Genomic DNA, 60,948 nt, shown 5'->3' with positions numbered 1-60,948 from the left:
GGAAAACAAAATGTATCGAACCAGCGCAATTGACGAATATATAATGCAATGATCTCTTACTATTTTGATAATGCCGTATTGATCATGCCGCACGGCGCGCATGAAAACGCTCGAAAATCAAACTGTCTTTTCAAAAAACGATCGCCCGAGGGGTGACAAACAACAACAAATAACAAGCTACTGTAACAAAGAATGACTTTGAATTTAAAAATAACAATAATAACAATAATAAAATAAGAGCTGAGAAAATTCGATAATCTTCTCAAAGCTTTGTTGCTATAAAATCCCCCTCGCGCGACCGTTTCCTGGCACTTGATCGAAAGCTTTAGTACAGATAGTGTGTGACATTACGTATACAAAAAACACGAAAAGAAACTTGCATTCTTTTAATTTCGTCGTTCACGGAATCCACGGAATCGTTCACGGATACTCCACGGAATCGTCGTGTATATAAATATCTTAATAAACCTTAATAAAGATAGAGGGGGAGAGAGAGAGAGAGAGAGAGAGAGAGAGAGAGAGAGAGAGAAGTAATCCAGATTATAAACAATCCAGTTTGTAAGTCCCGATTGTTTTAAATTTGTATATTTCCATTCTTTTATTCATTTTTCTTAAATTCTTTGTTTCTGTTTTTTGTTCTACAAAAATGTCTGATCAATTAAGAAAAAAATTTAAGCGAAGCTTGGCTTAATGATGATAGAATTAAATCTTGGATATCTAAAGTATCTTCTAATGATAGCTTATATCATTGCACCATATGTAATAAAAATATTTCCTGCAACATATGTTTTAAGACATGCGGATTCTGCGTGTCACAAAAATAATTTATCTTTATTAAATAATGATGATGAGAGTTCAAAGAAAAATATATCTAAAAAATATAAATTTCAACCACAATGGCTGGAAATTGAATTATTTAAACCATGGTTACGTGAAGTATCACATGACATAAATTCATTTTTCTGCTCATTTTGTAATAAATTTATGTTTGGTGATTTATCACACATTTATCGTCACGCAGAATCCGAATCACATATAAAAATGTCTAAAAAAAATGAAACAGAAACAAGAAACACAGACAAAGATTTAAACATGATAATAGATGATCCACTTGTGCCGTTTGATGAACGTAAAAAATCAGCGGAAGTAAAATATGCCGCTTTAATTGCAGAAAAAAATATACCTTATCAAACTGCACAAGAAATTTTGAACTTTTTTCAACATATAGGACAAGACTAATGTATTAAAAAAAATGACTATGGGTCGAACTAAATGTAAAAATATAATTTCCAATGTTTTGTGCCCCGTTGAAATTGAAAATGTTGCTAATAAGCTTCAAATGACAAAATTCTCTGTTTTTGTTGACGAAACGTCAGATATCTGCAATGAAAAATGGATGACATTTTTCGTTAGATACATTGATCCTGAGACATTAGAAATTCGCTCACAACTAATCAAATTAATAAATATTGATGCAAGAGACAGTAGTGCTGAAAAGTTATTCCACGCATTTAAAACTGAAATGTGGAAATTACAGATTCCTTTTGGAAATATTGTTGCCCTGTCATGCGACAATGCATCAGTAATGACAAGGAAACATTTATCGTTTAAAACTAAGTTAGAAGAGATGTGCAAACATGTATTAATATTTCCATGTCCTTGCCATTCAGCCGCGTTAGTTGCACACGCCGCATGTGCAAAAATACCGTCATTTTGTGACGAGTTTTTAAAAAAAATAGCATATTATATTAATAGCAGTCCAAAACGTTCGGCAATTTTTCATGAATTTTGCGATTGCTTTCAAGAAAGTTATCACAAAATTTTAAAATTAAGTGAAACGCGCTGGTTGTCTCATCACACATGTGTCGAAAGACTTCTTGAATCATGGAATACAATTAAAAATTTTTTGCAAGAAATGGTTGTGAGCGATAAAACAAAAATCTGGAGAATATCTATTGTCTATGATGGATAATGTAGAAATGAAAGCTTATTTTCTTTTTTTCTTAAATATATTTTAAATTTCTTTAATGTATTCAACGTATTTTTTCAGTTAACAAAAACTAGAATCCATTTACTACCGTTAAAATCAGCTAATTTTCTCTCCCAAGTTTGCCAAAACTTTGTTAAAAAAGAATATATAAAAGATATAGCCACAAGTATCGATTTTTTGCAAAAAGAAATTCAGAAGGATATAAATGAAATTTTTGTTGGGTCAGAATGTCAAGAATATTTTAATAATTTAATGATAGAAGGTCATATAGATACAATTATAACCATTCGACAGAATTGTTTACAATTTTATATAACTGCTGCACAAAAAATACGTAAAAGATTGCCCATTAAACATAACTTTTTGACAAAATTACTAGTTTTTGACTCATCTATAACTTTATTTAATAGTAATAGAGAATCATCATTCCAATATATTTCTTTTATTGCAATAAGTCTTGGTGATTTCGATGAAGAATCCTTAAAAAAAGAGTGGCTTGCATTGTCAACAGATTTAACTATGGAAGAAAAAACAAATATATCTAAATTAAAATTTGATGATATGTGGAAAGCAATCTTACAGCGTCAGTCAAATAATATTTACAAATATCCCAATTTGAGAAGTCTTCTGAACGCTGTTCGAGCACTTCCTAATTCAAATGCAGACCCGGAGAGAATGTTTTCGATTTTAACTGATTTAAAAACCAAAAAACGAAACAAACTATCTTCGACTAGTGTTAATGTCATTTGCGTAGTAAAATCAGGAATGAAAACGAGAGGCGAAACAGCTGTAAGCATGACAGTAACTGAACAGCATTTATCTCGTATGTCATCTGATAAATTATATGCAGCTTGTCCTAAAAAAGAAAAAAGTAGTTTAACTTTATACGCTGCAGATGAAGCTGCCAGTTCTTCATCTACAACGCAGTAATAATGTTGAAAAGAGACTAAATGCTTTGTAATAATAATTTCTTATTTATTTATTATATATTTATATTTTTAAATTATATATAATTTTATTTATATTTTATATTTTATTTATTTATATTTTTAAATTATATATAATTTTATTTATATTTTATATTTTATTTATTTATTATTTTAAATTATATATAATTTTATTTATATTTTATATTTTATTTATATTTTATATTTTATTTATTTATATTTTTAAATTATATATAATTATATTTATATTTTAGATTTTATTTATTTATATTTTTAAATTATATATAATTTTATTTATATTTTATATTTTATTTATATTTTATATTTTATTTATATTTTATATTTTATTTATTTATATTTTTAAATTATATATAATTTTATTTATATTTTATATTTTATTTATTTAATAAACTAATTTGGTCACTACATAAAATATTCTATTATATCTACAGTGTTCTAATTATTCTCAATTGCCACCTAATTCCGTTTATACGTTATTTGCTCTCTACTGTCTTTATTGTTTTTTAATTTTATTTACACAGAGAGCCTTGATACTAGTTATTTATCATATATAGACTTTAACTATTGTATGGCGTTGACATCATTTCCCTCTTAATTAAAGAGAGCTTTTTTACTTGATTAATTATATTTTTTTTTTTGGTTGTTTTCACATGGATATTCTTTATTCTTTCAAGTCATCAATTTGAAATATACATTTTTCTACGTGTGTAATATAAAAATTTTTAATAAATATACATATTAAAATCATAATAAATAAATTAATATGTATGATATATATATATACATATGTAATATATATAATAATATATAATAATAAATATAATAATAAACATATAATTCATAATATAACAAAAAGTAAAAAAAAACATTTAATGTTTTCACGCGTATCAAGAATCGAGAAGCGAGAATCGAGAAGCGAGAAGCATCGCTCTTTGCCAGCTTGGTGGAAAGGAGACAGAAAATAATCTATCCATCCTTTTCTATTAGCCAGCCGAAGCTAGCCGAGCACCGAGCTCACACGTACGCGGTACGGCGCTTGTGTGTGTTTTTGCTCTCCTACGGTCGCACGCGCATGCGCACGCAGCAGATACGGTTGCTGGCGTGGGCAATCTGGCATCTCTGCTAGCCTAGTCCTGTCCCGATCTTTCCTCGAGAGAGTTCTCTCGGGGCTCCAGACACCAGCGACTATCCTCTACCACGATCCTCCGGACAACGAGCGTTCTCGTTGAACCGACCGGGCGTTCCCGGCCTTCAGTACCTATCCTCCGGACAACGAGCGTTCTCGTTGAACCGACCGAACGTCCCCGGCCTCGGGCACTTATCCTCCGGACGAGCGTTCTCGTTGAATCGACCGGGCGTCCCCGGCCTCCGGCACCTATCCTCCGGACAACGAGCGTTCTCGTTGAACCGACCGGGCGTCCCCGGCTTCCGGCCCCGTGCACGAGATTGAAATCGTCCGTTTTCGGACGACAACCACCGACCCGCCCGTCTCCGGGCGACCAGAGAAAGAGAGCGAGCCGTTTGCCGCCAGGACACCACGGACCGAACCGTCAAGTCGTCCGCCCTCAGGACGTCTCCGACCGAACCGCCAAGACGTCCACCACCAGGACGCACGCCACCGACCGAATCGCCGAGCCGTCCGACTCCAGGACGCCACCACCGAGCCCGCGTCGTCAGGGCTAACACCGACGGCCCAACGGGTATATACCGCCCCGTGTACATGTCTACCCCCGCCATTGTAAATAATTGTAAATATCGCTGTTATGATCTACAACAACTCAAGGTCAAGGTTAAAAAGCACTACAACTCTGTGTACACTTACTCCAGTTTCATTCAGTAAGCACTACGATAAAGTCGTAATACATAACAATGTCATTTTTGAATGAAATTGAAGTTGCGCAAATTATTGCTCTTTTGGAAGAAGGTTTAAGCCAAAGTCTATTGCAAGAAGAATGGATGTTTATCGGTCCTCCATTTCTCGAGTTGTTCAACAGTTGTTCAACAGTTGCAGATATTTCTCGAAGAACTTCTTCTAATGAATTAGTTTTCAATTTTTTTTTGGTTTCCCATATTCAGATTTTTCATCATCATTTATATTAGATTTTATATTCTTTTTGCTAAAACTTGCTTAATTTTTCATTCATTTTTATATGATTAACACCAAATAAAACTTCTGGTTGAAGACTGTCATCAATATTATTAATTTCTTCAAACTCATTTTTATAAGGCACTTCGGTTGGATCATTCCCCGAAACTTTATTACTGCTCAATACAATCTTATTATGTTTATTAACATTTTTAAATCTGTTAAGGCATTGTTGTGCAGTAACTTTTATACCAAATTGTTGAGTTAAATCTTTACTTATTTGGCCAAACATAGCAGTCTTATTTTTGAAAAAAAATGGACCAATTTGGGGAAAATATATGCGATACTGATCGAGCAAATATTTTGTTTGTTTTTCATTCCATAATCTATATGTTAAATTCATAGAATCTTGATTTTCCTTATCAACATCAAATATTTCCAAAATATCTTCTGTACCTATGAAAAAAAGTATATTTTTTCAATTTATATTATATAAAAAATATATTATAATAAAAATATATTATATGTTAAATTTATACTTATATTTTAAAGATAACTAGTAAAATCTCAATTAATAAGATAACATTAATATATTTACGTGATGTTGATGATTTGCATGGTGAGTCACTCATGATCATATCAATAGATTTCAAATAGGTTATAGATATAAATTTTATTTCACTTACATCTTAAAAAAAGATTTTTATGTAATATATTTATACTATAATTCTGAACTGAACAATATGTTATATATTTTACAACTATATTTTACAATTCTTAGCTAAATCTAACCTTTATCATTTACAATCTCACATAAGATGTCATTTTCATTATTTTTAATTATATTATTTTTATCATAAATTATTCTTTTGACAATCATTCTGTAATAAATTCAATCAATCTGTAACAAATATTTTATTATTATTATATATTTAGTATATGCAATTAAAGAAGAAAATTAATATAATGTAACTATTTTCTTTCTCCAATACAAATATATTGATAACTTATATTAAATCTTTTAAATATTTTAATTTATTTTAATTTTTGGTTATAAATTACCTATTTATTGGACTCAGTTTAATTTTTATAGTTGTTTCCCAATAAATTTTTTAACCTTTTTTTTTGATAAATTATGGGTCGAACATAGGTTAAGTTTCGAATTATTTCTAGTAACCTGAGGTGAAATTTGTGACGTCATAATTCGCTCCCGGAGCGATCAAAACTGCCTCGCTCGAAAACACTATTAGAGACTTGTCAAATATATCTCGATATATGATCAAATTCCACAGACTTCTAATATAACTAGACAGCTAACTCCCCATATTTTGCTTATATAAAATGTACTCACATTTTATGTACTAACGTGACTTATTCTGCACATGTGCAGATACCATCGATATAGATATATGTCATATATGCAATTCTAACCTTCTTTCTTTTGTGCCACATGTTTTGTTTTTTAGAAAAGTGAGGAGAAAAAAAATTATGAGTTTTAAATGTGCAATTACTAGATGCCAAAACACAAATGATGATGATAATAAAGAAAACAAAATTTCTTTTTTTTAAGTAAGCATTATTATATTTTGAATAAAAATAGATAATATAATTATCTATTTTCCTTGTGATGTTATCTCATTCTCTTTCTTGTCTCTTTGGCGTTATTAAAATAATTTTAATCGTTTAAAAAGATATAACTAAATATAAAAAATGAAAATATAAAATATAAAATTCAAAAAACTAAATCTACAATATAAAAGATATATAAATATAAAATATAAAAATATAAAAAAAACTAAATACTAAAATATAAAAAAAGATAAAAAACTAAAAATAAGGGGCGGGAGGGTGAGGGGGAACACGCGACAGCTGCTTCTGTAACAGAATAATGATCATCTTTATTAGTATTTTTAAAGAAATATGTAAAACTTGAGCATATTATGTAGAGATACTTACAATAGGGCTCCTCTCCGAATAGCCTGCGGAGGTAGAAAAAGTCCGCATACATTTTCGGGCACTCAACGTCTAGCTTTCGCGCATGGGGGCCGTCGCACTACAGGTCCTCCCATTCCGCGCACTCCTTGCGATAGGCCCGTACCCAGCGCACCTCCTCCATGTGCGCTATGCTTATATATCCAGGCACAGGATTAGCACATATTTGGAAAATCTATAAAAAAACAAAAATATATTATAAATAAAAAAAAGCGTATAAAAATAATAATAAAAACTACTTACATTTCCAAACAGGACCTCCAGTAACGCCTGGAATAGGGCGCGGGCCAAATTTCGCGCTCTTCGAAGTACGCGGCGATGGTACCGGCGATGGTTGATCCACTCCGGAAGCCGTAGGCGGCGATAACCCGTCTCAAACATCGCCTCCATAAAAGCTACTACTTGTGACATTTTAAAATCTTCACAATATAATTGCACCACAGTCAGACACTTTATATCAGCTCCAGCGGAGGCTAGGTAACGTCTCGGTGAAAAAAATAGGGTAGGGGATGAGCATGACATAAGAGTTAGTACGAATGCTTACTCTTCACAGCTGATAAAAAAATTAAAAGCTGACGCAGACTATCGCTCCACACAGCATTCATAGAGATATTTCTAATTGAATAGCATAAAAAATATAAAATATACAATATGAAAAGATAAAAATTAAAATAAAGGGAGGGAGGGAAAGCGCACCGCAGCGGCTTTTGAAAAAAAATATCATTATTATCTTTAAAATTTTATAAAAATTATAAATACATACACACACAAATCATGCAGAACTTCTTCGTTTACCACATGCGTGTATTAATGGTGTGAGAGGCAAGTCGCTTTCTTCTCTTTTCTAAAAAGTCTATCCTTCTTTCTCTTTTCATCTGTAGCAGCTTCTCTCTTCGGAGATGCTTCATTTCCGCAACAACAGGATCCTCAAATCGTAAAAGTTCTACTTTAGTATCCTCATTGATCACATCACATAAAAAGTTTTTATCATCACGAATCTCGAAAAACAGTTTTAGCGATCTCGTATGAGTCTTTGGCAAACCAATTTCATGATTTCGCAAAAACTGCACCACAGAAGTCACAGAGCCACCTAGGGCGTTGGAGCGTTCTCTCCACTGCATCTTATCGCGACACTTACACAATAATAGTTTTATTTTTCATGCATTAGTCTTCTTTCGTACAAAACGGACAAAAATTACACGGTATTAATTGATACAGCGGTCTCAGACATCCACCGATTCATGTAAATCATGGATTTGCTGATAAACTTTACTTTGATGTGTGCGCACCACATCACTCTCAATCTGCGACTTTTCCGGTAATCGCATGAAACACGATATATAGTGTTTAACAGAAATCCCAGGTTTATAATAAAAAGATATAATGCACAGTCGTTTCATTTCATTATATGTACGAACTTGTACATTATCTAACGTATGAATAATAGATTCTACAACATCACTGAAATCACTAGAATTACTGTCAAAAACACTATCGTGTAAGGATTGCACATCCGAATCAGAATGCTCGGACGAAAAGTCCATCGAATCGGACGACTCGGCAAACTCGAACGAATCGGACAAATCGGACGAATCGGATGAAATGTTCATCAAGTCATCCATAAGCACAAAGTTATTTTTTTATCAGATATAACAAAAAAAATGTTACAAGGATGACCGCAAACTCGCGTTTTTTTTATCAGATGCGACAAGATTGTCACAAGAATGGTCGCAAACTCTTTTATGGCACACGCTCCTCCCAAATATATATATTTTAATCTCACATCTCTCATCTCCCTCTAACTTGAGTGTCACGTCTCATCTATATCAGCATTTTCAACATCTTTAGCAGAATGAATGTAGATCCAACTATATACATCATACATTTTATAAAAAATAGGCAAAGAAAGAAATAATAAAAACGGTAATTTATTTATTGCAAATATCATAGAGTAAATCATTTACAGCACATGTTAACAATTCACAATCTACAGTGATTTACCGTCAAACACATCACTCTCACGTATCACTTTTACCGCATCGTAAACGGCAGTGATATTGTTGCGTTGCAAAATGCTAACAAATTGTTTAAACTTTTCATTAACAATATATGTATTCTGACACAGCCAGAAATGCATATGATCGATACAGTCTTCAAAATCGAATAAATGCACCAATGTTTGCAGATGCATATACAAAGAATTATTAGATAATGTTAATTTAACAATCTTGGAATCAGTTAATGTAATCATTTGGATCGCAGATCCATAATAGCTCACTTTCAGTCGATTGTACATGTCGTTCAATATCGGTACGTTTCTGCATCAATGAGTGCCAGATAACGATAGGCAATACTATTTGATTGCCTCGGTTATCACCAACAAGTAATTCCACATATGACATAGCTCCGACGCTTATTCCAATCTCCAAGTATTTATATGATGTCGGGGTTAGAGCATACCTTCTTACGACCCGCGCGACGAGACACGAAATGAAATGCTACAAAATTTTAGAAAAATGTTATTAAAAATATAATATTAATATAAATATTAAAAATATTATTTAATACTAATATAAATAATAAAAATATTCTTTAAAAATAAATTTTACTCTTTCTTTGGCAGAGTGTCCGTAATCGGGACGTAATAATTCATATTGCTTCCTTTAGTGGAGACCACAAACGATTGACACGATACTAAATTATTCTAAGTATTAAAACATAAATTAGCACTACACACTGCAATGTGGAGGGGGTTATTGTTCACAATTTAGCACTACAAATTGTAATGTAGAGGGAGTGATTGTTGATACAGCAAGCTTTTTTCTCCAAGCGCCTATATACAGCTGCTAATTAATAATTACATCCCGAAAGATTTTAGCTGAATGCGCTTAATATTTTCCATGCGCCGAGGTGCGACAACATTTTCTGATGAAATCACATGTGAATATTCTAAATGTACGTGACAAATTATCAAAAAAAGTAACTCGCAGCTGCATGTAATTTTAAACTACAAATTATCCACGCACTAACGAATCTTACTAAAATGTTTAAAGTGTGCGTGATAAATCGCGAAATGACAACCGTATGTAATTTGAAGCCGCGGATCTTCCGAGCGCCGATATACAGCTGCTAATATTCGAAATATGACAAATCTTTGAGATGACGTCACCCATAGGTGACAATCCAACGAGATATGACAAATCCGCAGCTGCATGTAATTTGAAACTGCAAAACTTTCGAGCGCCAATGTGCAGCTGCTAATATTTGAAATACAGCAAAAAAAATTTTTCGACATAACGTCATCGTTAGATGACAAATCGCGAAATGCGTGATAGAAACGTCTATGAATCGCGATATAAATTCGCTGCAAAGAGGTGCACCTCCATTATTTCCGAGTCGTGCATCTTGTTTTCGGTCTGAAAAACATGGCTGAGCAAATTGTGTGAGAGCAATCCACCCAGGTAAATTCAGTGGAGGAGTACATTGCGTGGGAGGCGCAATGTAACGAATGTATCGAGTCGTTGGAAGAACAAAGTCGAATTAAACGACCACGATTATCGATCGGAAATCGACAATCGCTGATTGCTCGAATCGCGCGACTCGAAAGACTGAAAAATGTGTTGCGCAGGCGTTTCGTACACGCGGGTGCAGGATGCAGTTCGCGAGAAAATGGATTGATTTGGCGAGAAATCGATACGGCGTTCGAAGGTCGTATCTTGATTGATGCGGTTATAAATTATAATCACATCGAACCTCATCAATTTTTGGAAGACGCGAGCGACATTGTGCTCGAGCACGTGCGAAACCTTATGCAAAAACACAGCAGTGTGAAAGTGAATACAACGTTTAACGGCGAGTTGTGGCGGGTGATAAGCGCGCCAATAAATCAATCAATACACGAAACTTTGAACTCTTTCATACACTCGATTTACGCGAGTGGTATGAGCGGGTCGTCGAGCCCATTCTTGCATTGCTCGAAGAATTTCAGGAACGCGATAACGGATGGGCATTATCGCGTATACTAAATTTGACAGTAAATATAAATAAATATAATCCTATGCGCGCCGGATGTTGCGTGCAATTACCGCGAAAGATAATAATGAAACGAGCAGTGGTTAACGTACAATCTCAAGACAATGCATGTTTTGCATGGGCGGTGGTGGCTGCTCTGTATCGCCAGTTGAAAGAGACACAGACCGACAATCATCGTACCCGCATTATACAACAGTACTGAATCTCCAAAATATTGAGTTTCCAGTCACTCTTAATCAAATTAAAAAATTTGAAATTTATAATGACATTTTAATCAATGTGTATACCATCGAGAATGAAAACATTATTTCGTTAACGTTATTTCGTATAAACGTTATTTCGTTTACGCCTTACGGAGCAAAAGAGGGACAAGCACGTCAACTTGCTCTACGTGCAAGATGCGCTAGATATCGGACATTTCGCGTGGATCAAGAATTTATCCAGGCTCATGAGTTCGCAACTCAGCAAACACAAGAATAAAAAATATATCTGCAATCGGTATGTATATTTAATAAAACTGTCTAAAAATATTTAAAACAAAGATAAAAATTTTAACTTTTATTTTACAGATGCATGCACTATTTTTACTCGGACGAGAAACTACAGTCGTATACAGTAGACTGTGGAAAGATGAACGACTGCGCTACCCGGTTACCGAGCGATAAGGACAGGTGGCTCGCATTCGTCAACTACAACAGGAAGGAGCAACTACCTTTTGTCGTGTATGCCGACCTGGAGTGCGTTTTGGTAAAAAAAGAAGAAAATTTTTATCAACATCACCAAGTATTTAGTATCGCTTATTATGTACATTGCTCGTACGATAATTCGTTATCCGCGTATCATTCTCGTCGCGAAACCAATTGCGTTGCGTGGTTCGCCGACGAACTTAAAAATTTGGCGCAACGTGTAGAAAATATTTTAACAACCAATGTCCCTATGGTAAATTTAACGCTAGATGAATGGAAAGAATTTCGAAGCACGACTCAGTATCATATATGTGAGAAACCATTCGTGGAAGATGATGATACGCGCGTACGCGATCATTGTCATTTGACCGGACGGTACAGAGGTCCCGCGCATTCAAATTGCAATCTAAATTACAAAGAATCTTTTGCATTTCAATAGTATTTCACAATTTATCCGGTTATGATTCTCATTTTATAATCGAGGAAATTGCCACGGCGTTCGAAGGGGGAATCGATTTACTTCCGATAACAAAAGAAAAATATATTTCATTTACAAAACATGTTAAGGATACGAAAGACAAACCGGGACATTAAATTACGTTTCATAGATTCATATAAATTTCTCACAACAAGTCTCGACAAATTGGCATCTTTTCTGAGCAAGGATAAACTCAAAATTTTACAAATGGAATTTAAAAATTTATCCGCCGAGGATTTCAATTTACTGACAAGAAAAGGTGTCTTCCTGTACGAATACATTGACTGCGTAGATAAATTGCAAGATGCGTGTCTACCATCGCGAGAATCATTTTACAGATTCCTTGACAGGTAACACAGTATGCGAGAGCAATTACGCGCACGCTGATATTGTGTGGAAGCGATTCTCAATTCAAACGCTAGGCGAATATAGCGATTTATACCTCAAAACTGATGTCTTATTACTAGTCGACATTTTTGAAAATTTCCGCGAGAGTTGTATCAAGAGTTATGGGCTCGACCCCGCGTATTACTATACTCTTCTCGGCTACACGTGGGACGCGTTAAAGCATACGAAAATTATATTTGAATTACTCACAGACATTGACATGATTATGTTTATCGAACGAGGTATACGCGGTGGTCTGAGTCAATGTTCCAACAGGTATGCGCGTGCTAATAACAAGTACATGCAGTCGTATGACTCATCGAAACCATCAACGTACTTGATGTACTTCGATATTAATAATTTATACGGATGGGCAATGTGTCAAACATTGCCCTATGCCGATTTTCAGTGTGTATCAAACCACTAGTAATAACAAAATCAGGAATGGCTAGAAATAAATGACACAACACACAAAAAAAGAAAATAAAATCAAGAAAGAAGTTAAAATAATAAACTGTAATGAATAATTAGTCGTGGCAAATCAGTATAATATTGAAAAATATAAGTAGTATGCAGCTTAATTATTAGGTTGGCAAGGATGAAATTTGTAGTTAATAATATTGCCAACTTTAACAGCTTATTATTTGACATTGGCTTAATATTTTACCGTTCTGTTGGAAAGTTACACATCTTGCCTGTTTAAAGAAATCATTGTAAGCTCTAAAAACTATTAAAAACTTTTTTTAAAAATTAATTTTGTTGAAATTGGAACGGTCGGAAATTCGCACTATTATGAAGCACTAGTATGAGTTCTTACGTGGAACTACGGCATCGCAGACCGCGCGAAACATTAATAGTGTATTTGGCTCTAGTGTTACTACGCAGCAGACAGTATCAAATTGGTTCGCCAAATTTCGTACAAGTAATTTTGACCTCACAAATGAGCCACGCGGTCGCCCAGAATCAAAGGTCAATAATGACGAACTAAAGGTCACCGTTGAGTCTGACCCATCTCAGAGTGCCTATGAATTATCGTTGAAGTTTGGTGTTAGCAAACAAACAATATTAACTCATTTAGCTCAAATCGGTAAAGTGAAAAAGTTGGATAAGTGGGTTCCACATGAACTGAATGAAAAACAGAAACAAAAGCGTTTGGAAGCTTGCTTGATGTTGCTTTCTCGTTACAAGTCTGATCCATTTTTTAATCGAATTGTCACTTGTGATGAGAAATGGATCCAATATGACAATCGCAAACGTTCAGCACAGTGGTTGGACAAGGATGAATCACCAAAACACACTCCAAAGCGTAATATTCAAAAGAAGCTGATGGTGAGTGTTTGATGGTCTAGCGCAGGTGTGATTCATTATGATTTCATGAAACCTGGCTCATCGATCACAGCAGAAATATACTGCAACCAACTGGACGAAATGATGCAAAAACTTAAAGAAAAACAGCCTAGATTGGTCAACAGATCGACTCCTATCTTATTGCATGATAACGCTAGACCACACACTGCACAAATAACTGTGGCAAAACTACAGGAATTGGAGTTGGAACTTCTTCATCATCCTCCATATTCACCAGACCTAGTCCCCACTGACTATCACTTCTTCCGCAATTTGGACAACTTAATAGGAAAACAATTTAATTCCGACAATACTGTAAAACTGGCTTTCCAGGAATTCATTGACTCTCGTCCGCCAGGGTTTTATATCACCGGCCTGAACAACCTGCTGTTTAAATGGCAAAAGTGTATAGACAATATCGGTGCATACTTTGATGAATAAAATAATTCCTTATATTTGTAAGTTATCAACCAACTTTGCCTTTTTTTCTACAAATTTCATTCTTGACGACCTGATAGAATACATAAAAATATTAAAATAATATATATATGTAAGAATATAAGAAACATATGTATTAAATATAATAATAAAGAAAATTAAATGAGGTAACAAGTATAAAGTAAAATTGAATCCTTATAACTTAATTAACCATAAAAAAAAATAGTAAATATTGAAATTATATTTAACTCTTAACTAAGTAATTACTATAAAGGAACTGCCAATACAATCAAAGATATATTCAATATCAAACAAATCAAAAGATCCACACAGATGTAACGAAAAGAAAATGACAGTTAAAACAAATAAAATGTAATAAGAAACGTGAAAATAAAAATGCTAAATGACTTCAGTGAGTTACAAGGAACCAAATATTCAGGTTAAGTGAAAATTGACTCAATCAAATGTAAGCATGAAAATAAAGTTTGTTGTTAAAATTAGGATGTAAAACTACTACTTTCCTCTTATTGTTTCTGATCCAATAATCAGAATAGTACTGTCAACTTTACGAATGAGGCCTGCCGTAGGCCTTGAGAACGGCCTTACACCGCCTTGTGGATCAAATCCATACGATAGATAGAAAACAGATATCAAGAACAATCTCCTGTACACCGTGAGCACGGTTTAAGACCGCCTTAAAAAGAGCAAGGCGTCGCCTTGAGTACAGTATGATACCGCCCGATTTTAGAGAACGGCACGAAGGCCGCCTACGTCGTTCTTCAAACGACCGAGAATGTTCTGAGAACAGTATATAACCGCCTGTTGATGCCTTTTCGAGAACGGTATATAACCGCTTATTGATGCCTTTCGATATTTAGCTCTCGAAATTACACACTCTCTTTCTCCGTTTTTAAGATGCAACTAACTGACTGCGACTGCGACTCACTCACTGCCAGGACAAAAGCGTTGCAAGCGCCTCCGCCTTTGCCCTCCCCTCTCCTTGGGCCCGTCGACGCGCCCTTTCAGTAGCGCCGTGCGCATTGTTGGCCGTCCAAATATCGAACGCGAGTTTTAAATTCCTTATGAGCTTTTAACATTACCGCCCACCTTCGTTAACTAGGGGGTTAACGAAGAATCCGGAGCTTACTTTTGGATTGGTAATGGGCAGAGTTTCACAATGGGCCGTTTCAGGATTGTGGTTTGAGTGCGTACGGTGACAACTCGTGTATGGCCGTCTTTTCCAGGATGCGTATCAATTATTCGACCGAGAGGCCATTTCGATGGAAGACCTCTCGTCGATGACTAGAACCATTGTCCTCTTTTCTAGCGAAGGCGTTGGATTGGTCCATCATGACCAAAAGCTTTCTAGCAACTGACGTAACAGCTGCCATCGAGATAATCGGGAACAGTTAACATGTTCCAAAGAAGGTTCAGGCAGAACGGTGGATGCAGTTCCTATGAAAAAATGACCAGGTGTTAGAACAGTCAAATCGTCTGGATCATCGGACAGAAGACACAGTGGCCTCGAGTTTAATACTGCTTCTATCTAAGTTAGCAAGGTCGTCATTTCTTCGTAAGTTAATAGATGAGAGCCAACTATTCGTTTCAGATGAAATTTTATCGACTTAACGGCGGCCTCCCATTTGTTTCCGAAATGAGGAGCACTGGGCGGGTTAAATCGCCATTGCGTTCTGTCATTTGAGAGTAGCGATGCTAATCTCTCTTGCTCTTGAGATGCGGTAGAGAACAATCTTTTTAATTCAGCATCAGCGCCTATCAAATTAGTCCCACAGTCACTGGATAACGTGACGCAGATGCCTCGTCTTGCAGTAAATCGTTTGTAAGCGACGATAAATGCATCGGCAGAATAATCCTTCACTAATTCAAGGTGCTCTGCTGAGGTAGAATAGCAAACGAAAACGACGATATATGCCTTATACGTGCGTTTTTTCCTCTCCATGTTTTTATTAAGAGCGGACCTGCGTAGTCAATTCCAGTATGTAAGAATGGTCGTGTTGTTGGAGTAACACGTTCGGATGGAAGTTGCCCCATGAGTTGCTGCGCCCTTTGTTGCCGATACCTTGTGCATATAACACAGCGTAGAATATAACTGATCACCGACAATCCAGTAGTAATTTCTGATGAAAGTCAACGTGATTTGAGTGCCTCCGTGACATGTCCTGGTATGAGCGTCCGCGATGATCAACTGGGTGAAAGTTGAATGCATTGGCAATATCAAAAGGTGTTTGCTCTCAGGAGTTAATTGTGAATTTCGAAGCCGATCTCCGGTTCTTAGTAATCCAGTAGAGTCTAGAAATGGAGTCAAATTGTTAAGAGAACTGGACTTTGGCAAAGACAACTTTGAGACAGAAGCTTAACTTCATAAGCAAAGTGTGTATTTTGAATGATTTTGACCCAGTAGGCTTTAGCTGAATCAATTTCCATAGTGAGTGGTCCGAGAGTCTTAATTTGCAAGTGCTTAAGGGATAGACCACCTTGACACTTTCAAAAAATCGAATTTTTTTTTGCTTAAAATATTCCTTATAGTCTTAAAAATGATATATATTAGACCCGACTTCGAAATCACAAAGGAAAATGATATTTCGAGTGAGTATAGTGAAGCGCGTCACCGTGTTGCGCTACGTCGTGTAAGCGGCTTATTGAAAGAGCCTGTTACCTGCAAGGGGACACTTATTCTTATGAATTTTTTTTTGTACCTGTACATGGCTTTTATATTATGAGATTATTACATAAATTTAATCATTGTTAAACAAAGATATATATTTTACAATTTTACAGATGATATACATGAGATACATAATCAGAATGATGACTCTGATTGCAACAGCAGTGTTTATAGTTATAATTTTATAGATGATATACATGAGATACATAATCAGAATGATGACTCTGATTGCAACAGCAGTATTTATAGTTATGAATATCCTGATTTCACTTCAGACGATGACAAAACAGAAGAATCAGATACTGAGTTTAATGATGATGAAGCAGAGTTATTGAATAATAAGATGAAGACTTCATACAAGATATTGCTACATGGATGAGACAATTCACAACATCATGAGAATCCAAGGTTAATTTATTGAGAATTTTAAATTTACATACTAATGTAAAATTTCCAAAAGATCCACGAAAACTTCTCCACACTCCTACATCTACTGATATTAAAGAAATGTGTCAAGGACAATACTGGCATAGTGGTTTAAGAAACGCAATTATAAATATTTTAAATAAAAGGCAATATTTACAATTATGTTTAGATAATAAAACAATTAATCTCTTTATAAACATTGACGGTGCACCTCTTGGTAAATCAACACAAAAGTGTCTGTGGCCTATATTATGCTCAGATGATATTCTTAAAGAAGTTGATGTTGTCGGTATCTACTATGGAGAAGAAAAACCGAGTGACTCGAATAAATTTTTAGAACCATTCATAGATGAAGTAATTTTATTAATCAATGAGGGTATTGATTTTAATAATTTTAATTATAAAATACGAATTAAAGGATTTATATGTGATGCACCAGCTAAGGCGTATATTTTAATGGTTAAAAGCCACAATGGCTATGATAGCTGCACAAAATGCTGTATGCATGGAATTTATTTTAAAAACACAATATGTTTTCCAGGATTTTGCGATATACTTAGAATTGATGAAATGTTTGAAAATTTTAATTATAATTTAGATTATCAAAATGAAAAAACCAAGCTCATAAACATACCATACTTAGAATTGGTATCTAACGTCCCGCTAGATTATATGCACCTTGTGTGCTTAGGAGTGATGCGTAAGTTAATTCAGCTTTGGTTAAGCAGACTAATAAAAAAACATGTACGACTTTTGTCCAACATTATACGTGAAATTTCTGATGCGCTAACAGATTTAGTAAAATTTATACCATCAGATTTCAGTAGAAAACCAAGAGCTCTGAAATACTTAAAATATTGGAAAGCAACGGAACTTCGTTTATTTTTATTATATTTAGGACCATTAGTTTTGCGTAAACGTTTAAGTAAAGATGTATATAATCATTTCCTAGAATTACATGTCGCTATTACTATTTTAACTTCACCAGTTCTTTCCTTTAATGATGTAAATGTATCTTATGCGGAACAACTATTAAATCATTTTGTTTCAAGCTTTGAAACATTGTACGGTAACAAGTATATTAGTCATAATGTGCATAATTTGCAACATATTGCAGCAGATGTTAGAAAGTATGGGGCCTTAGACGAATTCAGCACATTTCGGTTCGAAAATTTTATAGCAATGTTAATAAAACTTGTGAAGAAAGGTGAAAAGCCACTCCAACAAATTTCTAGAAGATTGAAAGAGTATGAATTAACATCACAAATAAAAAAAAATTTCCTGAAAATTTAATTAGATTAAAACAACGTCATTATAATGGTACTATGCCTCGTAATACATTCTTTTCAAAACAATATAAAAAAATGTACAAAAATGATTTTTACATTTGTATCACAGATAAGACGAGTGATTGCTGCTTGTTAGATGATGGTACTATTATTGAAGTACTAAATTTTGCTGTACATAATAATATACAATATGTTATCGGTAGAGAATTAGTTAAATTAAAAAGTTTATATAAATATCCTATAAGTTCATCTGATTTTTCGATCTACGTATGTAAAGGAAATAAGATTATTTTATCGTGGCTTTGTTCATCTATAAGAGCCAAATTACTAAAATTACCTTACAATAATAAAAAAGATTCCGTTGTCGTTTTTCCCATTCTCCATACAATTAATGATATATAAGATTTAGTAACTTTTTGTAATTACAATAACTTTTATAATTTTATATCTACTTATTAAATATAAAATAAATAAATAAAATATATATATATATATATATATATACATTCAGAAAAAATATATACATGTATTTCTACTCTGTGTTTTATTGTTTTATTTTATCTACATTTTAATTTGATCATTATTTACTAAAAAGATTATTTTTTATAAAAAATTTTGTTTTTTATGATATATATATACATATATAATTTTATTAGAATATTTAATTTATTTATTTTTCAATAAAATTCTTCATTAACGCATTATTTTAATCAGCATGTTCTAGAAAATTTAAATGTAATAATTATAAAAACTTAATTTTATATTTTAACATCTGTCAGCAAGTAAGAAATATATAACACAATATATACAAATATATAATGTTGCATTATGCGTTATATTTCTGAATGTTCAGAATATATAATATAACGCACATACAATATAAATGTAAAATGTTACTTTTATTTATGTATGAGGAATGTTTCTGAATAATTACATATGCAATATTTCTTGTGCAATATTTCAGAAATTTTTAGAAATATTTTAAACGCAATGTTACAACTGAAATGTTAATGAAATATTTCTGCATCATTTCCGTACATTACATTATTTTAGTTATATTACATGCCGAGTGGGAACGTTTTTTTGTTGGCTTACTGGAGTCATTGGAAGAATCACTTTTTCTGAAAATTAATATTTATATGCTATTATATAAACAAATTACAGGAAATTAAAAAAAAGTAAATATAAATATATTTCAAAGTGTACCTCTTCAAATAATTTTGTGTTTTTGTAGACACTGCAGTTTCTTTTATTGAAATATCCATTAATTCTTGTGAATTTTTGTCCATTTCCAGGATAGTATCTTCCATATTTCTAAATAATATCAAAATTGTTAAAGGTTTGCAAATTCCCTATATTTCTATCATATTATAAAAAAATCACTAAAAACACAAATATACATATATATACATATATATATATATATATATATATATATATATATATATATATATACCGGGTGTCCCGGAACACCCTTAACAACGCTCGTGAGCAGACAGAGCACAGTAAACTGAGCAAAAAAGTCTTATACCATTTTGCGATTTTCGCAATAATTATTAAAATATTAATTAAAAACGCTTAGCGAACAATCTCAGTAAACAAAAGCGCAATAAGCTAACAAATTGACAACAGAATTACGTAAGTTGCTAGCAAATTGACATCTGTTATGTCCGCATTAAGCTTATGGTTTGCTAGCAGATCCTGCTCACAGACTTCGACAGCAGATTGGCGGCAGAAACCGAGCAGGATCTGCTAACATGAGTTGACTTTTTAAATAATTTAAATGTCTCATTTTATATGAATGGTCTAAAACAGCAGATTCTGTTCGGTTTCTGCAGTTAATCTGTCGTCAGATTGCGCGCGCGTAGATCTTTGATTTTTGGTGACAATCTGAAGTGAACTAATGTTAGCAGATCCTGCTCGGTTTCTGTCGCCAATCTGCTGTCGGAGTCTGTGAGTGTAGGATCTGCTTGATTTTTATATCAATTTGGCGATTTAATCGATCATAACAATTTCTGTACCAAATTTGTATCTTTTTTGCTGACGATAGTTAATAGCAGACACTTGGCATAATCTGTTTTCGACAGATTTGTCTATCTGGGATATTATACATATCTACAAGATGTCCGGTAATAATCGCCCCAACTCTCTAGGGCAGATAGAGCAGGTCAAAGTGAATATAAAAGTCCTGTATCATTTTGCGATTTTCGCAATAATTATTAAAATATTAATTAAAAACGCTCAGCGTATAAGCGCGCACCGCATATAGCGCTCAGCATACCCTGAGCGTTTTTAATTAATAGTTCAATAATTATTGCGCTAATTGCAAAATGATACAAGATTTTTATGTTTAGTTTGACCTGCTCTATCTACCCTAGAGAGTTAGGGCGATTATTACCGGACATCTTGTAGATATGTATAATATTGTTTGCTAAGCGTTTATAATTAATATTTTAATAATTATTGCGAACAGTGTCCTTCTATCTTTGTTACTCATTAAAAGTTGAACAAAGATAGAACGAGCGCTGTTAGCACTAATAGGGTCTCCCCGAACGCGCCCAAGAACAGATGAGGCATGTTGTCTCTTTTTATTTTTGGGACATCTCTTTTACCAAATCAGCGGTTTATATATAATAAGTCTATGGACAAAATATAAATATGCCGCTGTAGTCGCCATATTAGGTATCGATCAAAAAGACGGACGCAGTTGGCGTTTCTCTATTATTTATGAGTCATCTACAGTGGCCGTAGAACATAAGGTCGCAAGCAAATTGACCAATGACAATCAAGCATTTTCAAAAATGCTTGACTATCATTGGTTAATTTGCTTGCGATCTTACGTTCTACGGCTATTGTAGACGAGGCTTTAGGCCGGGTCTACAATAGCTGTAGTAAGCCTTAAGTCGTAAGAAATGAACCAATCATATTCATTATTCTTCTCTAAAGTCAATTGTAATTGGTTAATTTCTTAAGGCCAGTCTACAATGGCAGTAAGCGATACAGAGTAAGGAGTAAGAAGTAACAACTGACGAATTAAAAGCCGGGAGTAACGAAATGGGTAAATCCCATTTCATACTCTTTACTTCTTGCTCCTTACTCTGTACCGCTTACGCCATTATAGACTGGCCTTTACAGCTTAAGGCTTACTACATCTATTGTAGACCCGGCCTTAGGACTACTGGCAGTGAATATCAGAACGCAGCCCCATATATATGGAGATCGCACAAAGCTCTATCTATATTTAATATATCTATGGTCAAAAATTGCTATTATGTTTCACCTTTCTATGTAAATTTTACAATGTAAATTTTATTCTGATTGTGAGAAAAAGAGGAAGAAGGGAATAAACATTTCGCGTTTACGTATATAATTGAAAAGAATGCAAGTCGATATGGTCGACAATTACGAGCTGAAACATCTGTCTAATCCTGTCATCCAACAGTTAGATGATAATATGCAGTTGACATTGATAAATCTTCCTGATGTTTGTTTGGAGGCGATCCTGTCTAACCTTTCTTACGATGAGATTTCTAAATATAGAATCGTAAGTAGAAATCGGCATTTAATTAATCTCTTGCGAATTTTCCATCAAATCATTGCTCTATTTCAAAAGTCTGTTTCGATATTATTCGTTATACAATCTTGGAAGTCTTGAAAATTTCAATTGGTTTTGAAGGTCCCGAGCTATAATTTTGACCTCTTATGTCAATAGATATCGATAAATCGATTTTATTTCTATATAATTAATAAATAATTCTTATTTAAATAAATATTAATGTGTTATACCTATTTTACTTTCTCTTTTTATTATTAAATTTATTTTCAAGATAATCAAGATCAAAAATTTTCATGACCAATCAAGACTGTCAAGAAAAAAATTTATATAAATTCAAATAATATTCAAACTGATTAGAATTTCTTATAATAATTTAAAACATCTTGATTTTCATTACTAACCGTAAGATTATCATTTAATATCTATAAAGGATTCTCTATAAAGCAATAGTTTGTATCAGTCAACATATCTGACAATATTTTTTTAAATAGGTTTGTAGACAATTTAATCGGATCTGCAAGAAGTTACTTAATCGTGGTTTTAATCTGATGGAAAAATATCATGCACAGTGCCTTCGTGCAGTGAAAAGTAAATTACCAAGGAGAGAATCGGAACGAAGAAGTCATCCTCTTGCACGTCATTGTGATATATTAACAGCGATAGAAACAAGAATTTCCATGTTATCAATGACTTTCATTAAATATGTGGATCTGAACGTTTGTTGCTTTATTCCAGGAAAGGTAATTAGTTTTTACTTTATAAAAAGCATAACAATCATTATCATTAATTTTAGGATTGATAAATACTCGTATATAATTTAGAATAATTTTCTAAGATTTTAAACTCAAAAATTAGTTTGCTCAACAGTTGTTTAATTATTTCTAAGATTTTATAAGAATACATTAAATCGATTTCTCTTTGTTGCAAAACAAAGATTTGAAAAAAATTATTACTTGATGTTAAATAAAAAAAGTTATTAAGTGTTGAAGATGCACATTTAAAGGTTAGGAACTTGACATATCAATATAATACTGATATAAGCATGTGTCTTATGATATAAGTATAAGCTGCATAATAAAAATAATAAAATAGACAAAATTTTGAAAGATATGATAGTAGTATATTTTACATTACATATATATATATATATATATATATATATATATATGTGTCTTATATTTTTTTATATATTTTATAATCATAAGAATATTTTATAAATGCTCAAATATATAAAAATAAATTATTTGATACATGATTATACAGTTACAGATAAGTTTATAACTAATATTGATAAGATTGTAATAATATATTTTAAATAAATTCGTAAATTGTTACCGCTCGTATTCTAATTATAATTAATAACTATTGAACCAACAAACGAGCAAATTTAACTATATGTTCACAAAAAATAATATTTATTCTTGTTCTAAATTACAACATAAACGTTTCGGCTGTACGCAGCCTTCTTCAGTACATTCCGAACGCAAAAACAAATACAAAAATTTATCTAATAAGAACTACAATCAAATCCTTATTTTTAGACCCTGCATCAGTACATATAATGGAGCCTTTTGAGCATCCATGGTGGTTTTTACCACGAGCAAATTATGAACAAGCTTAATTGAAATCTATGTCGGTAAACATGTAATAAAGTTCTTTAACAATTTTTTCGGTTATGTACAAATCAGAAATATAAGATTAATTGTTAGAACGTCGCTAGTCCAACGTAAAATACAATGTTTTGCACCATCATAAGTTATTCGTGACCAATTATTCTCTCATCGGTTGAAGGCGAGAATTTACACTTATCCACTAACAATCTATGCCTTTTTTTTTAGATGCGTGGATTTGTATATTCTATAAAAATATCAAAAATTACGTTAACGTTGCTGTGAGATGTTAAAATCCTAATGATACTACTTAATTGCACTCTTATCGTCTTAAACCATGGATGCTCAAAAGGCTCCATTATATGTACTGATGCGGGGTTTAAAAATAAGGATCTGATTGTAGTTCTCGTTAGATGAATTTTGTATTTGTTTTTGCGTTCGGAATGTACTGAAGAAAGCTGCGTACAGCCGAAACGTTTATGTTGTAATTTAGAACAAGAATAAATATTATTTTTTGTGAACATATAGTTAAATTTGCTCGTTAGTTAACCCAATAGTTATTAAATATATATTTGAACCAAACATCTTGTCTGAAGTATTATTTCTACAATCAAAAATAAAAAAGTTTTTGGGGTGGTACATTAAAATGGGTCACCCTGTATACAGAATGGCCCATTTTGAAAGATGCATTAATATTTCTCAAAAGCCAAGTTTTCCAAAAAATGTTTTGTACAAAAATTTTATGTTTTTGAGAAGGATATAAGATAGTGCAAAGTTTGATCTTGAGTGAGAGTTATGAGATTATTTCAAGGCATCTTTATAATAATTTTTAGAATGGAGACCTAATTTATATAAGTCGATTCCTTGCAACATTCAGCATAAAAAATTATAAAGGAATAGAATATGGCAAAAATTAGATAATTCACGAGATATACTTTATATTTAATTTATAACTTTTAACTTATAACTTTTTACACCAAATTTTATAATTTTTAGAAAACAGTATTATTTAGACAATAACCAAATTAAGGCGGTCTTCTATAGTTAAATAACAACAATTTACAAATTGGCTAATGAGGGCCCAGCTCATATTTGTGCGCTCACTGAGCTTATAATAACTGAGTTTGGGCTCCAATTTGTAAATTTCAGTATTATTTAGTTTAAAATACATATTTTCGAAAAATATCAAAAAATGTTTTGCACAAAAGTTTTATGATTTCGAGCAGTTTGATCTTGAATAAGAATCATTTCAAGGTCATCTTATTTTTCTTTTAATAAAATTATTCTAATTTGTGTTTATATAAGACCTTGGTGCTTATAAGATCATATTGAAATCAACTTTGTTTTTTTAAATGAAATTACCGTGACTTTTTTATATAAATAGAGTCTTCGTAATATTTGGTGTAAAAAGTTATAAGTTTAAAGTTATAAATTAAATATAAAGTATCTCGTGAGTTATCTAATTTTTGCCATATTCTACCCCCTTTATAATTTTTTATGCTGAATGTTGCGAGGAATCGACTTATATAAATTAGGTCTCCATTCTAAAAATTATTATAAAGATGTCTTGAATAATAACTATTTTACAAAACAGTTTTTCATAATTAGCGTCTATACTTGGCAGCTTTTTTCACTTTTTTTAAAAAGATAAGTTTTTAGAGTTTTTATATATATATATATATGTAATTTAATTTTGCAAATTTTGCATGCATCTTGTTTATACTTAATATTATTGTTATTATTGTATTAAATAAGTATATTATTCATTAGCAATTATTCATTAGGTAATTGATGAAATTTTTCGTGTGCTTCGATTAATTCGTGAAACAAAGACACCACCTAGAGCACATGAGATACTTCAAGAATTGCGAGATATAAGCAGTATGGCTATGGAACATTTTGATGAAAAGATTTTACCAGATTTAAAACACAATATTTGTACATCTATGATTGGAACTGTGAATTCGTACGACATACCTGGTGGGGTCATGATCTCCCCCAGTAGAAATAATTCTGCACTGCCACATTGCAACAATCATAGCTCAACTTGTTCAGAAAAACTTAACCAGACTTTTAAGAAAATTAACGCTCGTATGAAAAGGAACAAGATATTTTTCTTATCTACAAGAAATCAAATGGGTAGAATGAAGCTCAGAATGCAAAAGCAAGACTATCAGATACGGATGCAAAACTTGAAATTACAGAAACAAGTAAAAAAGATACATGATCAAGACATGCAGTTAGCTGAAATGCGAAAGCATCTTGAAGAATGGGAGCAGAAGATGGTCGATTTAACTACTGAACTGAGTCGGGCGCGAGAAGAAACTCAGAATTCTGATTCATTAGAAAATCGTAAACGAAAAGCACACATTGATATTATCAATGCTGATGCCGAGACGCTTCAACAGACGAATGAATTGCATGCCAAAAAGCGCAAACTCATAGTAGAAAGAAAATCATCAAGTGACGCACAGGACATGAAGTTCAAAAAATTTATGTCAGAATTACTTGCAAAAAGTGCGTTAGATAAATACCTTGTCGATCCATCGTGCTCACGCTAATTTGGCTTTTCTACATTAATATTTTTAGCACGAAAATTTTTGCAGAATTATTATATTCTTTGTATAGAGTATTTTATAACAGATACAGCAGTTACAGATAAAAATATTATCCAAGTTAAATGATTAAAATATTTAAATTTTTATCTAATTATTTGCTATTTTTAAACAGCGATTAAAAAATTAAGCAAGAAATGAAAGAATCTTTGATCAATTAAACTGCTTTTTGTTTTATTATATAGGATTATAATATAATGTACAAAATTGATGTATCCAGCCAATTCATAATGTGTTACTGTAAGATTTATATACGCGATATACAGTTCTAATATAAAATATTACAAGAGAAGGTTATGTTATTAATTAATATTAAGGAAAATATTATTTTATTATGCATTTATCAAGGAATTAAAGCAAGGACAATAAATTATATGTTGCAATGATATACAAATGTACATTTTCTTAAACTAATACAATGGATTGGTTAAAAAGTTAAAGACAATCAAAATTCACTTTGATAATACTTTAATAAAAAAAAAGACCCAATTCTACATTGATTAAGAATTAAGGAAGCTACTGAAAGATGGCTCAATATTATCTAAAAAAATGTATTTATTAAAGGTATATTATATATATACATATGTGTGTGTGCGTGTGCGTGTATATATATATATATATATACATACACATATATACAGGGTGTCTCAGAATGACCGTATCACCTCTCGAGTGCAGGTAGAGCGGCTTAAATGGAATAGAAAAGTCGTGTACCATTTTGCGATTTTCGGAATAATTATTGAGAAATTAATTTACAAAGATCGGTAAATCCGGCGCGAGTATCAGGCCGCTGCAAAAAAGATGGCAAGAAAGACGGCCCTAAGGACGGTCGCTAAGCGCGCGCGGCGTAAATAGGCGCCATTGCCTCGCGGTTACCAGGGGCATAGACGAGAAGCGTTGATAAGAACAATAGATTAAGGGTCGAGAGGACCCACGGTGGAGACCTCATGCGGAGACTTCGGAACTACAAATTCTTTTCGACGATATTTCGGCTATAAATTAAGAAAGAATCATATTTAACAATGATATTCTTATTCAGGAGGATTTCTCGCAGCCCGCTAAAGAGCGATTTTTTGGAAAAAGGCTTAAAATAAAATTTCATAAAATTGACATGAATAAGGTATACTGATCGTGAATGAAGTATACAGATCAGGTGCACCGATTGTAATTATTATAAATTTTTTAAAAGCCAAAATGCAAAATCCGGCTCTTTAGCGGGGTAATAAACTTTACAAAGAATGTAGCAAAAAAAGTTTTATAAAGAAATACAACTTCTTCGAGGCAAAATATTACCGAATAGAATATTGTATCTGTACCTAAAGTGCAAGTACAGCTAATTGTAAGAAATTGAGTTGGCAGCACCGCTTGCTAAGGAGAGACAATGAAAGACAATAATGTCGTCTTCGTCTCTCTTAAAATGCAATGATGTACGTATACAGACATACACCAATACATTGAATAAGAATTCATTTCTCAATGTTGGTGACAGTGACGCTGGAATTTTCTCGTCGATCCTGTCGACCCTTAACGATTATTATTTAGCGACCGGCCTAGCGGTGGACCGTCTTTCTCGTCATCTTTTTTGTGGTAAGCCGTCCTTCTCGCCATCTTTTTTGCAGCGGGCTGATACTCGCGCCGGATTTGCCGATCTTTGTAAATTAATTTCTCAATAATTATTCTGAAAATCACAAAATGGCACAGGACTTTTCTATTCCATTTAACCCGCTCTACCTGCACCCGAGAGGTGATATGGTCATTTTGAAACACCCTGTATATACAGGGTGTTTCAGACCACCCGTACCACTCTTTTATCTCGGAAACAAAGCGTTTTAGAGAAAAATATTTCAGACAAAAGTTGTACGGTTTAGAGGAGGCCATAAAATGGTACCATTGGTTTGACCTTGAATAGTTGTTGGAAGGTCATGTAAAGGTCACCTTGAATTTTTTAAATGAGACACCCTATATATTATTGCATATTCTTGTAGCTTACCTCGAGAGCTTTCCAAAATACTTATGACAAAGTATTTTTCATAAGACTTCAAAGTTGCAGTAATTTGATCTAAAATGTAAGATATCTCGTAAAATATTCATTTTTTGATTATCTTACTCTAATACTTTTATGCACGAGACAAATCAATTGGCATAATTAAAACGCATAATTATGTTAAAGTAAAAATCTGAATTTGCAACTAGCAGTTACACATTTTTACTTTAACATAATTATGTGTTTTCTTTACACCAATTGATTTGTCTCGTTATTTTGTGCATAAAAGTATTAGAGTAGATAATAAAGATAATAAAAAAATGAATATTTTATGAGATATCTTGTATTTTATGTCAAAATACTGCAACTTTGAAGCTTTAAAACCTAAAAATTATTTAATGAAAAAACATTTTATTATAGTGTTTCGGAGCGCTCTCGAGGTAAGTTACAAGAATATGCAATAATATATAGGGTGCTTCATTTAAAAAAATTGAGGTAACCTTTATTGAGGTGATCTTCAAGTGACTCTTCAAGGTCAAATCAATGGTACCATCTTATGGCCCCCTTGAAACCATACAACGCATATCTGAACCATTTTTCTCTAAAATCAAAAATAAAAGAGATATTTGGGGTGAACACTTAAAATAGGACACCCTGTATATATAGATATATATACATATAATATACCTTTAATAAATACTACATCATTTATATATATATATAGGGTGTCTGTAATAATCGCCTCACCTCTCTAGGGCAGATAGAACAGGTCAAACTGAACATAAAAGTCCTGTACCATTTTGCGATCCTCGTAATAATTATCGAGAAATTAATTAACAAAGAAAACACATAATTATTTTTAAGAAAAAATCTGAATTTGCAACTAGCAGTTACACATTTTTACTTTAACATAATTATGTGTTTTAATTACGCCAATTGATTTGTCATTATTCTGTGCATAAAAGTATTAGGATAAGGTAATCGAAAAATGAATATTTTACGAGATTGTATTTAATGTAAAAATATTGCAACTTTGAAGCCTTATAACTCGAAAAGTATTTAATGAAAAAATATTTTATTATAGTGTTTTGGAAGGCTCTCGAGATAAGCTACAAGAATAAAAATAGAGGTTTTTATTTAAATAGACATTAATGATCTTGACCTGATTTTGACAAGATCACTCAAGGTCAAGTCCACATTTCCATCGTGTGTTTCCCTTCAAACCATGCAACTTTTGTCTAAAACATTTTTCAATAAAATCATCGATTCGCAAGATAATCGACCATATCACTTAAATTAAAACACCCTGTGTATATACAGGGTGTCCGGTAATAATCGCCTCACCTCTCTAGGGCAGATAGAACAGGTCAAACTGAACATAAAAGTCCTGTACCATTTTGCGATCTTCGTAATAATTATCGAGAAATTAATTAAAAAAGATCGGCGAATCCGCGCGAGTAAAGCACGCGCGGCGAGAAGGCCGTCCCACCGCTATGCGGTTACTAGGCGCGCTACTCATACGCATCCATTTCCAGTCGTAGACCGCTCCTCCTATCATTCAATGAGCGTCTAGTAACCGCGTAGCAGTAGGATGGGCCTTCTCGCCGCGCGCTTGTACTCGCCCAGATTTGTTAATCTTTGTTAATTTCTCGATAATTATTTCGAAAATTGAAAAATGGTAGAGGACTTTTCTACTCAGTTTGATCTGCTCTACCTGTATATGAGCGGTGAGGCGGTTATTACTGGACACCCTGTATATATATATATATATACAACGTGGACCAATAACTATTAGCACCTTAAATATCTTCGAATCTGTAAGGTCTAGAAGAAAATCTGTAGAATTAAAATCGCACGATACAAAAGGGGCTATTATATGCCGATAAAAACTTTTGTCCAGGTGGCGCTTCGGAGATATCAAGGTCATTTTCATTTTTGCAGATTCAAAGATATTTAAGGTGCTAATAGTTATTGGTCCACGCTGTATGTATATATATATATATATATATATATATATATATATATATATATTACACATATAATATATCAATATTAAACATTCTTAATTTTTCATTTAATTTGAGTTTCATACTCTGTAAAAAAAAAAATAAATTTTTTGATCAATACATACTACTTTATTTCAAATAGGTAACATTTCAACCATTGCAAAATATTAATTTTATTTTTAGTGTTACGTATGCGTCTTTAATATGTGTATAATTGTTTTTGTTATAGTATTAGTATTGTATTTGTATATAAAGGTATGTATATAATCATATTATATATAAAAAAAGACTGTAATTCATATTAAACATTATTCAGCATACACAATTTAACTTGGTATTTTATTATTGACCTGAATTTTTTTTAATTTGCAAAGAAAAGTCCAAATTTTACGATTATCATATTTGTGAAAAAATTCTACTCCGTGGAATGCGTCAAACTATACAATTTCGTGGAGACAAAACACGTTCGTACTTTTGAAAATATAGTGGTAAGGGGGGAGGAAAAATTCAAAATAAAAAATTTTTTTTCAAATACGACAATTTTTCGTAGAGTTATGATTATTTAAAGTTATGTGAAATTTTGGTATAAATTTTTGTGATAATTTTGTTGCCCAGTGTATATACATATATAGGGTGAGTCATTTTAGACGCACGCCATTATTTTGGAAACAAAGCATTTTAGAGACAAATATTTTAGATAAGAGTTTTACGATTTTGAGGAAGCCATAAGATGGTACCATTGGTTTGACCTTGAATAGTCATTTAAAGGTCACCTTAAATTTCTTAAATGAGATACCCTATATATTATTGCATATTCTTGTAGCTTATCTCAAGAGCTTTCCGAAACACTATAATAAAATGTTTTTTCATTAAATACTTTTCGAGTTATAAGGCTTTAAAGTTGCAGTAGATATCAAATACAAGATATCTCGTAAAATATTCATTTCTTGATTATCTTATCCTAATATTTTTATGCACAGAATAATGAGACGAATCAATTGGTGTAATTAAAACACATAATTATGTTAAAGTAAAGATGTGTAACTGCTAGTTGCAAATTCAGATTTTTCTTAAAGATAACTGTGTTTTCTTTATACCAATTGATTTGTCTCATTATTCTGTGCATAAAAGTATTAAGATAAGATAATCGAAAAATGAATATTTTACGAGATATCTTGTATTTTATGTCAAAATATTGTAACTTTGAAGCCTTATAACTCGAAAAGTATTTAATGAAAAAATATTTTATTATAGTGTTTTGGAAAGCTCTCGAGATAAGGTATAAGAATATGCAATAATATATAGGGTGTCCCATTTAAAAAAATTGAAGTGACCTTCATGTTGACCTTCAAACGACTATCTAAGGTCAAACCAATGGTACCATCTTATGGCCCCCTCGAAACCATAAAACTTTTGTCTGAAACATTTTTATCTAAAATGCTTTGTTTCCAAAATAATTGCGTGCGTTGATTAAAATGACTCACTCTGTATACATATACATATGTGTAATTTATGTATAAAACTTGCGTGTTATAGCGAGTAGATTATCACAGAAAACCAAATGTCCTTATAATAACGTTGTTATAGCCCCAGAAAAGGCTACAGACTTAATGAATATATATATATATATATATACATATAATTATATTGATGCAGGAATGCATCGCGAGCGAAGCGATAATCGCGCGAGCCGCTGACGCAGCGAGCCACGCGCGCCCGAGACCGAGCGCGAACACGAAACCGGAAAGGTGTCACCGAATTGCTAAAAGTACAAGCGAGGAAATTCGACTTTGAACTTCCTCGCCTGCACTAAAACGCGAATTCAGCAACATAACCATATTTGGTCATGTTGCTAAGGGACTCTCTCCGAAAAACCATGCAGTTCGGAGGGAAGCTCAGCACCCGCCGCGATGAAGCGACGGGCAGTCGTTGATTAGAACCTAACGAGTAATAATCGTCACGGGCAGCTGTTAACCAGATTCAACAGAGTCATACACGAATGACTAAGAGATATACGCGCGCCTGAGATAAGTCGACGCGTATCAGACTACCCGTGCGACAGAGCGTACGAGGGATACCGCTCTCTCGCTTCAACCGATATCAAACGCGAGTGACATAACGTTCGCTGGGAGCAGTGACAAAATACCAACCCATTGAGTCTATCTACTGTTATTTATTATAATAAAAGGACGAAGCAAACACATATAAAAACAAGAACTTTATTAAAATAAATAGAGGCCACTGCCCGCCGTATCCCCGGCCTTCCCTGCACAAATCCCGAAAAACCCTGTGCCCCCTCACGGAGGCACAACAATCTGGTGGCAGCGGTGGGATCCAGGGAACACCCCCGGTGGATGTCAAGGAGTTGGCACCTCGACTCGTGCAAGACCTGCAATAACATACAAAGTGCGTAAACAGGCAGGCACGTCAGAAAGTTAGCAAACACTGACGGACATCAAGAAGCCAAGAAAAAACTACATGCAGAGCAGACGACTACGGACCACGAAATAAACAGAGCATCGCAGAATTGGAGCAAGGACGCGAGCCGCCAAGCCGCCCGACCTACGACAACTCCATCGACGACGCATCGCCGCCGGAATGCGACCGCCAGCCTTATCAGCCGCCGAGCGAAGGACGCAACGTCAGCGAGAACCGAGACAGCGAGCGAATATGCGAGCGATACTACTACTGTAAGTCCGAACCAAATTAATTTTAATTAAATTTGCGTGAATGTCGGAAGGAAGAAACTTACCGAAACCGATAGCAAATAAGTCGTGGTTGCTTAACGAACGAGCAAATCGAGCTATAAAATATTGCGAATTAAGTCCCGCGAGTGTAGCCGTAGAAGCGCTCCGAGACATACGCGATAGTGTCCGACGGAACCTCGAAACTCGATACTCGAGTGATAGCGACACAGAGCTACCGAGCAATGTTATAACAGAACGCGAATTTCCATTTACGAGTTTCGACGCGAGTCTTGTTGAAAATAATCCGACTGACCCCACTGACGATTTACACGACTCAACCAGACGAACGAGACCGTATCTTAGTCAAACTCCAAGCCAGGTATCATTCCGGCGAGAATTTTCATTGACATCTTACGAGAGCGAGATTTTTGATCCCGAAGAAATCTACGCACGAACGCGCGAGATGGCAGAAGCTCAAAATCCCCGCGCGTCTACGTCCGCAAACGTGTCTAATGACGCGGTAGACGACGAGATCGCACGATTGCGACGAACAATTAATCAACCGGTACAACCGCGAGAAGAATCGACAAACGATTCTACGTCCGCAATGTTAAGAGAAATGCGCTACGCAATACAATTCTTAACAGAGCAAGTAGCTCAACTACAGCAACGCGATCAAAATACAAGCCGTCGAGAAGAACTTTCCGAAAGCATATATTACGGACGGACCGATCGCGACGTTAGAAACCGACGTAGTATGGCACCCAATTTCCTGACGTTAAAGGAAGCGAGACAAATGATTCCGGAATTTGACGGAATATCGCGACACAAGTTGCAAGATTTCTTGAATTCATGCACATACGCAATATAAAATACAAATCCGGCAGACGAAGAATCTCTTATGCAGGCGATATTATATACAAAGTTACGCGGAAGAGCGCGACAAGATTTTGAAACGCGCGATATACGCACTTTCGATGAATTTCGGACGCAACTCGAAGCTTGTTATCAAACGAAACAAAGCACGATACACTTGCAAGTCGAATTTAATTCATTAAAGCAAAAAACAAGCGAAACCGCCTACACGTTTGGACAGCGAGTCGATCTAGTAGCTAAGAAATTATATGACTATGACCGAAGGAAAAGAGCATACCCTAGAACAAAAACGCACGATTCAGCAAACTATCAGAGACCAAGCGTTAATTAATTATCAAATCGGACTACGCGACGACTTGAAAGTACTCGTACGGTCACAACGCTTCTCGACATTGTAAGAGGCGATAAACGGCGCAAGCTCGGAAGAAAAACTTATCAAGCCGATGGGAGCGAGAACAAACAGTTATCAAAATAAAAATAAACTCGACTCGAATTACTCGCGACCGCCTCGAGATACTAATGCAATATGTTTTAAATGCGGCAAGATAGGACATTATGGACGAGATTGTCGAATGAGCAGATACGCTCTGCCGAAACCCGAAAGACCACGCGTCAATGTGGTAGAAAAATTTTGCAAGTATTGTAAAAAGCGCGGACATAATCGCGACGAGTGTTGGTCTTTAAACAGCCGACCGCAAGGAAAACCACAGGATCGAAAAAACCCGAATAACGCAAATAAATCGAGCGATATTCAAAATAATTCAAAAGGAACACGTTATAAGGCGCGAGGAAAGAGTTCCGACTCCGAGCGTAGTAACGACGAAGAAGAAAGAAGCGATAGCAAGGCAAAGCGCGCGCTGGAATATCAGCTGACACACGTACGACAGACGCGAGATAAACAAAGACTCGACGTCGTAACGATGCCCATACGCGAAACGAAGACAGGGCGCATAAACATGCTATACGATTCCGGTGCGACCATATCACTAATAAAAGTAAAGCATTTAAAAGGCGAAACATTGATATACAATAAAAAATTAGCGTTAATAGGAATAACCGGACACAAAGTATATACAATAGGGAAGATGCATGCAACAATTAATCTAACCGGACAAGACATTAAACATGCAATTTACGTAGTAAAAGACGACTTCCCCATGGAATACGACGGGATACTAGGAATCGATTTCTTAAGGAAGCAAAAGGTATCCTGCGATTACAAAAATAAAGAGTTAAAAATCGGTACGGATGTACTCAAGATGCGACCATATAATAAAATTATCTTGAAACCACGCAATGAAACCATTGTGCAAGCCGTGACTAATCGAAACGAAGCGGGAATAGTACGCGCGAAAGAAACAGCCCCTGGAATATATATAGGAAGATGTCTAGTAGAACCGAAAAACTTTCTCTGCCCAATCAGCGTTATCAACACAACAGACGAGACTATTGAGATACGTACACCTGTTGTAACAATAGACGACATCGATAAAGATAACCCGCACGGTATCTATACAATAGCCGTGGGGACGGACGATAAAAATACCCCACGTAACGAGCGCATCTGACAATTGTTGCGAACACAGCATCTCAACTCTGAAGAACGTCAGGCACTCTCAAGGATATGTGATGAATATAGCGACATATTTCACCTGAATGGAGAACCACTGTCGTGCATTGCGACGGTAGCGCACGAGATAAATACGCGCGTAGACGCCTCAACGGTAAATGTAAGACCGTATCGCCTTCCGGAGAAACATAAGACGGAAGTAAATAAACAAGTGCAACAAATGTTGGAAGACGGAATAATTCGTACCAGCGCGAGTCAATGGAATGCTCCGCTATTAGTAGTACGAAAAAAGACCGACGTATCAGGTAAACCGAAACTTCGAATAGTTATAGACTTTCGAAAGCTCAACGACTTAACGATCGGCGATTCCTTCCCTCTGCCTAATATTACGGACATACTGGACCAGCTGGGAAACGCAAAATACTTCACAACATTAGACCTAGCATCTGGATATTATCAAATACCAATGGCCGAAAAGGACAAGCCTAAAACTGCCTTTTCAACTCCGTATGGACATTACGAGTTCAACCGAATGCCCTTTGGATTGAAAAACGCACCGGCGACATTTCAGAGATTAATGAACTCTGTATTGACAGGAATACAAGGACTCAAATGCCTGGTCTATCTAGACGACATCGTCATTTACGGAGCAAGCCTCGAAGATCATAACAAGCGACTCAAGGAAGTGCTGCAACGACTTCGAACTAATAATTTAAAATTACAGCCGGATAAATGCGAATTCCTACGCAAAGAAGTAATGTACCTGGGCCATATAATATCAGAACATGGAATATCTCCTGACCCGTCTAAACTAACAGCGGTAAGAGATTTCCCGACGCCAAAAAAGGTGAAAGATATCCAATCATTTATAGGTCTAGCCGGTTATTATCGAAGATTCATAGAAGATTTCTCGAAAGTAGCTAAACCATTAACGAATGACAAAGAAAACCGAAAAATTTGTGTGGACCGCAGAGCAACAACATGCTTTCGAAGTACTTAAAAATAAATTAATAACGGCACCCGTATTAAAATATCCAGATTTCACTGAACAATTTAATATAACTACAGACGCATCCGACTACGCGATCGGAGCGGTCTTATCGCAAGGAAAGATAGGCAGCGACCGACCAATAGCTTACGCCAGCCGAGTACTGAACCGCGCGGAACAGAACTATAGCACTACCGAAAAGGAACTATTAGCTATTGTATGGGCTGTAAAGCATTTCAGACCCTACGTGTACGGAACACAATTTAAGGTCATTACAGATCACAAACCTCTAATATGGTTATTTAACGTGAACGATCCAGGATCACGATTAATTCGATGGTGAATAAATTTAGAAGAGTACGATTATGAGATCATACATAAGGCCGGACGTGCGAACGCGAACGCCGATGCGCTAAGCCGCAACGTAACGCGAGACAACGACGAGCAAGAGAGAGAAAAGATTCTCACCGCCGAAGATGAAGAGGTGGACGATATCAGCAGCGAAGAAAGAGATAAAGAAGAGGACGAGAAAAATAGCAACGACGCGACACGTGCCTATAGCGCAGAAGAAAAGAAACAAATATTATATGAATATTATGATGCACCCACAGGAGGACACCAAGGTATCGAGAGGACGATAAACAGAATTCGCCTCACGCACAATTGGACCGGGTTAACGAAAGACGTCGAACGATACATTAAAAAATGTAACACTTGCCAAAAAAATAAATTATCGCGACGATTTAAAGCACCTCTCGTTATCACCGATACACCGAGTAAACCGTTCGAAAAATGTACATTAGATATAGTCGGTCCATTAACGATAACTAATACCGGAAATAAATACTTACTAACTTTTCAAGATAGTTTGACAAAATTTAGTAAAGCAATACCGATACCAAATCAAGAAGCGAACACTGTGAGTAAAGAATTTACCACAAAAATAATTTTAGAATACGGAATACCGGAAAAAATTTTAACCGATCAAGGCACAAATTTTTTAAGCGAAATATTTAAAAATACGTGTAAATTATTAAAAATAAATAAAATTCAGACGACCGCGTATCATCCTGAAAGTAACGGCGCGTTAGAACGATCGCACAGAACATTAACAGAATATCTACGACATTATATTAATAATGATCAGACTGACTGGGACGAATGGATTCCGTTCGCGATGTTCACCTACAACACTACGCCACATACAGCTACAGGATACACGCCCTTCGAGCTAGTATACGGACACCAAGCCGAAATACCGACAGCATTAACGAAACCACCACAACCGACATACAACTATGACGATTACGCGCAAAAGCTAAAAGAAAGACTACGCGCCACGAATCAAGTTGCAAGAGATAGTCTCACAGAGAAAAAACTGAAATCGAAGGAACACTACGATCGAACCGCAAAAGAAACAAAGTTCAAAATCGGCGATAAAGTACTAATTTATGATGAAACGCTACGACGCGGAAGATCGAAAAAACTCGAATCTCTATGGATCGGACCATACATAATAATCGAAAAGCATTCGAATAACAACTACACGGTGAAGAAAGGAAGGAAAAACACCCGCTTACACGCAAACAAGCTTAAGCCATATATAGAAAACTAGTACTCACCTTCTTCAAGGATCCGTGTCCTAGTCCTCCTCCTCCCCGCGGCGACATCTCAACTCGAAGAAGTCGAATTGGTCATGGACCTTCCTCATCTCCACGCGGACGGGATGCATAGGGTCCAGGGCGGGCACCACTGCCCGCACAAATCTCTCACCGGGTGTAGTAAACGTAACGCGGAGAGACAATGTGCCCCCCGCGACCCGGGAACTTCGAGAAACGGCACTCCGCGCCCGCACTACGGGGTCCACAGGCGGCGGTAGACCCACAACCGGTAGGCGACCCCGAAAACAATCGCGACAGATATCGGGATGAATACCATCCCGATATCCATCGCACTGGCGACAAATTGGCAGGCTCCATTGGAGCAAGAATCGCAGCATCTTAATGATCTGCCTCAAACAAATGTCGTTGAGAGACTAAACCAACATTATAATATTACCTGTGTATCACCCGCTGGATTAGCGCGAACCCCGCGAAGTCAGAGAAGGCGAGCGACACCCAAGAGATAAAATATAATAAAATGAAATATAATATGATATTACAGGACATTCGCCTGCTGGATCAGCAAAGGTCACACGAAAGACGACGAAACGAATCTCTCATACCAGATACAAGAGTTTAAACATAACCCAGGATTATTCTTCGAAGAAATCGGACAAATCCACTACGCAAAAGAAAACTGGAAACTAGTAATAAAATTAGACTTATCAAACTTAGACGAAAGATACGAGCAAATAAATGAATATTTAAAACAGACCGAAAGATTATGCGAAACTATGAAATTTCACGCTCATTATCTTCGAGATACATGTGTGAACCTAGACATTCTAACAAAAAGAGAAGCAAAATATTTAAAAAATGTCATAATACAAATTAAAACGATATACAAAAAACAGACAAATAAACGACGAGGACTCATAGACGGAATAGGTTCCTTATCAAAGTCTTTATTTGGCACAATGGACGTTAACGACGAAAAACGAATTAACGAACAACTTAACATACTAGAAAACAGTCAAAAAACAATACAGCATGCCGTACAAAATCAAATTAAAATAATAAATACGACTATCGGGCATATTGATAAAATCGAAAATACAATACAACGTAACGAATACCTCTTACAGAAACGAGTAACCGAGTATATCGAACGCAGCGAGATAAACGAACACTTTACCATAATTACCGCAGTAATAGCAGAATTAATACGCGACGCGGATAACATTATAGAATATCTAACATATAGAAAAAACGGAGCAATGCATCCGAGATTAACACCGATAGATAGCATAATAACACATTTAAAGGAAGCAACACAGCAGTTGCCACAAGGACTGTACTTCCCTTTTCAAGTACACACCGAAGATTGGCTTACTATAGAAAAATACGCGAAAATAAGCGCATTCAGCGATAAAGCAATTATTTATACTATCCTAATCTTCCCATTAATTGCGCAACCGAGCTATACCATAATGAATGTAATTGCGTTACCTGTATTCAGTTATAACAATATATTCGCAGTAACAGAAATTAACAATAAAATAATTGCGATAGACAAAGAAAAACTAACATACGTTTTAGTAACAGAAAAAGATTTAAAAGATTAACATTAACATTAACTCACAATACACATGTGAGCATGCGACACCGACATATAGAGTAAATTTAAATGCACCATGCGAAATACAAATTTATACACAGCAGCGTCAACGTAACTGTAAGACGAAATACATTATATCAATGCGTACCACATGGATCGCATTACAACAGCCACAAACATGGCTCTACTCGACTGCTACAGAACAACAATTAACAATACAATACGACAAACGACAAGAATACAAAACAGTGATTAAAAACACTGGAAAAATTACGCTGAAGGGAAAATGCAAATTAATAACTCCAGACATGACTATACAGACGAAGCAAACAATCTATGAAACGGATATAGAAACGTACCTGCCTGAATATAACTTGACACTGGTACGAGAACGCAACACGATAACACACGATAATGACACGATACAAGACATAGGTCAACACCGAATGGAACTGACAAAATTAAAATTACAACTAGAAGAAATAGACAACAATTTAAAAAGTAACGAACAAAATTTCTTTGCGAAAAAACAATTTGTATATCCAATGGCGACAAGCGGAACAATCACGATAACAATAATAATAATATTAATTGTACTTTACATAGTCATAAGAAACAAAAATAAAAGAAGGAAGCGACCATTAATTAGGATATACGACGAAGAGCGATCCGAACCGATCGATCGACTCCCGAAACCAATATTAAAACGTAGCCTAAGCACGCGATTTTAGATAAGAAAAACGATTATATTTAAATATTGTAAACGCGAAAACAAACAAAATTGTAAACTAGAATAAGAAAATAATATAAAAGAAAACATATAGTATATATATATATATATATCGGGAAACTTAAAACTTAAGAAAAAGAAATATATTCCCTAAAACAGAAAACGTTGTACCTCCGTTTTTTTTTCCAACGGGGGAGGGGTGTTATAGCCCCAGAAAAGGCTACAGACTTAATGAATATATATATATATATACATATAATTATATTGATGCAGGAATGCATCGCGAGCGAAGCGATAATCGCGCGAGCCGCTGACGCAGCGAGCCACGCGCGCCCGAGACCGAGCGCGAACACGAAATCGGAAAGGTGTCACTGAATTGCTAAAAGTACAAGCGAGGAAATTCGACTTTGAACTTCCTCGCCTGCACTAAAACGCGAATTCAGCAACATAACCATATTTGGTCATGTTGCTAAGGGACCCCCTCCGAAAAACCATGCAGTTCGGAGGGAAGCTCAGCACCCGCCGCGATGAAGCGACGGGCAGTCGTTGATTAGAACCTAACGAGTAATAATCGTCACGGGCAGCTGTTAACCAGATTCAACAGAGTCATACACGAATGACTAAGAGATATACGCGCGCCTGAGATAAGTCGACGCGTATCAGACTACCCGTGCGACAGAGCGTACGAGGGATACCGCTCTTTCGCTTCAACCGATATCAAACGCGAGTGACATAACGTTCGCTGGGAGTAGTGACAAAATACCAACCCATTGAGTCTATCTACTGTTATTTATTATAATAAAAGGAAGAAGCAAACACATATAAAAACAAGAACTTTATTAAAATAAATAGAGGCCACTGCCCGCCGTATCCCCGGCCTTCCCTGCACGAATCCCGAAAAACCCTGTGCCCCCTTACGGAGGCACAACAACGTACACTTTTAATTATGAATAGTAGCCGATCTTTGTACTTCACTCGAATGTCTGGCGTGATTCATCATTGACTCTACGCGATTCGCCGTCTCACGGACGACGTCAGATCTCGTCTGGTAAATAATCTAACGTGAGGATATGCACTGATAATGATTTATAAACGGAATCTCTGTTGCCGTCTTTTTTGTACCGTCTCTGCTTCTCGTACTTGAGTTGTTGCTTGAAGAATATTGCATTCTTCATAAATTCCAGGGTATTCTCAAAGCTTTTCCCAGCACCGTGCATGGTCTTGATGGCACTGACAGCATATTCCACATAGTAGCATCTGCCTAGTAATTATTGTTGCAACGCCAGCACTTCCACGCGTTTCTCCACTATTGGCGGCAATGCTTTCCTCAACGTGCTTCTGCAGCCTGTAAAAGGCGGGTGACGATTCGTTGGCGACAATGTGCATATTCTCCGATATGCGTTTAGTCGCTGCAACATAATATAATAAATATATCGAAAAGACTGCACAATGTAAAGTAAAGGCTATAGCCGGATAAGCATACTAAAAGTGCCCCCGACGAGTTTTGAAATAACATTTGGCCTGTCATGTCCTCACTGTAAAAAAAATTTTTCCTCAAAATTTCAGCTCCATAACTTTATTATTTCTTAAGTTATCAAGAAAAACATCATTTTCAGTGTTTATTTTTCTTTTCTGTAAATATTTGAGATGATTCTATAACGATTTTTTTCTGAATACTTATCAACAAAAGACACAAAAAAAATATTTTTTCATTAATCTCGAATAAAAGCTCGATTTTTAAAAAAAGAATGAAATTAAGAAATGGCTTTTTTAACATGTTCCTTTCGAGGTTCAATCACCAAACTTTTATAGAATACTCTATTTATATGTCTCAATACTCAAATTTTTTCAATTTTTTTGAGTTGGTACAACATGATGAAAAAAATGTAAATCTTTTTTTTATTATTTTTTAGTAATAAGACGTAAAATTATTTATTTTCTTGTAATAATTATAGTAGTAATTATAATAATTGTAACAGTTATAATTATACTGCAGAATAGATCCAACCCTTCAAATTAAATTAAATTAACTTACTTAAAGTTTAAAATTTAAAATTTAAATTATGTAGTAATTTATTGTTATTAAAATAATTTTATAAATTTATCTTCTTCATGTGCAGTTAATAAATTTCGGTATTAGAATATCTCCGCAATGACAGAAAATCCTCGTAGCCACCCAATTAAATTCAATGTCGATGTTGCGCGCGGAATTACGAGGATATTCTGTCATTGCGAAGATATTCTAATACCAAAATTTATTAACCGCACATGAAGAAGATAAATTTATAAAATTATTTTAATAACAATAAATTACTACATAACAATAACTTAACAATAAATTAAATACATAAACAATAAATTAAAAACATAATCAATATTTTAATGTCGATAATTAAATTTAGTGCGGTGTCACTTTTAATATGCGACGTGCCTGAGCACGCGAAGTTTTATCATGCTAATTGGTCAACTTTAAACTCTTACCATTTGAAAACTATTGTAGCCTCGACATTTTGGTATTAGGATTTTCGTTTCTAAATGACCTCAGGAATCCACCATTAACAGATGATTCGGTAAGGGACACCCTGTATATATATGTATATATATATATATATATATATATATATATATATCTCATAGTATGCATCATATATATTTTTTTAGTTACACCCTGTATATATATATATATATATATATATATATATATATATATATATACAGGGTGTAACTAAAAAAATATATATGATGCATACTATGAGATGCAGGACAAGAATTCAAATCAAAAAGTCCTGAACCACTTTTTGATCCGAGCTTTCTATTTGTCGTTATACGATGTTAAAGTTGGCTAATGAGCATCTGGTTACAACGGAAATCAGCTCCACTCCGCCGCGCGCCGCCCGACCGTTACTGCTGTAACCAGACGCTCATTAGCTAACTTTAATATCGTATAACGACAAATAGAAAGCTCGGATTAAAGTGGTTCAGGACTTTTCGGTTTGAATTCTTGTCCTGCATCTCATAGTATGCATCATATATGTTTTCTTAGTTACATCCTGTATATATATATATATATATATATATATTATTTATTATAGAGTGAAACATTTTAATTAACAAAATCATTTCAAGCAATAGTTACCTGTATTTTAATTTTCGGCACATTACACTTTTTGCAACGTTCTTCCTAGACTGGGTCCGTGGGACCCGTAACTTTTTTTTCTATACATACTGTTCAGCAGCTGGGGCTGGACCGAGTTGGCTTGGGTGTCAGAGTGGTAGAGGGTATGCCAAAGTTTCCCTCCCTCAGCCCGTACCTCTCCCCCCCCCCCCTCTTAATACAGAGTTACAAGTAGGAGAAAAAAGGTGCCGAGTCAGACCCAGGCTAGGAAGTGAGGGTTAAAAGATCATTCAAATAAACAATTAAATCCTCGGTTTCTATTAATTCATTAAAGATATCAGAAATAAAACATTGGAATCGAGATGGACCAACTTTTAAGCTAAATGGCATTCTAAGGAACTCAAAATGTCCTAAAGGAGTTACGAACGCGGTATACTACTTAATTGATTCATTATCCATATTAATGTGAAAGAAACCATTTTTGAGATCTAATTTACTAAAATAGTTTTTGTTTGCTAACTTCATTAGTTGATCCTCTATCAAAGACAATGGATAGTTATTTCTTAATAACATTTTGTTCAGTGTGCGATAATCTTCACACATACGTAACTCACCATTTTTCTTTTTAATCAATACAACTGGGGACGCATACCCTGACTCACTAGGTCTAATAATTTGTTGGTCGAGAAGTTCATTCAAAAGGCCTCTCAGCTGGTCTTGCTCCACGTAAGATATTCGTCTCGGTAAAAAATGAAATGGCTGAAGATTGTTTAATCTAAGTTTTAAGTCAGCCTTTACTTCAAGCACATCTGGTCGAATTGGAGAGACATAATAATCGTTGAATAATTGAATTAATTCATTTTTAGCCCACGCTGGTAATTGCATATTTATCGAACAAACATCCAAAATATTATTATCAGAACAATCTGGCTCTATGTTCATTATAGCATTAATTTCATTATTGATTTATTCATTTAAGTCATCTTTTGTTAACCCAACAAGTATCAGAACATCTCGTCCTAAAACTACACATGATGACATAGTATTATCAGGCACTACTAATAAAGTAATATTCGTTTTTCTGATTTGATCTAGCAAAATATCTAATTTAATAATACCCTTAATTATGAGCTTAGAATTATTAATACCACAAAAATTATTTTGTAAATACTGTATGCCAGTAGTATCATATTGCTTAACAAATCGCTCTCTAATAAAGCTAACAGGACTTCCTGTATCAAACAAAGTACTTAAATGCAAAACGTATTTATCTTTAGGATAACTTATTTCATAAGTGACATTTCGTTTAAAATTACAGTCTGTTTGTACCCTTTCAACGTTACCAATATCTTTTTTGTCAATAGAGGCTATCTTCTTTGAGCAATCCTTAATTGTATGGCCAAATTCTCCACATCGATAACAGGAATCCTTCTCTCTTCGAGGATATTTATACTCGCTGGCAATGTGTCCCAACTGGTTGCAGTTATAACATCGGTTACCCTTAAATCGAGTTTCCTCCTTTGTAGATGATTTGTAATCCTTGGCTGCAGCTTCGCCTTTATTGTTGGTCGTCTTGGATTGACTCTTAACATCTTGGCGAATGGTGATATATTTAAAAGCATGTAACATCTCCTTAGTCGATGTGAAATTCTGTAGTCTAGTATGGTTTCGTATATGCAAATCAGAAATACCATCTATAACATAATCGAGAAGTTCATCCTGTGCTATGGGAACTTGATTAGCTTTAATAATCTTCTCATGATAATAATCATGAAAGGTTTCTCCCGATTGCCATGTTCGTTCCTCAAATTGTTAGCTTAGATCGATCTTATTAGGACGATGATCGTACATCTCTTTCATTTCATTTAATATTTCTTTCACCATTTTGCTTAATAATTCCGGTTTAGAATGAAACCATATTAGCGCTTTTCCTTTAAGACGTAAGCTGATCAGAACTTTCATTAAATTATTGTTAAGTTCATAAGTGTCTTTTAATAATTGTAACTGTTTTTCCCATTTTGCGAAATCTTGGTTTTCACCTTTGTATTCACTTAAAAGATCACTGATCATTCTAATATTCACTAACGGTTTATGAGATTGTTCGACTTCGTGACTGATCTGTGATTGTCTTCTTATAAGCTCATTTTCTTGTTGCATAACCTCAATTTCGCGTTGTAATAATAATCTTTTGCGACGCAATACTTCTAACTCGTATGAATTATCAATATTAGAAGTACCTTCTTTCTGATTCAATCTCACCGGATCGTCATCACTTTCTGCGTTATCCGGACTCATCTTTCGATACATCCAACGTACCGGCCGCTTCATCCATTTTCTCGCGATAATTCTTCAAACACTGGCCATCAGGATCTTCTGCCAATATTCTCACTAATAAATCTGCCTTGTTTCCCTTCGTTGATTTAACTGCTTAAGAATCTCCTCGAGTTCGGACTTCTTAAATTTTTGCAAATAATTCTTGTCTGACATTTTGATTCAGATCTCACTTCTGAAGTATTGTTAGGAAAGAAAAATCTTAGTCCTTCTCACGTCAGGATATATATAGATATTGTATTTCATGCAAAACAGATACACAATAGAACAACCAAAAGCACGACGCAATACGACTGTCCGTTCTCAGTCTCGTACCAATCTCTAATCTCTGCTTTGCCTCGTCGCGACGTGAGCGACAAAAGAAAAGAACTAAAACAACAAGACCGTCGCACACAAGGCGCTTCTGGTCGCACGTAAATTAAAATCTAATAAAACCTAACACCTTCACAAAAATATATGCGTAGTACTGCATCTCCCGGAAGAAGCTGCTGTACTCTTTGGAAATGATACGAGTGCAACGCATTTTTTTTTGTAAAGTACGATGCACCGCGCATCGCGAGTACCCAAGCGTACGAGCTGGACGACGGACACTATTTCCTGGATCTTCTTCAAATAAGTCCAAAATTCTTTCTTCAGCATTAGCATGAAGATGCGGATGTGGACCACCAGTATGACGTGGCAAAAGATATCCTGTCTCTCTTGCACGTTGCATACATCTTAAAATTGTGTCCTTTGATGGATATCGATCTCGTCCGGGAAATCGATCCGCATAAATACGTGCCGCTTCACGAGCATTTTCTTCGGCCATCCCGTAACAAATAATCATATCCATGTATTCTTGCACCGTAAAACTCATTGTAATAATCGAAGACACGCGCGTGTTCCACTTTCACGAAGCGACGACAAGCCGTTAGAATCTTGAAAAACAAAACGTAATCAAATAATGCATGCTTTTATTTTCCGCCGCGGTGTTCCGGCTTCGTCTCGGGTTTCGCGCGTGGCTCGCTATGTCAGCGGTACGCGCGGTCAACGCTCTAATCGCGGTATGCGGATATCGTTTATTCCGCATTACTTATTTCGTTATTACTCCGCAATCGCCTTACACTAATTATTGATTTATTTATTATTAATTACTTAGTTATAGTCTCTCGGGCTATAACATCCCTCCCCCGTTGCAAAAAGAAAACGGAGGGACGACGCTTTTCTTAATATTATTTTTGTTACATTGTTTCCTTACTCTCTATATATATAAACTATACAATTGTTTGTTCTTAGTATTAAAATCGTGTACTTAGACTACGTTTAAGTATAGGTTTTGGGAATCCGTAGGATTGAGCAAGGTCATCATCAAGTATTCGTACGGATGGTCGTCTGGTTTGTCTCTTTCGTTTGTGTCGTTTGATTACTAGTATTACCTCAATTATCAATGCTATTGTTAGTATTCCACTTGAGGTCATCGGAATAATGAATTGTTTTTGTGCGTAGAATGTTTCGTCACTGTGACGTAAGTCGCTGTCGATATTTTATATTTTATTTTTTCTAGCAGCTGTGAGCGATGTTGCAGTAGGTCTTTTGCCTGTTGTTGCGTCTCGTTTTGTATTTCTTTGTCGTCTCTTATAAATGTGAGGTTTGTTTCGGGTAGGTATGTTTCTACGCTACCGCCAAAGATTGTATTTTTGTTTTTGATCGTCATGTCAGGCGTTATAATTTTACAACTATCGCATATGGTTATCCTGCCTGTATATTTAACTGTTATTTTTCGTTCTGAATATTCCTCGCACGTTATTATAATTATAGTTTCACTGCTGACCAAATATAACCATGTGTGTTGATCGCGTAACGGGATCCATACGGGGCTATCCCTGATAGTATGTCTCGCGTTGCAATTGTTGCGATACGGCTGTCTCTGTAGGTATGTTTGTACTTCGCATGGACTATCTGCGTTTATGCGATATATCGGATGGATTTTTTCGCAAATGTACTGGTTGTCTTTATTATAATAGTCGTTATGCTCGTTTTCACTTATTTGTAAGAACGTGTGCCCCTCTCGATTGAGCACTATTATTTGGTTTTTTATGTCCGCGTGCGTGAATATGTTCTCTCGGTCGTGCGTAGGTAAAGGGATTACCCTAACTACGTCATACGCGGGTTGTGATATTAGCGGAAATTGCAGTACGGTGAATATTATCGGTCCGTCTCGATACGCGCTTATTTTTACGTATTCTTCGATATTTAGCCATTCTTCGCTACTTAGTTTAAAGGGAAAGTATAGCCCTTGCGCTTCCTGTGCGGCGGCCTTTTGAAGCTGTGTAACTATATTTTCAATTGGCGTTAATATCGGGTGCATTATGCCCTTGCGTATGTATGTTAAATATTCAATTACGTCTTTCACGTTGCTTATCAGATCAGTTATCATTGCTATTACTACTGTGAAATGTTCGTTGATCTTCTCGCGAGTACTATATTCCCTAGCTGGTGATTGATGAGTCTGTTGTTATAATCTAACATGTTTTCTAGCTTGTCTAAATGTGTAATTGTTGAATTTAAAATTTGTAGTTGGTTTTTCATCGCGTGTTGTACCGTGTGCTGTGTGTTTTGTAGTAGGTGTATTTGTTCGTCAATGAGTTTTTTGTCGTTCGCGTCCATTGTACCAAAAAGAGTTTTTGCTGCTGTTCCGATTCCGTCGAACAGTCCTCTGCGTTTGTTTGTCTGTGACGCGTATAGGGTGTTTATGGTCGTTATCAGTCTCGTCAGCTGTTCTGCGTCTTTCTTTACTATTTCGTTCAAGTTGTGGTTTTTCTGTTTGTATTTTCGAATACCATTCTTGTGCATATCGCGTCCGTCTGTTCTGTGTATGTTTTTACTTGCCAAAATTTTCCATTAATTTGATCGAGGTTTAATTTGATAACTAGCTTCCACGTCTTCTTCACTTGGTGCAGGCGGCCTATCTTCTCGAAATACAATCCGGGATTATATTTTAATTTTTGTATTTCATAGGTGTAGCTTGCCTTTTTTGCCTCTGCGAGGTTTGCGCTCATCCCGTAGGTGAAATATCTGCAATGTTATATTATATTTTATTTTATTTTTAGTTCGCGAACGTCACCTTAGTTCTTATGTTGCACTTTTTTATCGTTGCGGTTTTTATTTCTTACGAGGGGATCTGGGGCGGGTACGTTATATTTTAATGTTCTCTTGCGTGTCAGATTGCGTTTGTCTTTCACCGTGTTGTTGTGGTTCTCCTTTGTTTTTTGTTTTGCTTTTTGTGAAAATGATGGGGAGGCACTGGTCGATTGACTGTTTGCGGTGCGGGGAGCTATTCCCCTGTCACCTACATCCCGTCTATTGTCGCCGGTGTTTTCGCGATCCTTTTGTGGGGCCGGATCTGCCTAGTGGGCCGTCGCTCGGGCTGTGGACGCTATTTTTTGTAGTGTGGAGCCTTATTCGCTCCGTATTACCTACGACGTGGCCACCGGTACGCGATCTGTGCGCGAGGTCGTACCGTATTTCCGCGATCATTGGTACCGTTTGCGTGCCCTTAATGAGGCCCAGAGGAAGGAGGAGGAAGAGTTGCTGCTGGCTCTTCGCGGCGCTGAGGCCTTCGTGGATCCTGGCGAGGACGACGGTTGGCGCCGGATTACTGGCCCGGGTGCCTAAGGTGCCTGGCGACGTGAATATTTATATATGTATTTTTTATTGCTGCGCGTGGTGTCTTTTTCTTCCTTTTTTTACGCGTCTATGAATGGCTTGAACCTGTTTACGTGCATGCGAGTCGTCTTTCTCCCCCTCTTTACCGTGTAGTTTACGTCGGAATGTTTTTCAGTAATTACGTACGGTCCTGTCCATAACGATTCGAGCTTTTTTGATCGTTCTCGTCGTAGGGTTTCGTCAAAAATTAATACTTTGTCGTCTATTTGAAATTTCATTTTTTTCGTCTTTTTATCCTAATTTTTCTTGGATTTTTGCTTTTCTTCCTTGACGTTTTTTTTGGCGATCTGGTTCGTTGCTCTTAAACGCTCTTTTAGTTCTTGCGCGTAGTTGTCGTAATTGTACGTCGATTTAGGCGGTTTCATTAGAGCTATCGGCAATTTTGCTTAGTGCCCGTAAACTAGTTCGAACGGCGTATATCCTGTTGCTGTGTGCGGGGTGGGTTGTACGTGAACATTGCGTACGGTATCCACTCATCCCAGTCCGTTTGGTCGACGTTGATACAATGTCTTAGATATTCCGCTAACGTTCGGTGCGATCTTTCTAATGCGTCGTTACTTTCCGGATGATAGGCGGTAGTCTGTATTTTATTTATTTTGAGTAGTTTGCACGTATTTTTGAATATGTCGCTCAGGAAGTTCGTGCCTTGATCAGTCAGTAATTTATCCGGTATTCCGTACTCTAGTATAATTTTCGTTACAAATTCTCTACTTACGGTATTTGCTTCTTGGTTCGGTATCGGTATCGCCTTACTGAATTTTGTTAGATTGTCTTGGAAGGTTAATAAATATTTATTCCCGTTATTTGTTATCGTTAACGATCCTATATCTAGGGCGCATTTTTCGAACGGTTTATTAGGCGTGTCCGTTATTACGAAAGGTGCTTTCGTTCGACGCGATAATTTATTTCGCTGGCATGTCGCGCATTTTTTAATGTAATTCTCGACGTCTTTCGTTAGGCCAGTTCGATTGTGGTTCAGACGTATTCTCTTTATTGTTCTGTCTATTCCTTGGTGTCCTCCCGTGGGTGCGTCATGATATTCGTATAATATCTGCCGTTTTTCTTCTTTGGTATATATTGTCTCTTTTGCACCATCGTTCTCTTTCTCTTGTTCGATATCTTCTTCGCTGCTGATATCGTGTGTTTCGTTGCTTTCGACGGTTGAGGATCTTCTCTCTCTCTCTCGCTCGTCGGTGTCTCGCGTTACGTGGCGGCTTAGCGCATCGGCGTTCGCGTTCGCTCGTCCGGTTTTGTGTATGATTTTATACTCGTATTCTTCTAGTTTTAATTTCCATCGGATTAATCGGGATCAGGGATTATTTACATTAAATAACCAAATTAACGGCTTATGGTCGGTAATGATTTTAAATTTTGTGCCATATATATAGGGTCGGAAATGTTTCACGGCCCATACTATTGCTAGTAGCTCTTTTTCTGTCTTGTTATAATTCTGCTCAGCGCGATTTAAAACTCGGCTCGCGTATGCGACGGGGCGGTCTCTGCCTATCGGCCCCTGCGATAGCACGACTCCGATCACGTAATCTGAAGCATCGGTAGTCACATTAAATTCTTCCGCAAAATCTGAGAATTTGAGCACCGGTGCGGTAGTTAATTTTTCTTTTAGCCTGTCGAATGCGTTCTGTTGTTCGGCCACATGAATTTCTCCGTTTTTTTCGTAAGTTTCATAAGCAGTCTATCGATTTTTGAAAAATCTACAATAAATCTGCAGTAATATCCGGCCAAGCCTATGAAGGATTGTATGTCCTTCACTCTTTTCGGCATCGGAAACTCCTTTATCGCCGTTATTTTCGATGGGTCAGGCGATATTCCGTTTTCGAAAATAATATGACCTAGGTACATTACCTCTTTCCGCAAGAATTTACATTTTTTGGGTTGTAATTTTAAATTATTTTCCCGTATCCGTTGTAGCACTTCTCGAAGTCTTCGTATGTGTTCCTCGAGGCTGCTTCCGTATATGACTATGTCATCTAAGTAGACATTTGAGTCCTTGTAGGCCGGTCAATATCGAGTTCATTAGCCTTTGGAAAGTCGCCGGTGCATTTCTTAATCCGAACGGCATCCGATTAAATTCGTAATGCCCGTAGGATGTCGAGAATGCGGTTTTTGCCTTATCATTTTCTGCCATTGGTATCTGGTGGTATCCAGATGCTAATTCCAATATGGTGAAATATTTGGCGTTTCCCAGCTGGTCCAGTATGTCCGTGATGTTGGGCAGGGGGAATGAATCGCCTATCGTTATTTCGTTGAGTTTCCGGAAGTCGATTACTATTCGGAGCTTCGGTTTTTCCGATGCGTCTGCCTTTTTTGGTACGACTAGCAACGGTGCGTTCCATTGGCCTGCGCTAGGGCGGATTATTTCGTCCCTTAGCATTTCTCGCACTTGCCGATTTACTTCCGCTTTATGTTTCTCGGGTAGGCGGTAAGGCCTTCTGTTTACGAGTGCGGTGTCGGCGCGCGTGCTTATCTCATGTTCTACCGCGGTCGTGCATATCAGTGGTTCTCCGTCTAAATGAAATGTATAGCTGTATTCTTCGCATAGCTGTGTGAGTGCCTGTCGTTCCTCTGTATTGAGATGCAGTGTCCGTAGCGTCTGTCAGATCTGCAGGTGACGTTCTTTCCTTTACTTTGCTTTATAGCGTATATTCCTTCGGCGGTTTCTATGTTTTTTAACTCGACCTCTGGCGTTGGTAGTTCTATTTCTTCATTCGTAGTATTTATTATGCTAATCGGGCAAGAATACTTTTTCGGTTGAACGATGCAGTTCCCTATGTACACTCCTGTTATGGGTTCCTGGGCACTGACTATACCCGTTCTATTGTGCTTGGTAATTGCTTTAATTATCGTTTCGCTACGCGGCTTTAGTATAACCTTGCTGTATGGGTGCAGTTTGAGTTCCGTGTTTCCAATCTTTATTCGCTCATTCTTGTAGTCGCAGGTAACGGGGTGTTTCCGGAGAAAATCAATTCCAAGAATTCTTGCATGTTCGATGGGAAAATCGTCCTTTACGACATGTATTGTATGTCGGATCTTTTCTGTGCCTAGTTTAATCGTCGCGTGCATTTTTCCAATGGTATTCACACGGTGTCCAGTGACGCCCGTTAATGTTATTTGTGTATCGTAGATTAACGTATCGTCGTGCAAATGTTTTAGTTTTATTAATGAGATCGTCGATCCGGAATCGTACAACATTTTTGCGTTTCCGTGTTTCGTTTCGCGTTTCGCAGGTCTACGAGTAATGGTTCCGTCTTGTGCGGTGTACGAGTTGAGTTTTTTATGTGCATAACGTGATATTGTGAGGCAGGTCGCGGCGGCTTCTTGCTATCTTCTTCCTGCTCTCCTTCGCTTTCGCTGCTTGCTGTACTACTAGCTGTATGGCGCATGTGCGATATCTTTCTTTCCGGCGCGCCTTTATTTCGCGTTTTATTCTCGGGCTTTGCGGAAGTTCTTACGTGTTTTCCTGGTTTCTCGTTTAGGCTCTAGCATTCTTTGCGCGTATAGCCGGATTTTTTGCAATGCTTGCAATATTTATTAATTGTGTTTACCCTTATTGGCTTTTCCGGTTTCGGCAGTGTATATCTTCCCGTTCGGCAATCTCGTCTGTAATGTCCGGATTTTCCGCATTTGTAGCACGTCGTGTTCGTACTTCGAGGCGATTCGAGTAACTCGAGTCGGGTTTAGTTTTATTCTGATAACCGCTTACTCGCACGCCCGTCGGCTTGATAAGTTTCTCCTCGGAGCTCGCGCCGTTTATCGCTTCTTGTAATGTTGAGAAGGGTTGTGAGCGTACGAGGATCTTCAAATCGTCGCGCAATCCGATTGGTAAAATTAGCGCCTGTTCCTTAATAGTTTGTTGGTTCGTGCGTTTTTGTTTGGGGTTATGTTCCTTTCCCTCGGTCATTGAATCGTATAGTTTGAGAGCCACCAAGTCCACACGTTGTCCGAATACGTACGCAGGCTCGATCGGTTTTTGTTTTAATGAGTTAAACTCAATTTGCAGATGCGTCGTACTTTGTTTAGTTTGGTAACACGCTTCGAGTTGTTTTCGAAATTCTTCGAAGGTGCGTATGTCGCGCGTTTCGAAATCTTGTCGCGTTCTTCCGCGTAATTTAGTGTATAAAATCACTTGCATGAGAGATTCTTCGTCTGCCGGGTTGATGTTCTGTATCGCGTATGTGCATGTATTCAGAAAATCTTGCAGTTTATATCGCGATGATCCATCGAATTCCGGAATCATTTGCATGGCTTCCTTTAGTGTGAGGAAATTTGGTTCCATGCTATGGCGGTTTCTAATGTCGCGATCGGTCCGTCCGTAGTATATGCTTTCAGGAAATTCTTCGCGGCGGCCGGTATTTTGATCGCGTTGTTGTAATTGAATTACCTGCACCGTTAAACATTGTATTGCAGCGCGCATTTCTCGTAGCATTGCGGCTGTCAAATCATTGCCCGTTTCTTCTCGCGATCGTGTGATTTGGGGTTAGTCGCTAATAACTGGTTTATCGCCGGTTGGTTTATTACTTGTCGCATCCGTGCGATCTCGGCTTCCACCGCGTCGTTATCTATGTTCGCGGAGGTAGATGCGCGGGGAGTTTGCGATTCCGCCATCTCGTTCGTGTGCCGGTAAATTTCTTCGGGATCGAAAATATCGCTCTCGTATGACGTTAGAGAAAATTCTCGCCTGAGTGATACCTGGTTAGGAATTCGACTGATACACGGTCTCGTTCGTCGTATCGCGTTGTGTAATTCGTCGGTGGGATCAGTCAGATTATTTTTAGGGAGACTCGCGTCGAAACTTGTGAACGGGAATTCGCGTTCTGTTATAATATGGCTCGGTAACTCGGTGTCGCTATCGCTCGAGTATTGTGTTTCGAGATTCCGTCGAACACTATCGCGTATGTCTTGGAGCGCTTCTACTGCTACACTCGCGGGGCTTAATTCGCTATATCTAATCGCTCGTTTTGCCGGTTCGCTAAGTAATCACGACTTATTCGCTATCGGTTTCGACGCGTTGCGTCCTTCCGACATTCACGCGAATTATGTGTTTAATATAAATTTTCGATTTACACTAGTATTAATATCGCTCGCATGTTCGCTCGCTCTTCCGCTCGGGTTTCTGCTGACGCTGCGTCCGTCGCTCGGCGACTGGTACGGCTGGCTGTCGCTGTCCGGCGGTGATGGGCTGTCCGTAGAGTTGTCGTAGGTCGGGCTGCTTGGCTCACGTCCTTGCTCCACTTTCACGATACACTCACTAACTGTCTTGTAATATGTCGGTATGCGGTTGTTGGACGTTTTGCACACTCTCTTGCTTCTTTTCTCATGTAGAGTTTTGTCCGTCGGCTTTACTTAATTATACCGACGTGCCTGTTTTAATTTTCTTAAAATTGTTACAGAACTTCAGCTTCCTCTGGACGGCTCCTGTCGCTACCTTAGTCGTTTCTGCATGCGGATCCCACTGCTGCCACTAGTTGTTGTGCCACGGAGCGGCACTGAGTTCGAGATCCGCAAAGGATGGCAGGAGCCAGGGCGCAGGCGAGCGTTTGTTCTTTGTATTAACTTCACCGTTGTAGATAGTGTGAAATATATTTGTATTTTTCCCAATGTGGTGTTACAATCTTACGTCCTGTGACACTGTCGATGGTTGCGTTCTCGGTAGGTTGCGGCGTTGTCGGATCCTGGTCCTTCCTGAGAGGGTTGCCCGGCGTGGTAATGCTTGATTCATGACTGCCCGTGCAGTTACGATTATTCTTAATTCGATTTTAAGACTGCCCGCGTATCAGAGCGCGGATAGGTTTTTTATATCGTTGAGTGACCGTGCTAAAATTCGGTAGGATTACTCAACTCGTGCTGAGTGCAAGCGCAGCGGATTCAAGGGTCGGATTTCTTTGCTTGCACTCTTTCGCAATCCTCGCCGCGGTGTTCCGGCTTCGTCTTGGGTTTCGCGCGTAGCTCGCTATGTCAGCGGTACGCGCGGTCAACGCTCTAATTGCGGTATGAGGATATCGTTTATTCCGCATTACTTATTTTGTTATTATTCCACAATTGCCTTACACTAATTATTGATTTATTTATTATTAATTACTTAGTTATAGTCTCTCAGACTATAACATATAAAATGATAGAAATAATAATAAAAAACACGCGTAAGAAGTGTTAAATTAGTAGTTAATATAATTTAAAAAAATGTTACGTATATAAAGATAATATTTTGACAATTAATAAAAGCATATATTTTTTTCGCAAACTGTTATTTCATAAGATTGACCTACCCGGACAAACACGATCAGCCACCCCGTCGAGAAAGAAGCCCGCGAGGGAGCAGCAAGAACGATAGCGGTGCGACCCAACCGCCCAAGACCCGGAAGCACCGGCGCGTGATACGTCCGTGCGCGGAGCCAAAATTTGAAAGCGCGGGGCGACTACGCCGCTCACCGGTAGTGATAAGAACGGTAGGGCGGCGAGGATAAATAGATATTCCAGAGAGCTTAGCGAGAGATTCGATCGAGGACTATTGAGGCGATCACACAGCGAGAGACGACGCACGAATAGTTATCGCGAGCGTTCGGTGCAGCCACGACTCAGACAACAATTTTGGTGACTTCGACGAGGAGCGAATTCACCGGTGAAACTATCCAGGATATTTCCGATATATTGTCGCGCGAAATACGCCACCACCGACACGATCTGCGAAGTCGATTCCTCTGACTCGGGCGCGTTGTCGCGAGAAATCGACGATTTCATTCGGTTCTTTTTCTTGCGCGTTTCGGAGTTGGAGAGCGACCGCAGTCAAGGGGCACGAAAGGATCGTAAGGCGTTGGCTTACCCGGTATTCTCATTCGCTTTTTCGCGAACCGACCCGTCGCGCCGTAAACCTAGTGTGTTTTCGGTCGTCGTAAGTTGTCGCCGGGCGGAATCACCGGATTCCACCCGAGAGTGCTGTCGAGTGTCCGTGAAAAACCGCGAAATCTAAGTGTTCGTGTCGACGGGTGTAAAAGTGTGTGAACACCACCCTCGTGGAGGAACTGCGTTGCCGGAACAAGCACGGGGCTAACGGGGCCCGGGAAAGGACCAGCTTCCGCCTCAACAACGTAAGGTGAGTACCTTGGAATTATCGTGAGCGGATCGCGCGATTTGCGTACGCAAAAAGGGCCTCGATTCTCGACCCCCAGTCTTGCTGTGTGTCTTATCGAGCGATTCGTCTGAGCCAGGGCGATCGGCTGTCGGAGGCGCGAGCTGTCGACGGCATACCCGCCTCAAAAATCTGGCCATGTCATTTCGGGAGCTTACGATAACCTTTCTTTTGTTATTTTCTCGCCACGATTGCGTCTTTTCGTCGTTCGCATCGATATTGTAAGTGATTGCCGGATCTTACGTAGTCGCATTGTCGACATTTTATTAGTGTTGCCGTGACGACACGGGCCGTCGTCGCGTACCCCTCACGGGGGTGTGTTGCGTTATTAGAATATGAGGTATTGGGCAGATGAAAATCCGCATTGGATGAGAGACTTACATGCAGTATCTTCAGAAGGTTAACCTGTTTGGGCCGGAATAATGCTTAATCATATTATAGGACCGTTTTTTATTGAAGGAAACATAAATTCTCAAAATTATTGCAATTTTCTAAGAAACCAAGTGATACCGGCTATTCAGGATGCTGCTGGAGAAGCTTTCCACAATGTTTGGTTTCAGCAGGATAGGGCTCCGGCTCATTTTTCTCTGGAAGCTCGAAATATTCTCAACGATATTTTTACTGATCGATGGATTGATAGAATAAGCACAATAGAATGGCCACCGAGATCGCCAGATCTGACCCCATTAGACTTCTTTTACTGGGGGTATTTGAAAACAAAGGTCTATGAGACTAGGTCCGAAAATTTAGAAGAGCTGCGGGAAAAAATAGTGAACGTTTCAAATTCAATCACACCCGATATTTTAACTAACGTTAGCGATACGTTTTACGTTCGCTTAGGACACTGCCAAGTTGTTGAAGGACATCAATTTGAACATTTGATAAAATAATTAGTGTTTTTATTCCTTCACATACATCAGTGTTCCCATCCCGGTCTTGCCTTAGTTGGCCGGACACGCACGCACGCACGCACGCACGCACGCACGCACACACATACACACACACACAGAGGTATGCGCGTGCCCGCGTGAAGCCTTATCTTTTTTCTGTTATCGTCGTGGGTCCTCGCTATCGCAAAATCTCAATAGAAATGTTCAAATAATCATAACTCTGTCAAAAAAAATCGTAAAGACCTCGGCGACTGCGCGTTGTTTTTGTCTCGGAAAGCCCTTTCAAATAAGCCCTCACTCAACCCCCCATGCCATTTAAGATTTTTTGGCTCCCCCTTCTCCCCATCCCCCGGGAGTGTGGAGGTGGGTGGTTTTGTAATTAAATAATAGATTTTGTGATCCCATTGTATCCCTAAAAATTTCAATCCTATATTTCAAACCATTCAAAAATTATTTAGGTGGCCCCGAACTTTTGGTAGGCACTGTATAACCTTTTTGCATAGGTCTAGATCACGGTCTTACACACAGGTCCTGACACGAATATGGTGGGGGTAGTCAGAGATTTGGATAGCAAATTAATTAACCTTGTGACCACAAGAACGCGCTACTTGTCAGGGATGCGTACAGACGGCATCATTAATGTCTGCTCACTGAATTTGGCACAGACTTTTATCCAGGGTATCCCATAATTCACGAACCACCCGTTACATGCAAGTAGAGTAGGTTAAACTGTGTAAAAAAATTATCTACCATTTTGCAATTTTCGTAATAGTTAATGAGATATTAATTATAAGAGATCAGCCAATCGGCGCCCGGCAGGAGCGCGCGGCACAAAGAAGCCTCCTATTGTTACTTGATAATAGGCGCGCCGAGCGACGAAGTGGTGGAAGGAACCCTCTGCATTGACAACCTGAAGAGTCACACACATAGTCACACACACATATCGGCGCGCCTAGTATCAAGTAACAGTGGGAGGCTTCTTTGTGCCGCGCGCTCCTGCCGGGCACCGATTGGCTGATCTCTTATAATTAATATCTCATTAACTATTACGAAAATTGCAAAATGGTACATAACTTTTTTACTCAGTTTAACCTACTCTATCCGCACCTGACGGGTGGTACGCGAATTATGGGACACCCTATATATACTAGACTGCTAACTCCTTACATTTAAGATGGCTTCGATTTTATGTACAAATTACAGATAGGTATATAAAGATATTCTATTCTGCGCATGCGCTTTGCGATAACGCATGTTTATATGTATATACATACGCAAGCTTTTTTTTTTAGCGTGGAGAAATGCGTTACGCATCCCCGAGGAGCAGGAACTCCTCGGGCGAATATGGGACTCCCCCTATTTAACGGGGTATACCTACTAAAATTCCACGGTGGTCCTACTCGGCGGTTTAATGTGGGTGGGCCCTGGCACATCCCTCTCTGGAGAGTGAGGAGCCACCAGCTCCTCACACTCTATAATGAGTGTGTCCTGCGATTCGGACCTGGCGTCGCACCAAGATTCCTCCTCACAGGACACACGTACCTCCCTTGTCTCCATGGCGGTCTGGAGACCAACCTCTCTGACCGCCATTTTCTCCTTTTGCTCCTCTAGGAGCCGGTCAACCTCCTCTATGTAGTCACAGAAGAAAACGACCACCTCGGTCATCACATCCGCACATGTCCCCGTCCACTCCTCAGAGGTTAGGTATATGCCTCTGATTCCTGGATCTTCACGAGTTTGCGGTACGCAGACATGTAGGAAGTGCGGAGCCTCTCCACCCTGGCAATAGCCACTGCCCCCGAGGGTCTCGCCAGCGAACCCTCGGGTAGCCTCTCGCAGGCTAACGACGAGGGGGGAACGGGGACAATCCCCCCCCCCACCGAGCCACCGTATCCGATCCGGTGGTGATCTTTCGTCGGGATCGGTTCATCTATCTTGAAAACACATTCTTAGCACCCCTTCGGATCTCCCAGGGATCGTAAGTCCTAAAACTCGATGACCACACCGGGATCACCTCCGGGGTAAGCCCCCCCACCACGTCAAGGTGGTATGCCGTCGGGGGGGATACATACGCAAGCTAGGTTAAGTGAACATAAGTTTAAATATATAATACTCTAAATATTATATTTTGTATAAATTTAGTATCTTTATATTTTATACTTAAAAAATTATAAAAATATATAAAATTTATTATAATAAATATACATTTTTTAAGTAATAAAATTGACACTTTATTTATTTAATATATGTAGATAAAATAAAAAATTTAAGAAATAAAAACAACAAACAAATTAAACAAACTAAAACAAAATATTAATTATATTATAAATAATGTTATTTTAATATATTTATATATCTGTATGTATATATATAGATAATTATTACAAAATAAAGTTCTATTAACTTAGAATTAATATATTGTGTATTCTTTATAAACTGGTATCCTTTATTTATAAATTGCTTTTACATAGAAAACTTTATATATTTTAAATGCATACAAAATTATTATTACATACAAAATTATTAAGCACATACTAAAAAAATAAATGTTCTTTAATAAATATCCTTTTTACATCTTGAGAATAGCGTCGTCCTTGTCGTTTTTGTTTATTTTTATAATTATTTTGTAATATTTTAGAAGATACGTTACCCAAATTATAATTTAAAATCTCATAAATTTCATTATTTATTACTTTATTATTTTTTAATTTGTTTATCATACTCTCAAGTTTTTTTGCTTTCGATTACTTTTTTTATTGATTACTTGAATTTTCTTTCTTTTTAAACTCATTTTCTCCTTCTCTTCTTTTATTATGAGTTTAAACATGTTTGCTTGCTCATATAATCGCTTTTCATAATCTTGAGTTAAAGTATTAATTTTATCATTAAGTTCTTTATTTTCATTTTCTAATTTGTGGTATTTTATCATTGTTTCTTCTAACATATCAAATATTTTATGCTTTTGTGCCTGCTGTGGTTCTATTAAAATAAAAATAAAAAATTAATTAAACAAATCTAACTTTTTTAATTTGATGAGTTATATTTTGCTGTTAACTACAGTTACGTGATTGTAACATTTCTTTGATCCTATCTGTAGTTTCTTGTGACGTATCTGCT

General features: G+C 36.6%; 2 protein-coding genes, 1 long non-coding RNA gene and 1 pseudogene across 3 annotated transcripts; 3 read left to right on the top strand and 1 right to left on the bottom strand.

The window, feature by feature from the left end:
* The first annotated feature begins 13,381 nt into the window (after window positions 1–13,381).
* LOC140672917 (histone-lysine N-methyltransferase SETMAR-like) lies at window positions 13,382–14,407 on the top strand (annotated as a pseudogene).
* Window positions 14,408–17,141: 2,734 nt separating this feature from the next.
* LOC140673525 (uncharacterized) lies at window positions 17,142–19,018 on the top strand. The gene is made up of 2 exons (XM_072906500.1): window positions 17,142–17,498; window positions 17,686–19,018. The coding sequence occupies exons 1-2, from the start codon at window positions 17,462–17,464 to the stop codon at window positions 18,807–18,809; spliced, it is 1,161 nt and encodes a 386-aa protein (XP_072762601.1). The 5' UTR covers window positions 17,142–17,461; the 3' UTR covers window positions 18,810–19,018.
* An 819-nt stretch (window positions 19,019–19,837) lies between these two features.
* On the bottom strand, window positions 19,838–20,958 carry LOC140673526 (uncharacterized). The gene is made up of 3 exons (XR_012048069.1): window positions 20,827–20,958; window positions 20,012–20,119; window positions 19,838–19,926 (listed from the first exon to the last, which is right to left on the bottom strand). It is a non-coding gene; the product is annotated as an uncharacterized lncRNA (long non-coding RNA).
* Window positions 20,959–22,045: 1,087 nt separating this feature from the next.
* Pall (F-box protein pallbearer) lies at window positions 22,046–28,741 on the top strand. Its single transcript, XM_072905938.1, has 3 exons — window positions 22,046–22,349; window positions 22,853–23,101; window positions 25,756–28,741. The coding sequence occupies exons 1-3, from the start codon at window positions 22,185–22,187 to the stop codon at window positions 26,530–26,532; spliced, it is 1,191 nt and encodes a 396-aa protein (XP_072762039.1). The 5' UTR covers window positions 22,046–22,184; the 3' UTR covers window positions 26,533–28,741.
* The last annotated feature ends 32,207 nt before the right edge of the window (window positions 28,742–60,948 follow it).

Source organism: Anoplolepis gracilipes, chromosome 14 (assembly GCF_047496725.1).
Source record: "Anoplolepis gracilipes chromosome 14, ASM4749672v1, whole genome shotgun sequence".
Taxonomy (NCBI): domain Eukaryota; kingdom Metazoa; phylum Arthropoda; class Insecta; order Hymenoptera; family Formicidae; genus Anoplolepis; species Anoplolepis gracilipes.
This window is presented reverse-complemented; position numbering and strand designations above follow the sequence as displayed.

Bases quoted from the DNA above. Each gene is read 5' to 3' on its own strand.
- Pall (XM_072905938.1), top strand. From the start codon at position 22,185: ATGCAAGTCGATATGGTCGACAATTACGAGCTGAAACATCTGTCTAAT. The intron at 22,350-22,852 runs GTAAGTAGAAAT...TTTTTTAAATAG, and splicing joins AGATTTCTAAATATAGAATC to GTTTGTAGACAATTTAATCG. The intron at 23,102-25,755 runs GTAATTAGTTTT...ATTATTCATTAG, and splicing joins GTTGCTTTATTCCAGGAAAG to GTAATTGATGAAATTTTTCG.
- LOC140673525 (XM_072906500.1), top strand. From the start codon at position 17,462: ATGGATGAGACAATTCACAACATCATGAGAATCCAAG. The intron at 17,499-17,685 runs GTTAATTTATTG...AATTATGTTTAG, and splicing joins CAACATCATGAGAATCCAAG to ATAATAAAACAATTAATCTC.